General features: G+C 37.8%; 1 protein-coding gene across 1 annotated transcript; it reads right to left on the reverse strand.

The window, feature by feature from the left end:
• Positions 1-7,333: 7,333 nt before the first annotated feature.
• Positions 7,334-57,152, reverse strand: SI (sucrase-isomaltase; the record flags this gene model as incomplete). The annotated part of the gene is made up of 47 exons (XM_080349624.1): positions 56,371-57,152; positions 54,829-54,902; positions 50,420-50,540; positions 50,221-50,330; positions 49,381-49,532; positions 46,065-46,236; positions 44,596-44,695; positions 43,908-44,020; positions 43,066-43,191; positions 42,103-42,234; positions 41,804-41,923; positions 40,892-41,005; positions 39,484-39,568; positions 38,760-38,877; positions 38,248-38,419; positions 37,470-37,586; positions 37,095-37,249; positions 36,471-36,555; positions 35,184-35,240; positions 34,396-34,520; positions 33,927-34,015; positions 31,136-31,185; positions 29,756-29,926; positions 29,256-29,405; positions 27,487-27,693; positions 26,421-26,575; positions 25,053-25,221; positions 24,091-24,187; positions 23,889-24,001; positions 23,659-23,784; positions 22,756-22,884; positions 22,531-22,638; positions 22,187-22,249; positions 21,826-21,960; positions 21,509-21,593; positions 20,441-20,579; positions 16,810-16,943; positions 15,895-15,929; positions 15,687-15,803; positions 14,282-14,430; positions 13,025-13,109; positions 12,873-12,929; positions 12,174-12,298; positions 11,799-11,887; positions 10,475-10,524; positions 9,014-9,184; positions 7,334-7,396 (listed from the first exon to the last, which is right to left on the reverse strand). Exons 1-47 carry the CDS (start codon positions 56,492-56,494, stop codon positions 7,334-7,336), a joined length of 5,433 nt encoding a protein of 1,810 aa, XP_080205750.1. The 5' UTR covers positions 56,495-57,152.
• Positions 57,153-72,089: the final 14,937 nt, after the last annotated feature.

Here is a 72,089-nt window from a genome sequence, read left to right on the forward strand (position 1 = left end):
TTTTAGCTGGTCTTATATTAACCCCAGAGAAAGAACTTGCTGAGGCTTTGGGGTATCACTTTGGGTGCATTTTTGCTATATTTACCACTGACCTTTCCCAACTCTGTGTTGCAGCCCCGGGTTCTGCCGCTTCCTTTGCCAGTGCAGAGACACAAAGGCGAACTATTTCCACAACATTCAGTCATTTACTGTGGCAATAGGTACGTTGTATCATTGTGTAATACTTGTGTGCAGTAATAATAGTGATATATTTGCATACCAGTGTGGGACATATATGTGAGTGTATATATTCATAGTATTTAAATCATTATTTGTGTAACCACATGTTCTTTCGAGTGATACTGTTAATTTGGGAGGATATGATGATACATTTGGAAGTATATGTATTCTGAAAGTGAATTAATATTTGTTAACTCAAGCTCTCTGTAAGTGCCAGATGGGTAGTTTAGGGTTGATCCCTACTACAAATGTTATGCGACTAAATGACAAAATAAATTGCATGTTGCCTTACTCCAGCAGTTCTGTTTAACCCTGGTTGTCATAGACATGTTGCCTTTTCAGATGTAATTTGGAAAAGCAATATATGATTCAAGGCTTGTATATTCTTTTTCATAGTACTGACTGTCATTTAAAACTCTACAGTACTATAACCCAGATATCAATTCTGATTATATTCAAAAGCAAAAGGACAAACAGAGTAACTGAAATTGTCTTTTTTTTTTTTTTTTTTTTAAGAAAAAAGAAGTTATTTCACCTAAAAGAATTCTATTTTCATTTACAGGATGCAGTTACACAAGAGTTACAGGAGAAATGGGCCAAGGATAACAAGAATGGAGTATTTATCCAGGAGTTCAAAGGTAGGTAGCTGATCAAAGGTTAAACACAAGAAAAGGAATTATTCTATTCAAGTTAAAGATAGGACATTGTAACCTAAATAAATGTTTAGCTTCAATTAAAACTCTTGGAAAAGCCTTTTGTGCTGTGGGTAAGTTCCCAAAGTCAGGCAAACTTTCATTTTTTAATGCTTGAAATGTTGCATGGAAAAAGGGAGCGAGATCAGGCTCTCACTGAGGGACAGGATATCTCAATTTTCATGTGAAAATGTTTCTAGTTATAAAAGGTAGAGGACAGAACTGATTAGATCCATTTAAAGCTTCAGTCTTTAGAGGTGGCATGAAAATATTTTGTTTTCTAAAGTTGCAGATGGAATAGGTAGAAGTCGTAACAGCATTTTCTAGAGGCTGATAGCAGCACAGGGTGCTGAGCAGAAGGTAGAGCCTGGCAGGGAAAATGAGCAAAGGAGGAGCTGAGGGAGAGATTAGCTCAATTGTGAGAGGTATTTCATTAAAGGAATCAGATGGAAACTTGTTGAGGAAGCAAGAGCTGCCTGGTATGAAAAATAACAAAACATGCTTTCCGAGCGTCCCTGCCTGCTTCAACGGAAAATGAATCTGGAATATTGAACAGCAACAAATTAATCTGAGAGCTTGTATATGCAGTGCAGGAAATTCCATTTTCTTTTCATTCATTATTTAATATGAGGGAAATGTATAATTTTGAAACACCGGGCAAACTTTTGACTGACACCCTGCTGTGAGAAAGACTTTACCTGGGGATGTCAGCCCTTCTGCCAACCCAGGGATGGGGTTGCCTGGTGTATCCAACTATAAGGCATCTGCTGACCCCATGTTTCTCGGGCTCGGCAGAGATGGGGGAGCTGGGGATGTCACAGCCCTGGGGATGAGGGATGGGCAGCTGGACCACCAGCAATGGGGATGAGGAGTTAGGAGGGGTGAGATGGCACAGGGGGGGAGGAGGAAGGTCTCCCATGTCTTGCCAGTAATGGGTCTCTGGTCAGAGTGGTCCATGGATGGTTCTTCTTTTTGAAAAGAGTGAATCATCAGTAGGTGACAGAAAAATATCCAACTTTGCAGCCCTAAGACGTGGTTTTGTGGAATTCAAATTCTGCTGCTGTCTGAAGCGAACAACCAGAAATTGTCTTAAACCAAGAGGCAGGAAACCCAGGAGCGCTGCAGGCAGTGTCCTCTTCACAGAGATGGGGGACAAGAAATGGCAAAAAAATGTGTAGATCAGAAGTAATTTCTGAACTCTTTGTGAGCTGTTGGAGAGCCATTTTGAGGGTTACTCTTCCTATGTTTCTATTCTATGCAAACATTGTTATAAAGTTTTTACCCAAGGAGGTATTATCTAGTGTTAATATAGAGGAAAACCTTTCCCTTTACCTAGTCTGATGAGCTTTTCCCTCCGGTCATGTCTGGAGCAGCTAATTCTGGCCAAGTTCCTTTTCAGCATCACTGGTCCCCAGTATGTGGGGACAGAGAGGGACTGGAGCGTGTTAATCCCAGCTCAGTGTATCGTAGTGTCACAGCAAACCTGACTGTGTTTCCTAACAGATCTTCCTGGAGCTGTTTTTCCTGTCTGTTCTAATCCAAACATCCCAGCACAAATGATAAGATATAGAATGTCGGGATGATACGATAAATTACATGGATCAAATAGGAGACAACAGAGAGGAGAAAAGAGATTACAGCTCTTATTGTGCAATCTTTCCAGAGGAGGCAGAAAGTTTTATTACAGAGAACATTTATTAAATCTATATCTGACAGTGTAAATATCATTAAGAAATGCTACTTATTTTCTCATGAATCTGTTAAAAATAATAACCCATAGAATTAAATATGTTAGTGAAAGTAATAATAAAATGCATGCAGCAAAATGGTTGGGCTTGAGAAAGAGCCCAACTCTTTCTCAAATTTCCATTTGCTGGCTTCATGTTGAACATCATTACACTCAAAAGTCACAGTGTGTTACTCTCCATTATGTTCCCATTCATGAGAAAATAACACAAGCCAGCAAAGGGCTATAATTTTTAGGTAGCTGTTCTAATGGAACTTCCCATACCAGCAAAGAAAATCACGGACCCAGAGGGACTCATCTAGACCAGGTTCTTTGCTCTCTCCTCCATCGCCATGGTATTTTTAAGAAGCAATTTATGGCAAATAATGTTTTTAACAAATACTTTTTTGGCCATCCTGCATGACTGTCACTTTTATTTGCCTTTCCTGCACCAAGTGCTCAAAGCAAATTGCTTCAATTTTTAAAAATAGCTGGAATATATTAGTATCAGCTGCTTTATGGCCTGACCCTGAATATAGGGTTTATATCAGTGGGAGTAAATGGGGCATTATATCCGCCTGAAAGGTCTCATGAGATTATTGAAAGGGAACCACTGGTCAGAGAGCATTTCTAAATTGCTTATTACATAATTATTATAATATGCATAATGCCTCATATGCATTAAAAATTCAACTGAAATGACTCTGATTTTGAAAATAACCATATAGTAAGTAAAACCCCCCGTACTTTAAATAGTAGAATTTAGAATATTAATAATTTAAAGTGTATATATAATGTGTATCTGTATATACACTCACTTATGAATTATATATATGCAGGCTGTACCAAATGTGTATTTAAACACTTAACCTTTCCACATAGGATAATTTCAAGTGTTATGTCCCATTGGATTATTTTTTAAAGTTTCAATTTCAATTAATTATAATTCAAAAATTCATAGCAATTCATATTGCAACGTATTCGTATTACTAATAGCAGCAAAAACACCATCAAACTTGACTTAATTCTAAGAACAATATGAGATTAGTATTTTCAGCCTATGTGAAGAGGAATGTATGAACTCTTCTTTACTGGTGTGGCTTCTTACCAAAATTCCCTGGTTGAGCTAAAGAAAACCCAAAAAGTTCTTCAAATGATAGTACAAAAACCCCTTGCATTTTTATAAAATAGAATTAAAATATTGCTCGCCTATCACTGGATTTGGGAGAAGCTTTAAGGTGTATGACCATGCTAGTTTGCTCACCTCACGATAAATGGAATGGAAGGAAGAAAGAACGAACTTCTGGTCCCAAAGGGGGGTAGAGTTGAGCTCTCTTACTTTTCAGAAGCCAGATCACACTCCCGCTGTGTTGCCAGATGTTGCCATCCAGCTGTTACTTCCAGGCTCCGAGGAAAAATCCAATTAAGTGCACACGTGTGGCAGCTTCATTAGAACAGGCGCAGCCAAGTGTGACACGGTTTTGTCTTTTACATTGGCGAAACAGTAATTTCAGGGCCATCACTGTCTCTTTAGCACAAGGATATCTGCTCCTGTTCAACAGAGATACTCTACCTTAGACAGCCTGGCCACTCCATTGTGTACATTGTACCTGTGAAAAGCCCTTTGGAGTATCTAAGTCCATAATTTAGAAATCCTTTGGAGTCACAGTGAAGGCAAAAGCGAGTTGATTCTTTATGATTTCCTTCCCAAACCAATTAGTGGTGATTTTCCTGTGAGCTGGCATAAGTGGATGCTTCATTTTAGCAGTGAAAGATCTGCTATCAAAATGCAATAGTTTCATGGAGGAAGATCTAAGCAAAGAGAGAAGATCTTGAACTGAACACCTGGTAGTATCCTTCAGCCACAACATGAGATTCAAGGAAGAACAATCAGATGGTATCATCTTCCAAAAGGCAAAAATGCGAGCATCCCGCCTACATTCTAGTCCAGGAAAGCCAGAAATATATATAGAATCTACTATTTATGTAGCATATGTTATAACAAAGCTACTGCTGGAATCTGTACCTTCTGTCATCTTCCTAGATAGCAGTAATATCAGGTGTGATGCTGCAGGAATTAACCCTTCAGCTTGAAGCCCTGGTTTCCTGACCCCGAAGCACCATGGAAACACCTGTATTTCATTATTGTTTCTGTAGGGTTTGAGTCAGAATCTGTTTAAGGTAAGTCAGCCTCTGGTTATTACAGGGTTCTCCTCTGAAAATGTCCTCCGGCTACTCATCCGGCAAGGATGTAATTTCCAGAGCTGTCACCTCGATAGTGCTCATCACGTTATGGTTGCTAGAAAGAAAGCTCCCAGCTATATTTCCAGCCTCGTGCTGTGTGTGTTTTGTTATTGAAGGATTCTTGGATCCTTCTACTTTCCAAGCATGAGAAAAGTAATTAGATTTGAATACTACACATTTCTATAGCTACATAACCATATTTAAAATTCAAAGATAAGCTACCAAACGGTGCAGGAGATGGCAGAGAGGTCTTCTATACTTACTGCTGGAGAAATAGGAAAAGGAGTGAAATGAAAGCCCAATTAAGACCAAAAGCAGAGTTTTCTTAGTGGAGGACACAGATGCCAAGGTTAGAGCTACTGGAACACTAAAGTTTTTGTTTGATTGCAGCTCCTAATTGCACAGCTAGGAGAGACAGTTTCATAAAGTTCATTAACCTGTTACTTGACCTTGATTTAATCTCCAGGCTGTGTTATTAGTCTGCAACAACAGATCCGAAGGCCATTTTTGCTCTTGTAAATTAAGCTTTACCTGTGCTGGGGCAGGAGATAGATACAGGTTTTAAAAACCAAACCTAATCTTGTTAAACTATTTTACAAGTAATTTTTTTAAGTGCTAGAAAGTCAAACCACACAGAGAGCCACAGTAAGAAAAAATCCTGTCCTCAACATAAGTAGCAAGTTTGTTGCTGCTAACTTAATTCTATTGAAAACTGTCCCATTACTCTGTATAGTTTATGGACTTGAATGGCTTTTCCTGCAGCAGGAGATGTTTCATAACATGTGTAGATATCTGACCCAAAGAGAAACATTGTATGAAGTGCTACTACCTACCTGAAATAAATGCATGTAGCTTCTTTGGTCTCCAGCTGAGAACCTGTCCTGGTGATGCTGCCCAGATACCAACAGTGAAGTGTGGACCAGGCTCTGCTGGGCTGCATATCTGTACCAGCTGCAGGAAGGGATGATTATTTTCTGGGTCCTTTGGAGGAGACACAGCAGGGAGCAGCTCCCAAAGGTGGCCAGTACCTGTTTGAAGCTGTGATTTCTCAGTCTGTGTGAATTCCTCATGAATTATTGTCTTGAGGACTCGGTAAAAGCTGTGGCTGAAGTGCAGGTAGTCCAGCTGACGTGCTGCGCCTCTCCAAGAGAAATCAGAAGAATGAGGTTCCTCAAACAAATAATAATAAGAAAAATAATGAAAATCAACTCTTGGAAGCGTTTGGTTGTACCTAATGTTTCACACATCAGCCAGGTGAGTGCAAAACCAGTAAGACGTAATGTGAGAGGGAACAGGTTGAAGGCTCAGTAACCTGCACGTCCTTTTTTGCAGCAATGGGGACACATCCGTACCTCTGCTTACCCACACCATTGGTCATCACTGGCTCTGGAAAAACAGTGTAGTTCATTCCTTGAGACAAAAATATTTGTCAAAACAGCAACTTTATTCCTAAATGATCGTTTTCCCTGGATTGCCAATTTTGTTGCTACTTTACAGGGAAGTTTCAGTGAACTCAGCACTATAATTACACTGATCTACCTAGGAGATGTTGGCTACTTAGCTAGTTTACTACAAAATTTTAAAGCAGAGTGGAATCCTTTAAATTAATTTTAAGCACAGTCACTAGAGATTACTACTACCTCTGACAGCAGTTTATTCCTATCAAATTGAATTGTAAACATGCTTTACCAATCTGTTTAGATCGTATGCTGCACTCTTGGGATACAAAGAGTCTTTAACGTGAATTACTATTATAGTAAACATACAACAACATTTCCTTCAGTGAAATGAACACTCAGAGACCAACATTCATTAGTTAAACTTGAAAACTCAGGTTTAATTTTACAAGTTCGGATCAAAACAGTGGGGAACATAAATGTCTGGCTAAAGTAATTAAAAACAAACAAAAAAAAAAAAAAACCCCAAACAACAAAAACAAACCACCTTTATGACTTTAAGAAGTACCTTAGTATTTTATAGATTAACAACTTGGAACATCATTTCACACTTAATCAGTAATCCAAAACCTTTTACTTTGTCTAGCCTTAAATACTTCTCCATAGACTTACACAGGCATAATTAAAATTAAGATGAAAGTTAAACATAGGCAGAATTATGGCCTCACATCCGCGCAAGTAACACCAACCTTGTCTTTTTTACAAAATTAGGCACACACAAAGACAGCCAGAAGAGAGAACACACAGAATGACAAAGTTACACTGAAGTGCCATTCTGTTTAAAATACAGATTTTTGTACCACATGGAGACATTGTAACCTTCTACAATACTGAAACACCTTCTTACGAAGGTATACATAAAACCTTCATATGAACTGACTGTACTCTTGCAATTTTATAGTAAAAAGTATTCTAAGATGATAAAGAAAATTGAAAGATAGCTCTGAAACAATGAGAAAATTCAGTGGTGTGCCCAGTGATGCTTTGCAGGCATTTTAGCTCCATTGCAAGGTGTAGTCTTGGCCTAATTGAAGCTGAAGACTGGTGATTGTCAGGAGCTGTGGAAAACCAGACAACATAAACAATTAGTAACTACTGTGAAGAACCACTCCCTTGTCTGTGTTCAACAGAGAACATAGAGGCTTCTCATTTAAGGTTATAAGAATGCCTTCCTCTTCCTCTGCTTTTGTGTTCGTAGCATTATAAACATAGTTTAACCAGCATAGATTTTTGGATTTCTGATCATGAGGCTCTGATCCCTTCCCTTCATTCAGAGGTATTTTGGAACTGAGGTTACTTTTATTTAGAAAAAGAAAGGAAATTTTTAAAGGCAGCGAAACTTAGAAGACATCGTAATTCAACTGTGCATATGAAATCCTTTTCTTTCCATCAAAAATTCAACAGCAGAATGAGATACTTCCATCCTCTTTTAAATTTTTAACTCATCTTTTGGGTTATATACAAAACTTGTGTAGTTCTGGCTTTCCGTGAAACTATGATTTAACAGAATACTGATTTTCAAAGGCAGTAAGATTCCCAGTAACAGAAGAGTTTGGGCAATCTTCCTCTACCAAAAAACTGGGAATACAGAACGTCTCAGCAGTTCTATTCATATTTGAAAGATGCTCTACAGGAGTTCTGGCTTGACTGGCAATTCAGTTATACACATTTATTTCAGCTGCCTTTCGGAGGGCTTGATTTTATTGTCCAGAAAGGCAGGAGGGAGGAAACACCCTGGACAGACACAACCCAGGCAGATGGAAACACCTGGTGCTCTGAAGTTGGTGGAAGGAATGCCAATAATTTTAGAAGTGAGATTTGACTTATACATGTAGGAACCCCGTGTTGCAACACCTACAGCCTAAAGATGACATGACAAAAGAAGAAATGGAAATAGGTGAACAGGGCTGGGAAATTAAAATATTGTCAGACAAGACTGACAAGTACAGGGTCAGGTAGAGACTATGAAAATACTTGTAGCAGCTTTTCCTCCTTCAAATCTCACAGGTTGCAAGTAAGCTATTCAGGAGAGAGGAAACCAAGCACAACCGAAAATCTACCACCTTTCCAGTCAGAAGTAGTTTGGGTTCTTTGACAGTAATTTCTATGCTTTAAAGCTCTATCACACTTACTGTACAATATTTACTATACATTAAACAATGTATTACAGAATCACAGAATGGCTGAGGTTGAAGGGACCTCTGAAGATCATCCAGTCCAACCCACCTGCTAAAGCAGGTTCGCCAGAGCAGATCAGACAGGAATGTGTTCAGGAAGGTTTGAATGTCTCCAGTGAAGGAGACTCCACAACCTCTCTGGACAGCTTGTCCCAGGGCTCTGGCACAGTAAAGAAGTTGCTCCTCATATTCAGACGGAACCTTCTGTGCTTCCGTCTGTGCCCATTACCCCTCATGCTGTCACTGGGCACCACTGAACAGAGTCTAGTCCATCCTCTTGACACCCACCCTGAGATATTTATAAACATTAATGAGATCACCTCAGTTTCTCTTCTCCAGGTTGAACAGACCCAGCACAATTATATAATAATTACCTGATGGCAGTTTATATATCTTGCTGCAATATATTTTAAATACAGTATTGCAGCTGAATCTCCAAAGGTTTAAGTGCACATATGGGGTTGCGAAGGTGGCATTACCCTGCAAATGGCATCTCACCTGCTTGCTGGCAGTGTATTCCATGGTGTGAGGTGATGCGATGGTCATGCCGTTCTGCTGGACGGTCACCTGGCTAACGCTGCTGGGCACACCCAGGACTTTAATGTCGGTGAACATTAAGTTGTTTGGATCAGTGTAACCGCGACGCAAAACCTTGATATCTAAAACATTCTGAAAGGAAAAGGAAAAAAAAATAATATTGGAGGTTGTTATTAGACTGGTACAAATCCACCTGAGCTTTTCATCTGCTTTCCTGCCCTCCCAGAACAGCTTCTCTGCCCCATCATCTCCCTCAGCCCTCACAGGTTCCCTCTCATCTGCGGCTGCTGGGATTTTAAGTAGATTCTGGGCACACGGTTTCTTTGGGGCATAACCAGGTCTCGCAGGTCTCCAAAAATCAAAAGCCACGTTAAACAACCAGGGATGTTGCCAGCTGGTTCACAGCCCGAGTGTGATCCTGTGTAAATGTGCTATGATAGAATTCTGTGTATTTAGTGCTCAGAGGTTATTACTGTTAGTGTGAGTATTTTCCACTGTTGGCTGATTCAAGACATCTTTAATTAGTCTTTCTTTAGCCACTTTTTCTAAGAGCAGGAAAAGGTACATTTATTTTCTAATCTCCTTGCAACTGCAAATACTGAATATTAGCAAAACAAACTTCTCTTTCTTAGCAATTAACATCCAATTATTTGACAAAGACAGAATTAAATGAGAAGAAAGTACAGTGTGAGTAAAATTAGAAGATATTCTGGCACCCTGGAAAACTAATGAAATAAGCATTTCTTTTAAACCAAAAATCCATATAATCACAGTGTAATTTAATTCCAGATATTCAATTGGCTATGGCAAAAAATAAAACCCAACATCCTAAAAATCGCAGTACTTAAAATAAACACTCCTGTTCATTGACTTTGTTACCCAGGCATGTATGCCAGATTCTGCTGCTTCCCTCCAGAACTAGGATTGCATACAATATGTATATTCTATGGTGAATAGGAGCAGAAATACCCTCCTTCTGAACCTGTGAACTTCTACATTTTGGAGCAGCAACATGGCTTGCACAACAAGGTAGAGAACAGCAAGGAGGATGCTGAACTTGAAAGATGAACCTCCAGCGCCCTTCTCACCAGCAAGGGCTGGTTTTCCTGGTGTGTCTGTTCTGACCCATCGATGTGCTCCAGATGTTCTGCTGTGATATGTGCTTTCACTTCACAGAAACGTTTATGAAATTAACTTATGCTTTCAGAATGATAACAGAAATTACAATGCCATAAATGTACACTCTGTTCAACAATATACTGTAATGGATAACGTCTGAATCATTTTGAAATTTGTTCTTATCACAGTCTAATCATATTATTGTAGTCTATTCAATCATGAGTGCAACATAATGTTAGGGTGGGATAGATATTAGATATTAAGAAGCCCCAAATTAAAATACCTACAATTAATAATACTTACCTGATTAGCAGTAAATGATGTAAGCAGATATACACCATCTTCATATGCATCTGTTAAAAATTAAAAAGAAAATAAAATATATTTGCTGTTCATCTTATTTAATACATTATCAAAATTTCAGTTCAAAAACTGTGTCTATGTACTATATACAAATATAAGGTATGTCTACCTATACATAAATAAATGTTTTGTATTTCCAGAAGACCTATGTTTTTATACATACTTTCTTGTTGGACTGCATGCTCTTAATATGAGGCAAAAATAAGAGCATTTTAGAGGTGAGATACAAAAGAAGGCAAATAAATGGCATTAGGAAGATCAGGGGTCTTAAGATCAGCAAGACATAAATGTTTCTTGAAGGAATGGGGGTTGTTTCCCACACTCACTTCTATTCACTGTGCAATTCCACATGACCACTACAGACATTGATGTTTCTTTGAAATCAGTGTTGGGTAATTTATCAATCCTATTATTCAGCACTAAATGAACTCATAGTAGTGCTGATAATCACGGGCATTGTAGGTTTTTGCCTTTCTGCATGACCGAAAACAGATCGCAGGCATCCTGGTGAGATGCACCTTGTAAATCTATGCTAATTTCATTTATCATCAGACTGCCATAAAAACAACCATCATTTCTAAATTCCGGTGCTAACAGGCAATGATATATGTGAAGTACTTCAAAATACACTGACACCATCCTGCAAATTTCCCTACAAAACAACACCATTTTCTGCATTACTTGCAGTAATCTCAGGTGATAGCTTCTTGCTATTACAAGGGCAATACCCTCTGGATGGAAAGGATAAATTACATTTAGTATCTCTTACCTGAAGACAATTCAAATTTACTAGTGTTGAATAAATTAATTGAAGCTTCCCACATATTCTATGGTTATGGTTCTTACAGGTTTAACAACAAATCTTTGTTAATGCACATAGCCTTAGGTCCAGGGCACAATTTCATTTATACACCATATTAATTCTATAAATTATAACATTATTCTGTTTCAATCAGGAAAAATCATTTTACTACAATGCTCATCTGGAGGTTTAATTTCAGTTTTGTCTCTGAAGGCATGTTCAGATATGTTCTCCAGAAATACGGTTGCTTTGGCCAGACTCCTTCATTTCCAGCTGCTCCTAATGCTCCTTCTCCAACATCCCATGCTACACTGAGAACTTCTAGGGCAGAAGCAACCACCAGCACTTCTTCTCCAAAGAAATACAGAGCTACACAGCCTCTCTGGACAACCTGTTGAAATGTTTGACCATCCTCACAGCAAAAAAAAAGGCTTTTACGAAGGCGAGAAGCATCATACATACCAATGCGAACCCCATCGTCCCAATAAAGCTGTCCTTCTGCAAACAGAGCGTCACTCAAAGCAACAGTGAGTCCCATCGCGTTTTTTCGGCTATGGGAAACAAAATAATGTTTAGTCAATTTCCTCAGCTAGTCACAATCCATATTTATCAAATATTAGAAAAATACTTTGAAATACTCTACGCCATTCAATTGGTCTCCCATACTCATCATTCTAGAGCCCATCCTATTAAATTTAAAGGAGGTCATTAAGAGGAAACCAAAACAAAAAACAGCTAAAAAGATCCAGTGCTACCATACATGTAGCTTCTCTGAGGACTGATAGTATTTCGATGTAATTGTGCAAAACTAAATTCTTAATTTTCAATTAACCTTACCTGTAAAAAGTTGTATTAGCAGGTCTCTGCCAAGCGAGGATGTGTCCACCTCGGATATGCAGGTTGATGTGTTCCAAAGGAGCTGTTAAAACTTTGAATTCTCCCCTAACACCAATATTCTCATCCTATTTATGAAAAAATAAAGAATTGCCCTTATTTTAGAGCATTTTTAGAATGAAATTATTTGCCATACAGATTAATTAGGAGTTGGTACTGCAGGATTAGCTATATAACGCGTTTAAGAAAAACTCTGAAATTTCATATCTATAAAAGACTGTAGCTGATGGCAGCCAAACTGATGGGGTCAGCAGGTGATTTTTGATGCCTGTTCTTCCTACTACAAAATCTTTTCTTATTTTCTGTGAATAAGATGATGTGGCTAAACCTGTTGTGCCTTTCTCCATTCTAGCATTCCTTAGCAAACAAAACAAACCCCTCATTTGAGGTTAAAGTCAATAGAAAGACTTCAAATTAAAGGCATTATTTCACTTCAATACATCCTAACTGGGATCATGTTATACATAATTATATAGGAATTATTATCAGCTAAGTGATGTTATTTTGCTAAGAACTGATACTGAATGCAAGTTTGTAAAAGAGCAAGAGTGTTCACACCTCACCAGCACTCAGCACATCCTGCTGCTGTCTGAACAGCACTATGAAGAAGACATATAACATATAATTTTAAAAACTACTTACGGTGTGGTAATCATACCAGCGGGCATTGGGGAAGTATGCTTTCACCGTTCGAGCACCCTGGAATTGAACATACACATTTTAGGTCAGTTAAATCAAGAAGCAAAGTTTAGCTAGCGTGACTTTAATATTTTCCTAAGTGCTTAAGAATGTACCTCTTGCATCACGGGGCTGATGAGCAGCGCAGGTCCCCAGAGGAACTGCTCATATACTTCCCAGGTTGCTCTGTCTTCCACAAACCTGCAAGTTAATAGAATAACGATTAGATATTGGGTGCTGAATGTTTCCAAAGTGTTCCTTCTGCAAGACATTTTTGTCAGTAATTGAATCAACTATTGCTAGTATCTACTATTTCCTCGTCTTTACTCTAGTATTAATAATTCATCGATCAATTAGTTCTTGCCAAGAATGCATAGAGATCATTATATGAAACTTATTAGAGAAATGCAAGCTGTTACTTAGCTTTCTTTTTATTTATTTATTTTTGGGTTTTTTGCAATTTCTTTGCATTTGCTTTTCACTGTATTCAGATCACAAAACTCAGAAGGTGTGTTGTGCTTGGCCAGCACTAGTAACACCATTAGCTAGTGGACAGACTGGGAACCACTTTCTAATTTATGCCACTGTTTTCTTAGACACTTGCTTTAAAAAACAGCAAGTCAATGCATGCAAACAAATCAACGTTTCTCTGCCAAGACATACATGTAGACTCTAGACCACATCTGAATTGTCCCCTAAAGCAAATATCTTCATCCTATTTATGAAAAAATAAAGAAGTCTTCGACAGAATTGCCCTCAGTTTTTCTTTTTAAAATTAAATGATTATTTTTTCTACAACTCCACAACAGAAGGAGTTAAAGCTTTTGTAGGTACTGCCCCACTTGACAAGGAACAAAGGTGGGTATTATTATTATTATTATTATTATTATTATTATTATTATTATTTATTTTGGGGGGGTTTCCTTTGGTTTTTGTTGGTTTTGGGTTTTTTGTTTGTTTTTATTTTAATCTACTATATCAGCTTGGACAGGCCCCCCCCAAAAAAGCCACTTCTACCTGCAAAATTCTCATGGCTTGTGGCAGAATTCCTTCTTTTTTCCTAGAAGATTTTGTCCAGCTGTTTTTGCAACATTTATTCTTTTGATTCTCTATAAGCCTGAAGAGGCTAAAGGTGAGATTGAACATTTAAATATTACTCCTAGAGAAGCAAATGTTCAATTTTGCATAGTAAATAATGGAGAACTAGTGTTGTTTAAATGAGACTTCATATTGAAAGCTCATATTCTCAACCTCTTTTTTTTTCTTAAAAAATTTTTTCTCTTAGATATAGCAATTTTTATTTTAAGGACTGTCCTAACTACAGAATTTCTAGTGGAAAGTCCTGCTGAGGAGAGCAAAGGAGTCGCACTTACTCATGGAGTACGGGGCGAACCACGGTGCTGCCATGGGCATGGGCATCATACATCAATGTATACAAGTAGGGTAACAGGGTGTATCTTATATTTAGCACATGCTTGGAAATCTCCACAAACGTTGAGTTCCAGGAAACAGGATCTTGCCTCTGAAAGAAAAGAGACCATCATTAGTCAAGCTGGATTGTTTTTGTTCAGAAAACCTAAAACAAAAAAATTCAACATAGCAAGACAAAGATGAGGAAATTCCTCTGCTCAACTAAAGCACCTTCATTTATTAATCCTTCAATTAAGGAGTAAGTGACACTAAAATCAACAGGTATCACTCTCAGCACTAAGAGGGGAACTGGAGAGAAGGAACATGAGAAAAACATGGGAGGGGTGCTGTTTAATGCAAAGTGTCCCAAAGAGGCGACACATCCCAGTGTGTATAATTTATTATCCCTCTTTTCTGCAGGGCACCATTCAGGACTTGCAAGAAGAGGCCCAAGCGCTAATGACTGACGTCAGGGAGCACTTTCCATCTTTATTAAATGGACTGAACAATACCTTGGCAAATTGGGTAAGACTGGAAGCAACATGATAACCCTGAATTTGCAATTTCAAAAGCTTTAAAAGTCCTATCGAAAGGTGTGCCGCTGCAAGATAAAGCACATAGGTTTTGAAAAGGAGACTTTAATCCATTAGATATATGCCATATAAATAGCTTTACTCTGCTAGACAGGAAGCTTTCAGGGGAATAGAAGTGCTGTTTCCATTTTTCCTTGATTTTTCCAGTTATCTTGTTTTACAGCTCTCTACAATATAGTCCTTAGCCAGCACAGGCCAACATTTAGGCAATTATTCTCCTTTATTCTTAAAAGAAATACAATATCTGATGGTGGCAAATGTGCAAAGCACTGAAATTGCCGAGCATGACTCCAGAATCTTATTACACTGTGCCATTCTCTCATTTCTTCCATAATTATGGACAATTAGGGCTGAGAGCACCAAGGTCAGCTTAGCTCCTTTAAGTGTGTTTGCCATAAAAGTGCTCTATTTTAATCTTGCTGGTGTGGTGTGTTTAAAAAAAAGTGTTTAAAAATGGCATGCAGAGAAAAAACAAGCTAGAATTTGATTCAGTAAAGGAAACTTGGAATATTCTTCTTTCAAATGGCCCAAATCCCAGAGCAGGCCCTCTGTGGGTATAAAGTCTCCCAGGTGAAAGGGAGGCTTACAGCAGATTGAGTGTATAAATAAAGACAATTTTTATTTAATAAAGCGCCAAATATGTTCTTGTCTTGTCCGTTTTGCTTGGAATGTACATTTTTTGTTGGCAGGCCAGTTTGTGTGATGTCCCGGCTGGTTTCTACATGCTCATTACAAAGGACCAGTTGTTAGCAACCATTAAAAAATTGCAACTCACCCTTGTTCCTTTCTCATTGTGATTCCTTGAATAGGGATAAAATGCACCCAGCTGCATCCAGCGAACACACAGCTCGTACTGCGAGTCTCTGAAGAAGCCACAGATATCAGCTCCTGTCTGGAAGTTTAAAAATAATCCTATTGGAGTACAATAAATTCATGTACAGCATCAAGATAATTAAATGTAAGGTAATAAGTCATTAGCTTACGTAAGATATTCCAAAGAGACTGAACTCCATCATACCTGAAAGGAAGAATAATTCAAAATTATTAACTGGTTGGGTTTTTTTCCCCTTTCTTTGGTATGCTATTGGTTACATAGGTAATACCTACAGTAATACTGAATGAGAAGGAAAAAGAACAAAAACAAAACACAAACCCCATGATTTCTCTAATGTGTCATGTTTTTCTCATACAGAAAGAGATGGGAGCTGGTTGGTCAAGAGTAAGCAAACAGAGTGGGAAGGTGGCTGGTCCCAAGGGAATAAAAGAATTCTCAGTACACGGTGCAGAAGTGAAGGAGTATAAAAGGAACTGAGTATGAATTCTGTTTGCTGAACTAGGGGGTTCAGCTAAAACAACATGAATACTAATAGCTAGTATATGAAGGAAAAAAAGAACTGCTGTGGTGGGTTGACCTAGGCTGGACATCAGCCAAGCTCTGTCACTCCCTCCTCAGCAGGACTAGGGGGAGAAATTAAGATGGAATAAAATCTCATGGGTCAAGATGCAGTTAAATAAAGCAAAAGCTGCACACAGAAGCAATGGAAACCAGAAGATTCATTCTCTACTTCACATCAGCAGATGGTGACCAGCCACTTCCCAGGAAATAAGGCTTCAGTACATGTAGCAGTCGCTCCAGATGACAAATGTTCTAATAACAAATGCTCCCCCTCCTTCTACTTTGATCAGTTGGGGTCAGCTGTCCTGGCTGTGGCCCCTCCCAAAATCTTGCCCATCCCCAGAGTACTGGTGAGGGGGCACGTTGGAGAGACAGCCTTGGTGCAGCTGCCAAACCATTGGTGTGTTATCAACACCAGGACCATGAGGCCTCTTAACCAGAAAATTAACTATCTCGGCCACACCTGAAACAACTGCACACAGAATATTTTCCTTCTACGTACCAATAATAGATTTAGCCAGCTGATCCCAAGCTGCAGTGTTATCGCCGAGCCAGTGTCCTGCCCATTTTCCACTGCTGGGATACGTGGAACGGGTAATAACAATCCCACGCTCCTTGGTGACACTCTGCAAACCCCTGATATTGAAAACAGACAAAACCAAAACAAAACATTGAGAAATATTACATGGGAAATATTACATAAGACCCTCCTTGACAATAAACGGTAGGGCTTATATTTTCATAGCGTAAGGCGGCATTGTTGTGTGCATGAATATACACACATCCAATCCAGATGTGGTTGTTGTGGCAATTTGCTGTGATTCACGCAAAACACAGCAGTGTCAGCCAACCTGCAGCTGGAAAGCGGTGACAAAACAAGGAGGTGCTAAAAGGAGAAAATATGAATGTAGCCCAACTTGCTCATTTTCTAAGGGCTCCGCGATGTATTCCAGGGCACATCATTCCTTTCTTAAAGTGCCTGACAACTTGCAGTAACATAGTTTAAAAATAATTTAAAACAGAACTCATACCGAAAAGATAATAAAGGGAAAAAATAGAGGTGCTGGGAATATTGGACCTGTCAGTATATCTCTAGTTGACAAAAAGAGATTGGAACAGAAAAAAATAAGTCATGGATCTGTAGTCACTTCAGAAGCACCCAAGATGACATGATATCAATATAAGATGACCACCATGGCTTTGTCTAGAAGCAAACATTAAACCCGTGGGTTTCTGCTTGGGGCAGGTAACAGGTCTTACAGCTGAGGAGTGATTCCCAATGTGTGCAACTACCTTGGCCATAGCTGACCTATTGGTTTGATCACATTTGGCTTCCTCAGAAGCAGAAATTTCGACCAGAGGTTAGTAACCTTTTGAGGATAGTGTGACTTATTTCCCTTTCCCAAACTAGAGGTACAACCCTACGGGGCAGGAAAGCCACAAGCACTTGACTTTGGGGCACAGAAGGAACCATCACACCAGGCAAGGACTGTCACGGACTTCTTAGGGTGCTTCAGCACTGCAACCCTGTGGCCTTGCTCAGGGTCATTACTACTGGGAGACTGTGGCTTGGAATGACTCTGGAGACAAGCTCCTGAGTCTCCTGGGGTGCAAGTGTGAATGAGCTGAATGGACAACCGATTATTATCTCAAATGATTTAAAAAGAAAAATCAAATCAAATAAAGCCTTTGCCATTACCACACTGTGCCTCCAAAGGTAACCAAGAAAGCTTTAGCAAAAGAAATTAAAATTGCTGCGTTAATCGGAATTTAGGCTTCCTAGTTGCTCCGCCAAGGATCCGTACACCTTTCTCTGCAGCACAAGCTGTTGGTCTTTGCTATGTGATCATCACAGATGCATCACTGCTCCCCTTCCTCAGAACACTTCCTCTATAGCCGTGCACACATGCTGGGAATCATTACAGCAAACCACTAAACTGCAATACTAGTGAGAAAGGTGCCCTGATTAAACGACGCTGCTCTCCAATGCCAGCGCCACAATAATTGCCTAAACCGCTACTTCAATAAGGCACTGTTTGTTTATTTTTGTACAGAATTTGCAGCTTCAATGACACTATAATTACAGCAAAAATACACAAGTCACTTAAATTACAGTAGTAATTAAACTAAACTAATGTGCTGTAATTATTTCTTCCAAGACAAACAGTAAGTTTTCTAGTATCTTTTATTTCTTTGCAACGCACTATCAAACATTTTCAGCCTCTGCTTGGCTTACCCTACTTCAACAATGCTTTGGAAACTGCAGTTGAATTGCAAATGTAAAGCAAGTGTATGTTACACACAGAACTGCTCAAGGATGAACACAGCTGAGTGTTTTGCTGACTCGAGGTGCCAGCTCTGTGCTCCAGGACTGAGCGAAAGCTTCTCCATGAAAAGCAATTTCTCATATCACAAAGCCCAAATTTACCTCCAAACCATTACTGTATTCACTAGTGAGGGTTCTGGTTTTCAAGTGTATGCAAAACCCTCATCATGAAAGAAGAGTGTTAAGCCAGTATCCAGGAGCTCTCTCTGTCTAATGGCTGGAGTACTAAAATGACACTGATAGATAAAGAAACTGCTGTTCACTTTTAAATTATAGGTTTTTGTGAGTTTTGTGTGTGAGGTATCGTCTTGTTTGGATGGTTTAGCGTCAGAATAAATTACTATTACAGCATGCCTTCAGTTGCACAATTATTCCTTCAGTTAGTACCAAAGACCAAATTGGCAACTGAGAGCTGACATACAGATAAATATTTAATTTAAAAAATAAAACAAAACAACCCCCACAAACATAACCTCACATTTTTCTATTAATTTGAAGTGCAAGAACATCTGTATAAACTATGTAATTTATTGCAGTCGTTTCTGTACCCCTCGAAACAGAAGAAAATATTTCACAACATTTCAGTTCTTACTTGAAACAAAGGAAGGATTGTAAAGTTCCTCTTACTGTTCAATTATTGTCTGTTTACAATGCCCAAATCACCTGTGGCTTGGCCGACAGCAGAGGACCAGACGTTCCTTTCTGTCCTGTCAGCAATTTCTCTCCTGCCTTGACTGGCAGTGCTGCACTGGCTGCCCGAGCCAACAGGCAAAAATTCCAGCAGCCTTTACATTTGCTTGCTTTATGGTAAGATCAAAGTTACCAAGGGCTTTAAGGTCGTTAAGATCTATAAAGAAACATTGTTCCTTACTTGCTCCTTGAATTGGAAATGAAACAGCACAGCTATATTATCATTAGATCAGACATTATCTCAAGCAGGCTGGGGTGCTATTCAGAAAGGAACTGATAACGACGACTGCCTTGAAGTGAGAAAATAAATTCTTAAAAGTAAAGCCTCACGCACACACTTTGCATTTTAAAAGTTACTCTTTCCCCTTTTCATTACTACTCAATTTGTTTTTAATAGAGGACGTTATTGAGCCCTTCTCAAAGTAACATTGTTAAAAAACTATATTTATTTTCTCTTACTAGAAATATAGTACAAAGGAAAAAAACTTTCAACCCCAGGAGTGAACCAGGCTGTCCTAGCAAAACCTAGAAACAAAAAGTATTTTCTATTTTAATTACGTTAATTATGTGAGACTATCACTAAGTAATTACTGTTCCAACAGCTGATGACAATGTTCAGTCCTGTTTCCTGTTCTACCTCTGCTGGAAGGGCAACTGTTGCATTTAAATGCATTGGGACAAAGAAATGCTCCATGTCAAGTAATTATATCCAAATTAAATTATATGAGAAACTGCACCATGGCCATCTTATTTCATAACACAGGTCAGCAATTCAGCTCACACAACATCTATATGGATGAAGCCGTCAGAACTGGAATACAAAGAATTCCTCCCCAGTGAGGTGAGCAATAAGTTTCTTTAGTATTAGACATGGGTAAACTGTCTTCAAAACGTACCTTGAAAATTGTGTCTGCTCGAGATCAGTGATTTTAAAGCTGCTAAGCTCAAAATAAAGACTTTGCCTGCTCTGCCCGAGACAGCGATGCAGCTGCAGGTCTTCACCTGCTTAAGCAGGTGGTTGGGTTGTTCTCTTTTATCTCACCCCAGGTGCAGAAGGTGTTTATCACAGTGAAACCATATTATGGAGACAACAGAAAAATCTGGAAAATTCACTTACTCTAGGGTAGGCTTTGTTTGTGACCATCCATAAAGACTGTGGACATCGTAATGTCTGACTGGGGTACCGTCCGGAAGATATTGTTGACCTTCCATGCATGGAGTTTTCACAATTAATCCCTCTGACCGAAGTCCCAAATCTAATGGAAAGGCAACAAAAATATTTGTTTTAATAATCAACATTCAATAATGATTTGATTTACTTTGCTTTAATTTTCCTAATCTCTTAGGCATTCAGTCTCTTTTAGGCAGATGTACTGTCATTTATTTATTTATAATTATAAAAATAGCATTTTCAAAATGGAATATTTCTAAAATTTCTGGTCAGGCATCTAGGATTGTAAATGTTTTAATGGCTTAGTTGCAGATGCTCTTGCTGAAGGGGATAAAAGAGTAAACAGAATATACCCAAATGCAAAAGATATTGCAAATCTTTGTAAAACACTTTCAAATCAGCCATATAAACAGAAAAATGAGTGTAGTGGAGGGTACGCTCAATGTCCGAATGTTAACTTCTTGACAATTCCTGAGGAACCATTCATAATAACTGAAGACAACACTAAGCAACAGGAGTATGCTAATAAATCATTAATAAATAATTACTAATTAGTAGCTCTTTATACCAGTATTTAAGTAAAGCCAAGTTAAGAAAGATAAAGATTTCAAGTATTTGACTGTATAGATAGATGGTAATGACAAGAGACACAAGGACATTTATTCTAAAATCTTAATTAATTGCATTATTCTTCTGAGAAAAGGGCAAAACAGAGCACTATGTTCTCTACCATGCCTAAAGCCAAGCACCTAGACATGAAACAGGTATCAAAACCCACATGCAGGCAAGTAGCTGAAAATAACTTCATTTTTAAAAAGTGCCATGCAGTTAGTGCTCTTACTGAAATAGATGGGGTGGAAGTGTGTCCACAATCTCAGAAATAAAGGGCCAGTTTCAATTAGGATTTACAATTTTATACACCTAAATTTAGGCATTTACACCACATATACCAAATAAGAAATTACATAGTAACCAGAATGACCTAAAAGTGTTTTAAGGAATGATCAAACTTACAAGGTATATATGGAGGCATATTTAGCAGTTCATTTCTACAGCCGCCAATGGCGCCATTCATAAAAGCTGCTGGTTCATTCATATCCTAAAAACACAGAGCAAAACCTGATTGTATTTGCTTTAAAGCTACAAAACACAATAAATTCTAAGTTACAAACAAGCAGCATTGTAGAAATCCTTTATTTTAACTAATGGTATTTTAATGCCAGATACCCTCTGAGCTTCAACAGCAGGACATATACAGTGAAATGTGGTGCTCTCTGCCAGAGCCTGGGAGAGGAAAAATATCCAGAAATTAAATGTATTTCTCCACTTACAATCCACAGGCCATCAAACTTGACACTTCTCGAGGGGTCGGTGGGATGGTTGTAGAACTCCAGGATTTCTCTCTTCCACCACTCCCTTGTGGAATTGCGGAAGAAATCTGGGAAAGCTGCATGTGCTCCGTAGATCTGTAAAAATAGCAAGAAAACAGAACAGATTGAGGAGGGAAGCATCCCACTGTCAAAATATTGGAATTTGTTCAAACAAACTTCTTTGGCTCTGTTAGGAGCTCTAGCCAGTTTCTATATATTATTCCTTCCATGAGACTGATCAACCAGTTTGCTGCCGTTTTCCTTAATTAATGTGCTGCTCTGTCTATGTTTGAGTCCGTAACCAAACCGTATCAACATTTACCTGTATTTGGGTTTGCTCAGGCAGTGACTCATTGACTATTACACCGGGAAGAAACGGCCAGACCTAATAGGACAACGGACATTTAAAAATTGTTAAACCACACTGAATATAAACTGAGCATCAGCAACAGACAGATATAATCATTTTTCAGTGATATCTATGTGCATGACAATAGAGAAGATAATTCAGTTTGTAGTATTTGTTCAATATATCATTTATAGCCAGGTAAAAATATACAATTAGCAGAGTTTCTCCCTATGGATAGCACTGAATTCTAGGCTAACATGTTGCTAACTTGGATACATGAAGCCTCTACTGTCATCAGTTTTTTTTAAGAACAGTACCTTGGAATATATAATGTCATTGGTATTGGGCCATTTTATGAAGACATCATCCTGCACACCTCTTGAGAAAGGAGGATAGTTGGTTTCATTTCCAGAGATGGTTGGATCCTACAATTAGAAACACATTTACCTCTGTGCTCAAGAAAGTAGTTTAGAAATGCTGTTGAATATATTCTGCATTCTGCAATGATATACTGAAATTCAAAAGCAGTATTTAAAACTGACCAGGATGATGATAAATCTCATTCCTTGTGCTTTTATTCTGTTAATCAGAGCTGGTAATCCAGTAAAGCGTGTGCCGATGGTGAAGTCCAGTTGTCTTTCCATATAGTCAATATCCGCGTATTGGACATCCTGCAGTTCAGAAAAACGATTAATGTAAAATTATTCTTTTTTTTTTTTTTTTTTTTTTTGGCCAAATACATATTTATTGAAAATCTGCCAAAATACTGAACTTCTGAAACACAAACTGGAAGCAGCAGTTGATTTCTGAGTAATGAACATAAATGAATATTACTCAGCCTATCAGCAAGTCCAATACAAAATAAAACTTTCACTACTGCATCTAGTCTGAGGGTAGAAATTAATACATGATAGAGAAAAAAAGTCCTGTATTTGTACTTATGTTACCATATCTAGAATAAAACAGCAGAAACTTGTTTTGTATTGAAATAGTGATGTTAATTATATTTAAAATGAAGAGTCACATTCTATTGACAGTACAATTTTGTTAGATCTATGTGCTATTCCAAATTTCACAACAACTACCTGTGCCAAATCACAGCTGACTTGACCCCAAAGAATATACCATTGAAATGACACTGCTTCATTTTTTTCCTCTTTCATTTTCTTATTGATCATTGTTCCTTCATAGCCAGCATGGCAAGAATCCATGATTGATTAAGGCATCTGAGTGCTTCTTTGGTATGAATTATAAGAAAAATAAAGCATCCTAATGCCTACATTTAACATGGCCCAGAGTGGGCAGAGATGTTCAACTCTGGCTCTGCTCTACCATGCTGGTGGTTTTTTTGGTTGGTTTTCAATTTTGTGTTTAAATGGTCTTAGTTAATACTCTGAAGCTACACATTCAGGCGTGAGCTCAAAAGTCCACTGCTACCAACATACATAGGGAATCCCAGCTGCCTGCATTTCATCCACCAGCTGGGAGATTTCTGAGTCATTCCTGTATCCATAGCGGCACAACTGGAATCCCAAAGACCAGTAGGATGGCATGACCGGTCGTCCAATCAGCTAAAAATAAAAAAAGGAATATTTGTGGTGAGTAGGTGAAAATAAAACAAACCAACCAAGCAAACAAAAGCCAGCATTAGTTTGTAGTAGAATAAGAATCCTACTGCAGTGTACTCCTGAACAACAAGTTCTGGTGTCGGGCCCAAAACCATGTAGAAGTCGAGAATTCCTCCAATGGTGCGGTACGTCAGGGCAGGCGTTGGCTGGAACGTCACATCTGAGAATGGGGGAAGAGAAAAGGATATTTGCAAAACAGTGGCCATAAAAATAAAATACATTGAGAAAAAAAAGTGAAGGTTTTCTTACCCATTGCATTGCTGTTAAGCAGGAGAACTCCATGGGCATTGCCATCTTCTTCAAGAGCCATGTAAAATGGCTGATAACCATAGGAATTCAACTTGTACTGCAAACAAAATACAATGCATTCTACTGAGGAAACATTTCAAGGATTCATTTGTTTACATTTATTAATTAATTTCATAAAAGATGAGGCACAAAACTGACAAACATACAACAAATGAACTCCAAAAGTATATGCTTAGGCCCTACACACCTACAAAACATAACAACCGATGCTCACTTCCAGCTTCACAATTTGACTTTGTCCTGTTCAGCCTGACCAGGCAGGAGAAAGCAAAGTTATTGCTGCTTTTAAAACTTGCTAATGAGAAATTCCTTCCCCAGGAGCAAACTGTCTCTTATTTTCAAACAGTAACAGGTCTTTATATGATTGGGAGATGCTAGTGACGTTCTGTTAGCTTTGATTTACTCAAAAGAGATTGAAACCTAAACTGGAAATTAAAGCTATAATCAACCATCACTATTTCATTGGTCATTCCTTGCAAATAGCAAACATTGCGCTGCCTCGCAGGAAATAACACAAGTATACGCGTAGAAATAAGATTTCTGATTTACCTCTGTAAGAGCTAATTTAATCCCAAAGTGGGGGGAATTGCCCTGACTCATGTCTAGCTTTCAGAATAATTAGCTGAGAATAATTAAAAAAAGGAGGAATGTGCTGTTATTTCTTAGCCCTTTGTTGTCTTCTGACATTTGAGCTCCACACGTTGGTCTCGCTGGTCACAAAGAATAGGTTTAGAGAAGACCGTTGCCATTGAGACAACATCCAAATTAGAAACCATGATAAATATGACCAAAGTCAATAATTGTGTCCTATACCAGTGGACATCCACTGGACTTTAAAGTCCTGCCAAGCACCTTTGCACTTTAGGCTTATCGGTCCAAAAGCTACGTTTGCTTCTACTTACAGTAGGAGCCTGATCCCTTGTGAACATTCCCCAGGTGTTCCAGCTCATGTTACGGCGAAACATGGTGTGCTCAGTTTCTCCAAATCCGTATATATACTGGGATGCTAAGAGGGTAGAAATCTGAATGAACATGTCACTGAACGTGAATGTGGGCAGCTGTGAATTCCAGCTAAAAGGGAAGGAAAAAAACATAATTAAGAACATGGTGTCTTCAGTGTCGTGTTTAGCTGGCAGATACTTATTTTAGACTACTCTTTTTCTCTGAAAATCTCACTCTTCAGTAAAGGTGGAATAAAACTTCCAGTTACTGAGAAAACTTAGAGCGCATGAAATGGGGATATCTAAGAATCTGATACACAGTTTAGAGACAAAAAGTCCTCTGTGTCTTGCAGAGAGATATATATAATGCGCAGGTATCATGCATGGTAAGTGTATCATATTTAGGCAATTTAGTGAGAAAATGTGTTTAGGAGACTACCGTCTTATTTTCCTCTCAGACTGATTCTTGGTGATACATGGAATACAGTAAATAAGGTTTTTTTACAGTTCACTGAACTTTTTGTGCCAATTACACTGAAACTGTATTTATAGGTCTCATTTGTTGCAAATCGGCATCTTTACAGTCAGAAACCAAACTGCAGACTGATGGTTCTCTGCCAAAGAATTCCATTGTTCCAGGAGGCTGAACCACAGTTTGAATGATTACTCTGGCAGGCAAAAAGAAACTCAGCTAGCAGTTAACTTATGAGTACTTTAAAACATGACACGAGAATGTTCTTTTGAATAAAAAATGCAACTGTTTTCTAGCTCTGACCTAAGCTTAATCAAAGAAAGAAATGAAACTCCTGTCAGACTAATTATGTTACCAAAATCCATCTGCAAGTTAGTTGAGATGCTAATTTCTTCCTTTTCCTAACCATTCTCCAAAGCTGAACCAAATTATGAGTGCTGTAGTCACCTAAGGAAAACTTTAGAAAGTGTAGAAAATCATTGTCCTTCCCAGGGACTCGGGAACAACATAAGAAAAGGCCTTTGGAGTTGTCTACATTCCACACATCAACTTGTTGTAGGGGACTTTTAGTGAGAGTCAGATTATGAAGCGACGGGAGAATGCTAAATAATCATGAGAAAAAATAAGGTATTGCTCAGGGCATCTTCTCCATCCCCCCTGGGTCAGTGCTCCCATACAATGCAATGGTGAACCATCTCCACTGGAGCAGCATCTGGTGTTTGGCAGATGGAGCCATTCCATGGGAAGGATACAAAAGCCAGCCTTGCTGTATTTAAAATGTAGTACACAAGAAAATGATTTGGCTTGAAAAGAGCCAATAAAAGCAAGTGAATTGAAAGAAAATTATTATCGCTTACATGACGGTTCCTGTGCTTTTACGCCGAACCTGGATACCAAATGGCCTTTTCTGAACTGATACTTCATAGAGTCGTTCTGCATCCGTGCTCGTTGGGGTCGTCGGGAGGTTTAGTGATACCGGAACCTCATATCGTGCATTTTGATAGTCATAAATCTATGAAGTAAAAATCAGTTCATTTCAATGAATTAGTTGCTTTGAAATCTTACCAATAGTGATAGAAATCTGAATTAGTTCAAATGAATACAGAAAATTGTTGAAAATACCTGCTGAGATGAACATTCTCTTCCAATACACATTAGTTAACCAGTTCTTTCACAGTATTTGGTTTGGGAAACAAAAACCAAACAAAAAAACCCCAAAACCACCACCACCACCAAAACCCAACCAACCAACACAAACACACAAACAAAACCACCCCACACCTTAAGGATTTATTTTAGATCAGGAATGACTTGTTGAATCATTTACATATATGAATTTAAAGTATTAATATGTACTTACATTTAAAATAGAGTTACAGATATATAAGTATAGTAAATAACTTTCTGATTAATCTTTTAGGCAACTTTGAAAGATTCTTTTTAAAGTTTTCTATATTCTGAAAGCGGACAGAAGTTAGTTTCTGATGCCTGACCTTTTTAAGGTATCCTGCTTATTTCATTATTATTAGATGCACAGTAATAAATTGTAGCCTAAACAGTAGTGTATTAAAAATTCTAAAAGTAAAATGATTAATGTAAAAATAAACTGTACAGTCATGACAACGACATGCATACTAATAAACTGTAGTTAGTTCTAGAGTTACTGGTTGACATTACACATATACATTGACATTTGATTCATATATTTTCATTCTATAACCAAGTACAGAATTATAAGATAAAGAAGTTGTGAGCTAAGAACAATAACAACTTCTCCATTAGAAGGAGAAACATATTTAGGCAAGGGTGCTAATGTCTGCATCATATAAAAGTGATTATAAAAAGCCCTTTTAATTTCCATAAATAAGACTATTTTTAACAATGGGACATTACACACTCATAGAAATTCTGGAATGACATTACCTTAAATTGCAGCATGTTGTTGAGATGATATTTCACCTCCAAGCGCAGTGTGCTAATTGGTGTAATGAATTCCTCATTAGCTCTGGTGTTGGCACTGTTTAAGGTGAGGTTGGCTGTCAGACCTGATGAGGTGTACTCTACATTTTCTATAGAATAGCCATTGTCAGAGCTGTAATAGCAGGATGGAATATCCAAGTTTGATGTTACTGGCTGCAAGCAGAAATAAGTCACAGGTTAGTGGCCTACACTGGCCTGTTGTATTTTTTGTTAGCTATTAAATGTATCTGTCAAATGCAGAATTTGCAGAAAAACTTGAAGCAACTAATGAACAATAATGAAGTAATACAGAACCCATTAATCTCTACACTAAATCAGATATAATCAAACAATCCAGTTAAGGCTATACAATTAGGTCAGTCAGGAAACTGAATCCTCACACAGTGAAGGTGGATTTAATTTCCCTGTATCTATGATCTTCAGCTCAATTCCACAACATGGCTTAGTCTTGGCCTGTTGAAATTACTAAAACTTCCTTCTTTTTAATCCCATTGCTCTCTGGTCTCTGGCTCACACAACGGAACGTACCCAATAGTCATTAGATATTCATGCACCATCAGATGAGATCATTCCATTTGCTTCATTCACATGAGTTATCCTTAAAATATCCACTGATAATTACATCGTATTTATCTAAAAGATCTCCTGACAGCAAGATCAAAATTACTTTTAGAACATCAACACTCAAACTAGATATTATGAGGTTAGATGAGCTGATGTGGGTTAATGCATTAACCTTCCACCTCTGGATACTCATCATCAATCCTGCCTAGTTGTTCAAATGAAGCTGTGCCTGCTCTGTACATCTTAATTGCTAATGAATATTTATCCATCTGTGGTTATCAAATTCAAAGCGCCTTTCAACTTGAACAAGTGTTCAAAACATAGCCAGTCCATAATAGGACGAGAGCTCACTATCACAAGGAAAGCCATATTCAAATGTCCAAAATACAAAAAAATATTCCTAACGGCACAACAAAATCAGAACAGTCCATTCACCACTTCAGCTGTTGCTGGTTACAGAGAATTTTGGACTTCATGCCCAGGATATATGATCAAATGTTAATATTCAGATTTAGAGGAGCATGGAGGAGTAATTCAGTTGGAGGGACCTTCTAAGGTTCAGCCCTTCCAAGACACACTATTACCATATTTTTATAAACATGAGATATTAATAAATAAAATTATATGGTAAAGAGCTGCATGTCAGGGATTATGATTTGGAAATACCTTCTCAAATGGATATCAACAATTAAGTTCACATAAAAATCAAAATTTCAGGGGAATTCAAGGATTTCTTCTTAAACTGAGATCTAGAAGAATCATTTTGACTTAAAATGTGCTTCAGTGCCCATGAAGGTCAGACAAAGGAGATCAGCCTTGCAGGCTGTGAGGAAGGAGCTGAAGATGCTGATCTCAAGACTGTTCTAGTTTTACATAACTCTAATACTATTTATTTACACCTTTCAAAAAATACACATTTTCCTTCAATTTCTGATGTACTTTGGAAGAACTTCAATGGTTGCCGACTACCTTGGTTTTAGTGAGGTGAATAAAATCTGCCAATGTGGGGCAGCTGATGCCTGTGCCCCCATTTTTTTTAAATCTAACAACATTGCCAGACTATTTCTTTCACTGGAACAACCATAAGGACAAAGATATGATCCTGGAAATGTTTCTGTCATTAGTTTAGAGTAATAATTTTTGCTTACTTCCCAAATACAGCCAAGTTGTTCACATTTTGCTTGTGTTAGATTGGGACTGGGATAACAATCAAATCTTCCATTGACATTTGGTTCTTGAGTCCATCTTAATGTGTATGATTTTCCCAGTTCAAGCTGAAGTCCTTTTATATGAGCAACCTATAAATATTAAACAATAAACAGTTATTAAATCCCACATCACATCCATCTTCAGTCAGCAGAGATGTTGGTCCTCAGGTATAATAAATTCTTCCTCTTAGAAATTAAATTTTACTACATGAACAACTGCATCACTAAACTTTTTGTTGCATTGAAGGTCTGAGAGTAAAACTTAGATGCACTTTCTATGCAGCTAAGTTGAATGCAGCTGTACTTTTGTTCTGTAATAAAATACATGATGCATTCTCTTGAAACCACATTAGTACTGAGTACTGTCCTTAGCAATACATAAAACAGAGGTGATTCAATTTTGAAGATGTTTTCTTCTAATTTTCCTGTTATTGTTTTACCTTTTCTATAGGATTATAGGTGATGTTACTTGTAGAACTTTGTCCACCATTGTTCTGAGATACAGTAACTGATGTTATTTCCTGGAGTGCTCCCAATATCTTGATTTCTTCAAATTTCAAGTTGTTTGGATCAGCATAATTGCTCTTTATAGCATTTATTTGTAGAACATTCTGAAAAATGAGAAGAGATTACATTTTTATTAAAAAATTCTGCCAAAAATCCTCTTGATTTAACATTTTTTTCTAATTAAATCTTCATAATGTAAGATAAGTTAAGCCTATACATTTTTCCCAACACATTAATTATTGCCCTGCTTGTTGTTCTCACAATATGCTTTTCTAAGATATAGATAACATGCTTCATAGCTATGTTTCAGCAAGTGAAGGTTCATATTCACTTTTACCAATATAAAATACCAGTTCCTATTCAATTGCACTAGCTATTATTAGCTTAAGAGTCCAAAGAGCAGAAATGTGCCATGGATGTCGCATATGCCAGTGTATAATTTTCCTATAAACTCTATGGGAAAGTTTATGTTCATTTACATTCAACATCTCCACAGTCAACTCATGATTTGGCTAAAAGGCTTTCAAACTCCAATAGTAACTGAGATTTCGTATCTACAAATGAATATATGATTACCTATGATTAAAAAAAATAATGCATATGCTTCCACCTTCTATTCCTTTGCTTCCACTCCCATGTTTCTATCCATTCAGTTGTTGCCCTGCTGTTTCACCATGGTGATGGAAAGAATACCTTTAGAATATTTTAATATTATTATACAAAAAATATGTTTTCATATTATTTAGAATCCTTCTCATATGGTATCTCCGTCAATAATGGACAGAAACAGTATCTGGACTTCATTCTGCCATAAATTAACCCTCTCAAGGTAGTTTGAGTTTTAAAAAAAGTGAAAAATCAAAACCCAGTCTTGAAGTATATTTTGTGGGTTCAGAAAAGGCACAGCTTTCCCTCTCACTCTTTAGAGAAATTCAGCTATATTTTTAGAGTATACAAAGATTTTCAAATTTCCAGTATTTGAAGATCCAAACCACTCCATTCACCTCCTTTTTGGCTATTTTAACTGCCACTGATGCTTTACTGTTCTCTTACTCAATAGCTACTGCTGCTGAGTTGTGTGAAGGGAAACAGGAGTTCTTTATACATATTTAGTGGGAAAATAAGACCAATAGCAGACCTTCACCTCAGCTAAATTACAGTAATTTGAACATGACTCTGCTTTGACTTTGTCAAATATTTTGCTTCTCGGTAAATCTTACAGGAGAATAAGGAGGGAGAAAAGAATGTCCTTTGATGATAATATTGCTAAAAGTCAAAAATGAAAATAAGATCATTGCAACTAAAATACTTACATTGGAAACTGTAAACTCATAGTAAATGTAGTTGTTACTCTCCACTGTGCCTAAAAGGTAAAAGAGAGAAATTACACTTGCAGTGCAGAAGGGAACAGCGCTAAAGACAGGACTGTGCCAGCACTAGAGACCCAGAATTTGCCAATTATTAACATTACTGCATTCAGAGCCTGCACGGAGCAACTCAAATATTTACTAATGTTTCTTCGAGGAACAGAAATGTCTCTTTCTTTTCCTTAGGCCAGTTTCCCAGAAGATCTAATCTTTCAATTTTTTTTCCAAAAATTCATTAAAATCAGCTTTTCTAAAGTGTACTAATTTTTTATTTTACTATTAGTCCTTAGCTTCATTAAGTGTAGATGACTGGCTCAAAGTTAATCCTTTAAACTACCCTACATAAGCACTTTTCATGCAAAAACAACAAAAATAATAATAATATGTGGCACGGAATGATAAGAGAGGAAGTAACAGGACACTGGGAAAAAGAAATAGAAAAGCTGAGTCCATCTGGCTTTTTATTTTTCCCCATGTACAAAAAGAAAAATATGGTCATTGCAATCAAAATGTAAAGAGTTGCCCTGAAAAGACTGCAACCTGTAAGTTTAGGGCAAGAAATAACATCACCAGATGTTTTATTGTTTTGTTTCTCAACAGAAGTGAGTACAATAATAGCTTCGCTATTTTAGACCTTGACAAAGGGAACATAGAGCTGTCATATCAGCAACCACCCAAGGCCTTCAGTATTTATGGTAGCAATAATCAGCCAAATCAAAGCTCTATTTCTTAAAAGCATCCCAAAACTTCCACAAAACATTAAGAAACTAGAAGCTTGAGTGTTTTTCTGAGGGATATAGCTGTTATGGTTAAAATAACAAAAGGGAGTTATACAGGTTGAATGCAGAATGTGGAGGACAAGGCAGCTTTGCAATTAGGAAAGGGGGGACTAATTTTTGAATTCCAAGAGCTGCTTTAATGGAAATTTAGGCAGAGCCCTGAGACCTGCTAGTGAAACAAATAGATTGTGACTAAGAATACAGGTAAGTTTTAGCAACAGGAGGATAAGGCTTAAGTACCTAGGTGGTTAGGTGTATCAAAAGAGAGATGTGAGAACACACCAACTCAGATACTGCCTGTGGATGGACGCTGGTGGAGGGGGTTAATTCACATGAGAACATCTCTGTCATCTCCCAAACATTTAATGATCTTTCCTGAACACATGCATGCATAGTTAGACACCTTGTGTATAAAATACCGTCATGAATCACTGTCTGCAGCATCTCTATCTAATTTTCAGAAATATTAATGAAACCTGCACATCATATTATAGCGGTGTTTGTTTTTACCTTGATACTATTACTACAACTTCATTGTTATCTGTACATTCTTACTATTGCAGATTTTCCTATTTCCTAACCTACATTTTATTCCAGTGTAGCTAAGAAAGCTCTGACACATCTGTCATTGACAACGTCTATGGATACAGTAGGACAAGAATTAGAGAAGATTTGATCTAATTGAAATGCAACAGTAGTAACTGGCCTATGTCATAAACCGAGGTCCTTAGCTCTGAAAGCTATGGTTCATTGCAAATAAAACAATAAAATCTATGAAATACAAGTCCTGAAATCATTTTAATACAACCCTGAGTATTTTGTAAAAGTTCTTCAAAAAACCGTGTGAGAAGAATACTTTGAACTGCTTTCTGACTTTTTAGAAAAGTGCATAATAAAGGACAAAGGCTGCAAAAGCATGGTAAAGGATTTAAGTACCCTAAACTCTCTTAGTTTAACAGAAACAGGACGCTTAAGTAAAACCTCAGGATTCCCACAGTTCAAGACACTTAATTTTTCAAAATGCAGAAAGATTTCCATTGTTTTAGAATGAATTCTGCTTTCTTTACACATAATGTGTTCCAAAAGCAGATTTAACCTTAAATTAGATGGCGGGTGGGGTTCACAGATTCATAGAATGTTAGGGATTGAAAGGGACCTCAAAAGACCATCTAGTCCAATCCCCCTGCTGGAGCAGGGTTTGTTCATTCATTTTCTTTAAACTTTTGTTTAATCAAACTGTGACCTTAATATTACTGTAAGCAAAAAATGTAGGTGTTGTAAATAGACAGAAAAAAACCTGCTGAGGTAAGTAGTACCAGTGCCAGTGCATCCCAAGGAATGAGGTTGACAAGCCTTGGTGTAATCATAGTGGCCATCCCAGAGGGAAACATATTCTCCGGCAGCTTTACTAAAGGCAAGGTTGGTAACATGACAAATACAGCCCCTACACGCTTACTCCTATGCTTACACACCAGTATGTGGTGGAAACCAGATGGAAAAAAAAATGGGCTCCAATTTCATAATTTTGAGTTAAGAAAATTTCTTCTGTTTTCAGAAACAACTTAAATCATTCCAAAGAGCTAATAACAGTGAAAATTTTCCATCTTCTACCAATTCTTAGTGTCAAACACTAATTACGTGCATTCTTGCGCCCGTTGAAACTAATTTGGATATATACCAGAATACATATCAATCTTGACAGCATGGTTTAACAGTCAGCATGCTAATATATCAAAGCTTAACATACCTAGGGCTATAGGGAAACCTGAGCAAGAAAATATTACATTAATAGTAGTTACAGTTTTCTACTTAAGAGTTGTAAAAGTTATTGACATACAAGCAAGTATTAATAGTGTTACAACTTCTCGTTCTTGCTCCATGAAATCAGCACAAACAGTTAAACTTTTTGAAGTATTAATGCCTTGTTAAGAATACTGTCACTATTGATAACTCCTCACCTGTAGATTCTCCATCATCCCAGAACAAGTCCCCAGAAGCTGCGTTGTTGTCATCCAAAGCAATTATAAGGCCCATTGGATTCCTGCGGCTGAGGAAAGAGACACTATCTGTCTTATGTGTATATCAAATATCTAATCAGTCTTAACACATCCTTCATGTTCATGTTAAGAATGTGACACTCAACAGGGTTGCAATACTTTGAGAACTTCCTTATATTAGTCCTTGGTTGCCTTTCGTTTTCATATAAACAGATTAAAACACTTGGCAAGTTTACAAAACGCTATGCAAATAAACCCGTAATTAATCACCGAACCTCTAATTGAAGGAGTTGTGGAAGGGGAGTACAGCTCACAGTTATTCCTATATTTCAAGGTGAAAATGATAAATGCAATAGACTGCTAATGATTTAAAGTCCTCAGCCCAGTCTTGGAAAAAATACCCACAAAAGCATGTGGTTTGGAAGTGTACCTTGCAACTGTCGTGTTTCCTGGTTCTTGAGTAGGGTAAATGTAACCTCCTCTCAAATGGAGTCCCAGTTTGTCTGCTGGCAGGTACAAGCTAGTCCATTGTTTTCTCACATTGAGTTTTGTCCCCTTATTGACAGGGATGGAAAAGAGAATGGGTACTTAGCGTTACTCACTGCTGCAAATGTTTTCTAAGCCCTGAGTTTCATCTGAATGCTTCCTTTTAGAAAAGCCTCAAGTTACATAAATATCTGTGTGCCAATGGGCACATCATAAGCATAAAAAAAAATGCATAACAATAGGGCCTAATGTCGTAAATCATAAATCAACTCATAAATCAGCATCTCTCACTATTTAGTTTTGGTTAAGAATGCAGAGAGCAAGTCCTATTGGGACTCTGGTATGATCTGGGAGTCTGACATGAACAATGTCCTTTTCTACCCACCAAAAGGATTGTCATAGCAGCAGGAAACTTATTGGCAGAAATCAGATTATTAACAATAATTGCAGACTCTTGTGTATTATAATTGGAATTATTCTATTTTATTTTTATTTCAAACATGGTCTTTGCCAAAGTTTCCATTCAATCGGTGACCTGTGCTGTACCACACACCTCTGTGTCCTTTCTCAAAATGTTCATTCATGCAGTTACCTTCCTGCACTTCATCCCCTGTCTCACCATTTCCTATTTGTGGGCTTTAATTTAGGTCTCTGTCACCAAAGCAGGGCTGACAATCTTATTTCATCAGCCATTTAGAAAACCTCCCTATAGTATCCTCTGCATTTACTTACCGTTTCATACTCATACCATACTGCATCAGGAACATATGCCTGAATTTCATCCACACCCTGAAAGAAGAACAAAAGAAAAAGCTTAGATATTTGAAGGCATCTAAACCAAATAAACAAGATCTCCCAATAAAACTAAAATTCATTGAGAAAATCAGTGATACTTCTCTTCTTTGCTTTTTTCATTAATGGTTTTTATGACGACGTCCAGAAAGGAGGGCAGAAATTTAAGAACAATGTCTACAAAGCTATTAGGAGACAACTGGATCACTATGATGTGTCAGCTCATCATTAACAATCTAAAGTCACAATGCTTCAAATCTAGTGGCTGAGATGACATCCAGAAATATCTTCTTTATTTTCATTTTTTGTCTGGGCTGGCACCTTTCACGCTCTTGCTTTTATTTTATGTATTTAACAAATGTTTGGTGTTTCTCCACGGCATATGTGTTACTGACATTAAGAAACATTATTTACAAGATTCTGCCAGAACAAGCCATGATTTATTTGTTTTCTTGTTTCGTCTCAGACAAGCTGAAATGCAGTAAGAAAAACTGATCCTGAATGAAATGCAAAGGCGATACGAAGTTGAGCTGATTCAGAATATCAAAGCAGATGACTTTGAACCCTAGTGAACTTGAGAACAAGAGTGGGATTGAACAGCACAAAGTGCAAGGTTTTACATTTTGGCAGTGATAAAAATATGCTGTGGTATTTCTCATTGGCTAAATCTAGGCTTGTTAGGAATCTATTAACAAGTGACGTAGCCATGAAAAAAATAAATATTATCTAAGGATCTAGCAAAACATGTTTGTACTGGAAATAGTGTTGTATTAATGCTACTAAACAAGGCCCTCTGCAATCTACTTGCCAATAGATTGTATAGGTCTGGTTGAGGCAGAAAAATTCAGACTAGAATAGGATCAGAGCAAATTCCCTGAGATCCTCAGTGAAATGGCAAAGTCTATTATTGTGGTTTAGCTTGTTCAGCATAAAAAAGGAGGAAGAGTGTGACTTCAGCAGGAAATACAGATATAGCAGAGGAGCTACAACCTTTAAGCTGAATAACAGAATTGTCACAAGACTGAACAACAAAGGCTCAGAATTGGAAGTTGGTTTCTAATCAGAGCAATACAGGAGTGACAAGAATAGTGTAACTTGGGGCTTTTATGCTGAAGTCACCTGTCAGAGAAAAGAGCTGGAACTAGTGACTTGACTTGTCCCTGTGCACCATGAAGTGGTTATGAGATAAGATACCAAACCCATAGATACAAAATCAGTCAGACCTACCGGGTCAAGTACAGGGGAAATAAGCAACCCAGGACCCCACAGGAACTGCCTGTCGACATTCCATGTCAGTTCATCTGTGTAGAACCTGGGAATGTCAGAAGGATATAGCAGTAATTGGGTTTTTTTAATGAAATACACCATTACCAGCAAAGCCAATATTTCAGGGTACTGATTGTCTAGAATTATGACTGAAGAGACGCAGATCAAAACTGCATTTTTTTGAGAAGGTAAATTCTTACTAGTTTGGTTACTATTCTCTACACGTCTGAAAGTATAGGTGTCTGTGTGTTCTTGACACAGCTTATTCAAGATTTTCCAGGCAAAGAAACATATATTCTAGTACAGATATACATGTGAAGGTGGAGAATAATTTGATTAGCTAACAACAACATCTCATAGCAACTCATAAGTGTGACTGAAAATACAAGTGTACATGCAGAAACTACCAATGCATTCCGATTATTCTTCTGATTAATCTAAAACTGTATTTCATGAATTGAATAGCTGTACATATATATTTCAATGTGCATTCTCATATTTGTTTAGATAGACCCTAAAAACACTTAGTGTGTCTGGTTTTTTTTATTCCTCACAAATATTACAAAGGCTGGTAAGTAAACTTACTCATGCAAAACTGGCCGTACAACTGTGTCTCCTTGAGTGTGAGCTTTATAAAAGAGTGTATACAGGTAGGGCAGCAAAGTGTAGCGAATGTTCAAGTAATACTTGGAGGTTTTCACCAAGGCTGAATCAGCTCCAAAGACAGCTGGATCCTGAGACTGCAAACAAATATCAGATATTGTTATTTTCACCATGAAGAAAATACTTGCGAAGCTGAACCTCCCAGGTTTAGGATTTCATAATGAGAGCTTAAGGTTCTGCCATTTTCAAACTGGTCAGCTACATAATCATCAATGACAGTAGTGATTGCTAGTGATACTCTTAAAGGGGAGGTGGTAGTGCAACATAAAGAATTTTGTAAGAAAAAGCACAACTTACTATGAATCCTTCAGCATTGTGATTCCTGGAAAATGGGTAAAATGCTCCTACTTGCATCCATCGTCTGCAAAGTTCTTCTGTGGTGTCGTCGAAGAAACCACAAATATCTGCTCCGATCTTGAAAGAAAACCAGAATGTGTTGGATGTACAGTATGTTGAACCTCTAGTCTCTACACAAAGTTTCTGGTTTTCAGAGATTAATAAATTCAACCTTAATTGCCAGCCAGAGTGACCAAGATATTCAACAAATCTGTACCTTTCTTCTTTCAAATTCAACTATGTTGTACAAAAAATTAACTGATTACTAGCTAATACTGCTTATTGTTCTATTTCTTCCAAACCTTTACCTTCCTGTTTTGTGCTAATATTGCACACATTAGGAAAAAAGCTCAAGAGTCACACAAATTTAAATCATGGAAAGGAATTTGGCTTTTTCCCTTACAAATGGATGTCTCGATTCAATTTGAAATAAGAAAAACAGCAAAGCATTTCACATCAATCACTAATGTTTAAAAATTACTAGAATTAACAGGTATCTTGGGATTTATGTTTGTTGCCCACATTTATCTCAACATACACACACAGCTGCAGTAATCAAAATGTGGCCTAAACCAAAAATCAATAATTGGAAAAAAAAAAATGTTAAAACAGGATTCTTAAAGGGGATTAATTTGGAGCTGAAAATGTAAAATGGTTCTCTAGATAGATTTGATTAGATAGAGGTAGAGTTATTGTTTATCCATATGTTTTGAAAGAATGTCGCAAACTAATGTCATACATATGGAATTCCAAAGAGGTTGAAGTCCAGCATTCCAGGTATTGCCCATTTTATGTGATCCCATGTTGCTGCATTATCTCCCAGCCAGTGTCCTGTGTGCTTTCCTGATCCAACAAAAGTAGACCTCGAAATAAGGTAGCTTCGTTTTCCAGGGAACACTTCGTCGATGACTCTTAAAAGCAAATAAGACTGGCATTAGGCAAAGGAAAAAAGACAACTTGATTTTATATAGTTTTATATAAGGCAGATTTACACTGACTGATTTACAATAATTATTCATCCTGGCGATGTGGACTCCTTTACAGGTGTCTTTTAGTAAAGTTTGAAACATTAATTTTAAATAAACTTTCTACACAGCTTTGACAAGTAACGTGTGGCTTTTACTACCAACTTTGGTTAGTAGATGTTGCCTTAGCTGCATTGGGTTAAATATGACAGAATATTTTCCAGGAATTGAGTTTCTTCAGAAGTGAAATCTCCTGCTGGTTTTGAAAGTGCAGACTGTTCCTTACTTCTTTGTTGATATGGCCATGGAATATCCATAGAGACTGTGGACATCATAATGTTTCCCCCACTTCTGCACTGCATCCATGCAAAGCGTCTTGGAAAACATAAGTCTGTCAAGAATACCTTCAAAAAAGGAACACAAATATCACTTTTATAGTACATTTTAATTGTTAATATTTCCAGTCTTTTCTTTAATGTACATTTATGACATTCAGGCCTTTTTTTTTTTCTTTAATGTTTGCACTAAGGTCAGTATTACCACTATGAAACCAAAATGCTACTCTTGGCTGCTGATTTGATTCATCTTTGCTGTGACCTTTTCCACTCTTGAGCTTTGCACCCATGCAAGGAATAACTGAGGACTGTGCTCTAAAATTCTGCATCATTATCTGACAACATGTTGTCAACCTATTACTTAATACAAACTATGAACCCCATTTAATTTCTGCATACATCTCAAAAACTACTGATAGTGAAGAAAGATCATTTTATTACCAGAAATAATGAAGGCAACAACAATATCCAGTAATTCAAAAAAGGTAAAAAGTCAGTTATATAAATCACGCTTTTGATGGGGGTCAAAGTATACTGGTATTTTCTGTCAATAGTAATGTTGAAACACCACCTATAAGAGCTGCACTAAAATCACTTTGCATCCTTGTAGCCAATTGCACAGTAGTTCATGAGCCTTTTGGTATTTTATTTTCTGGTTAAAGTAGATGGACTTACTGGGAGTGAAAGGAGGATAGTTTAAATCATTCATTGCACAACCATCTTTTGAGCCTTGAACGAAGTTGGATACTTCATTCATATCCTGAAAAGATGCAGAATAAAACAAAGTTTCCTCAAGTATATTTTCTTTCCTAACAAAGCCTTACATTCTATTATCTTATCCTTTAAGGAATAATGACTTAGAACTAATACCATACAATTTAGTCTAAACACATAAAGTGATTAGATATTCTTAAACATCTACTTTATAATTCTTCCCAAGCAAGTATACTTTGAAACTTTACTGTCTCCTTCCATTAATATTTTATTTGGCAGTACTGTAAGTGCATTTCTATGTACATCCCTGTGCAGGCAAAGCACCCATGGAAGAAGAGACCAAATTAATTGTGGAGACTCTGTAGTTTAGTGACCAATTTGCTTCACTCAAATTATTTGATCTCTGTGCAGTCTCACATGTCATAGCTTGACCTGATGGAACCACGTTCAGAAAAAGTAAGTGAGAAAAATTCATTGTATCACATAGCAGCTCAAGGGCTGCTATATTTTGCTCTACAGATTACTTTCAAATTCTTACAGCTTTATAAAACGCATGGCAAAATATTCAGTAGATTCTGGTTTTCTTTCAAAATATTGATTTTAAAGTAGGAAAAACACAAGAAGAATAAAGGGAAGAAAGTGCAGAGACAGGGATTGAGGAGTTTAAGTATAGATTTCCTTCAGGCACACGCTTTTAGAAGCTTAATTATAGGATATTCCTTTAAAAAAAAAAACCCTGATCTGGTCAGTCAAAACAGTTCTTAATCTCATCTGATTTCTATGAACTGTATCCAAAATCCACTGTGTCAGAGTCTATTTTAGTCTGTCTAGGGAGCCTGATTTTTCCAAATCCTTATCTGGAATAGCAAATGCAGATTCACTAACCAGAAATTCCATGAGCTACTTGGAGCATAGATACATAGGTCATATGTATCATATATAATAAATTATATTGTATTATGTTATGCTATGTTATATTACATTGCAATATTATACCCTAAGTTAAGGGCCTCTTTAGGATATCACTGAGCAGGTACGTAGGTCTCCAAATTTGCCATTCTGAGTACAATGATGCATCAGTTGAAGAATTTTAAAGTGTCACTAAACATCCAAAACCCAGCACACCGATCATTTAAATGTCACAATTAATGATTGAAATTAAAATTTAAAATTCAAATTTGAATTGCAAATTCAACACCAGGAGACATACACATCCTGCACTGATTTCAAATTTGTAATAGTAAATATCTCTTTCAAATTTGTAATAGTAAGCATCTCTTTCAAATTCAATGCAAATTGAATTTGATAAACTTCTATCCTTGCCTGTTTTTAAAAATAAAAATGAAAATGGAAGTCCTGAATTACTTACAATCCAGATCCCGTCATATGGCACTTGGTTATAAAACAGTCTGAATTCTTCCACCCACCAGCTGGTGCAGTCCGGGTTGGTGAAGTCTGGGAACACAGTTTCCCCAGGCCACACCTGCAATATTAAACCAGAAATAATTAATTACACTTTCAATAGTATTAAAAAGAGTTCATAGAATCATAGAACAGCCCAGGTTGGAAGGGACCTTGAAAAATCATCTGGTCCCACATTTCACGGGAAAAGAAACCCAGCCGAGATCATCCAGGATCCTGTTCAATCACATCTTGAAAACCTCAGTGATGGGGACTCTACCATGTCCCAGGAGAGGTTGTTCCAGTGATCTGATTGTTCTCACCGTAAAAAATTTCCAGTACAACTTGTACCCCTTGCCCCTCATATTCTTCATGTGGCTCATTGCGAAGATAAAGCCTCCTCTGTGTAGTTGCCCTTTAAGTACCGCAATGATGTGATGAAACCCCCCCTGAGCCTTCTCTAGGGAGAAAATACCTAACTCCTTTCATCTGTCCTAATAGAGCAGGAAAAATGCATAAAAGAAACATTTCTCAATAGAAGTTAAAATTATAAATTAAAAGGATAATGTGGGAGCTGATTCTTCAGTTACTACTGCAAATAGATAGGGGCTGGATGATTAAATATCCCTTGGCTCTTCAAACTGCTTTAGTTTCCCTTTTTATTTAGTGTAAAAAATTACAAAAAAAACACCAAAAATCAAGGAAGGTTGAGAAGTATCATATCCTAAGTGAGAGCTTATAAACTCAGTCCTCACTGGCAGGTAATTTTACTGAAAGAAGCAATTTAGAAAATGAGAGCTTAAAAGGAGCACCCTGACCTAAATTAAGCCATAGCAGTGACAACAGACCAAGTTCAAATTCATTAAAAATAAAATATTACCTCCCCAATTAATGGTGTTACTCCATCTGATGCATTAACCCAGACTTTTTTGTTCTCTCCCCTGACGTAGCTTCCATATGGACTACCATCAGCTAGATTCTGTGTACTAATAGCAGGATCCTAAAAAATAAATGTTGAAAATGAAAAACAAGAAGCAACCAGGATACACTGTATCAATTATTACAGACTACTAGAATGTTAGGCAATAAATGCAATAGTTACATAGAATAAGCAAAGAATAATAATAAATAGTTGCAATGGTAGTATTTACAAGGAAAAAGAAATAGTAAAATGCTTACCAATATGATGATATATTTTTGTTCGTATTCGTGCATATAAGCTGCAAATTGAGGGAGATCTTGAAATTTCACTTTGTCATAAGTAAAATCTTTCCTTTCCTCCATATAGTCAATGTCCGTGACCTGAGCATCCTGAAAGTGAATGGAGTGCAGCTTTAACATGAGAAGTGATATGTAAAGATTTTGTATACTAGTCCAACACAATGTCTTCTGACAATTCCCATTTGTCCTATAGTGAATTTACTGCAGCCTGGCAGAAAGTTTGCTGTCAGGACCATTTGCAAACAGTGTGCATCTCATCTCATGCTTACAGCCCTAATTAATGGTACTGACAGATCTTTTGTGCCTAAAAAGACCAGTATCTAACATTGACAGAATTTAAATGAATATGTATATTGATATCCTTTCTAGTAGCCCCTGGATGTGTTGCTATTTCATTGCAGTTGCCTGGCTTCAAGAGATATCCCCTTAAATCTAAATATTTATTCCTCAACTCTTAGCTTAATATTAGGATATTTTTATTATATTTAAGCCATCGGGTTAATGTAATCTGAAATCTAATTTTAAAAGTTAATTATGCTTTACCTTTGGCTGTCAATTAAGAATAATACATGGTTCTGTAATTGTCCACAAGATAGTTAAAAAAAAAAATTCCATGGATTAGGAAAAATGAGAAGGTAATTGTATATAGTTGGAAAGTAGACCTTAAAATATATCACAATAAAGTGCTCAATTATCATGTATTATAATTAAGCCCCAATATGTCCCACATTTTGACAACAGGTCTACCATAAAAATACATAAAAACCTTTGCCACCAGAAACCTATCTATTAGAAGTTTACTGATTTAAACTGATGTGAAATGAACCAGTTATGAAACAATCTGGTCAGAATGTCTGGGTCATTGCTCCTGCAGAACTTTGCCTTCGCAGCATTTCTGCCCTCCTCCAAGCCCATACTTACATACGGGAGCCCAATCTCCCTGTTCCTCTCCACGACTCTCTTCACCTCATCCAGAGACCCGTAATTCCAGCGGCTGAGCTGGAAGCCCAGGCTCCAGTAGGAAGGCAATGCCGGCAATCCCACGAACTGCAAGTCAAGAGCAAAAATCCCATGCGCTGTCAGGGGACACTGCGTGTGTCCCCTTGGTGCCCATTTGCCTAGATCCACACTCCTCAAATCTATTTGAATAATATACATTAAGCTTGACCATTCTTTAAGCCCATTCTTTAAAATGTCGCTGAAACATAAGCAAAACTCAACAAGTACAAAAGATGCCAGTGATATGACCATAAAATCATGATTTACCTGTAAGCACATTATCTACTCTACAATATTGCCATATGCACAGAAATTATATCCAGAGTGAGCCCCAGCAAGGAAGCATAGCTTATTCCACGTGGATCGTTGCTAGTTCTAAATCCACTGTGTAAATCAATCAGGCTGCACAGACAGATGAATTTATTAATAGCAGCTACAAACTTCTTGGGCCCCAAGCTGCTGCGTGGTCTTTGCTCCAGCACATCCAGCAAAAGTAATGCTTAAGTTTCAACTGCCCATCAGAGACCAGCTAAAAACATCTGCATCCCAGCTTAATGTCAGCTAGATATTGCTAACTGCAGCAGTCATATTAGGGATATACTAACAACTATGCTTAGCTAAATGTATTTTAACTAATAGATAACACAGTGAAAACATACTGTCATATAAAGTAGTAAACACAAACAGACAAAAAAAGAAACCCAACAAAAAAATCCCAAGCACTTTTAAAAATCTGTTCAATGCATAGCCTTAGGTAAAGGTACCTTGACATATTCCTGGACTACTTGCTCTGGAGTGTTCCCCAAGAAGATGTAGAAATCAAGGATTCCACCGATGGTTCTATAGGTCACTGCGGGAGCAGGCTGCACCACGAACTCTGCCAGACAAGAGTATACAAAATCAGTTCTGGATACCAGCTAATTCTAAAATCACTTTGTAATTTTCTAATTTGTCATTAGAAAATTTATCTAAGAAAAAAATATACAAAACAAAAATACTTAAGAAACCCCAAACCATTAATTGAACCTGCAATGAAGGAGAAATGTATTCAGAAGACAATTTTAAATGTCCATACTTCCATTCCTTTACATCCTACAGAGAAGAGAATCACAAGAAATCAAATGGCTCAGCCTTTATCTTGAAATTTTTAACTTTCCAGCCTCAAGAGATGTGAAGAGCTCTGAAAAGCACACACATATGGATGCTTATCTAAAGAGACTAAGGACCATTTCCTTTCAAGTATAGCTCACTCCAAATTTAAGCTCCGACTTCAGTGTCCTGCGCACCTGCACAGGCATCGGAGAGTTTTCTGACCCTCGGGTTTCCAGTTCAATCTTCATGTTAACTGTGCACTACTTGCTGCTAAACACTACAGTTTTGATTCCAGTCCCACAGATCATTTAACAATTTATTTATCTGCAATAGTCAGAGCTCCAGAGAAAGTTTCCTTACCCATGGCATTGCTGTTCATTAGGAAAACACCAAAGGAGGCTCCAGTGCTGTCTTCCAAACACAGGAAGAAAGTTTGAACTCCATATAAGTTATGCATTTCCTTTAAGGGTAAAATGGAAAAGTAAGCTGATTAAAATCTAATAACAGTATCTGTTCTGGAATATTTCAAAGTATATCACAGGTAGAACTTGAAACTTCTCAAAATGTAGTAAGCAACAAAAATAAAAGTCCTGACACTTTCCTGCAGTTCTCTTTTCTCTTTCCTGGCATTATTCTCTTTTATGAGAACATTCTCCACTAAAACAAAAGTTTCCTTAGAAATATACATAACAAATGCAGGCAGATATGATGGAACTTTGGGCAAGCCTGTATATATTGCAGTACTATTTCTGGGTAACATATGCACATCGAGCAAACAACAGAAATTAAAAGGTGTTTTCATCACCTTTCAACATATAGTAGATTTTACATCCAATCTATATTACTATTAATCCTGTGAGGCAATCATTTTTGCGTCTAATCTATGGAAATAAGAAGGTGGCTTGTTAGTTTTTCATTTCCTTTCTAATGTTTGTTTTGTTTTCCCCTGTTTTTATTAGCAACAAAAAGCTTAGAAATTATAACAGTTGTTTTCATGGTTGTGCTTCTTCCCCTACAAATCAAAACTCAGAACAAATTAACAAGAAACAAAACTGGAGGAATTTGAAATTAGACTAACTGGATTCTGTTCACTGTTAGATTAACTTAATGAGTCAACACTCAATAGAGCCATTCAGGTAAACCTGGGAACATAGTGAAAAGGTGTCTCAAGGCAAGAGGAACAAATTCCAAATTATTAATTAATTAGATATAGTGATTTCACCCTCTATTTTCTGTTACTGTGTCTCCTATTTGAGCACAACACTGAAGTGCTCTCTTAAAGTAAAGCAAATGGGTTGTTTTTTAAATGAAACTGAAGGCATAGTGACAAATAGTCTTATAAGTATACAAAAATGGGTACTCTGGAAATCTTTTAATAAAGCAGCAGCCATACAGACTATAGAAACAAGTAACTGCTGACAAACATATTTTATCTTGTAAAGTGAAAGCAGTTAAAGAGAACTTTGCCATCACTTGCTGAGCTACAAGGATGTTAACTGAACAAGCATGTGTCATCTGTACTGAATGCTGCACACAGCAACGCATTAGGACATATTGTTATTTATTTTGTTTATCCGTAGAAAGAGAAGACTCTCATATATTAATGTTTATCAACTGGTTTTCAACTGCATGTCAGCATAAAAATCAAAATATTTATAAAATGCTATTCCTCAGGGAACTTTCATCAGTATCATCCAGCTTTTAGTAATAACATGCAGTGCCTGAAAAGTCTTTGGGGAAAACAACTCAATGGATATTATTAATGTGTCTACTGCATAATAGGCTTGGATTCCAGAAATCATCTTCAAATAATAAAAAGCAGTCCTTACTGCAGAGGGGCCAATATCCCTGCTGAACATGGGCCAGGTTTTCCAGTTCACGTCATGCCGGTACTGCTTATGCACATGTTCTCCCACACCATAAATGTTGACGCTGGGTAGTTTGATTGACAGCTGTAAGAACTGGTCAGCATACTGCAGTGGTCCTATGGTGGTATCAAACCTGAAGAAATAAGTTAAAATATATATATATATGTATATATATTTATCATCAAGAACTGTTGCAATAATTGTTTCTACTCCTTTTAGTTAGAGCTGGGAAGCAGGTCCAGGTCTCCATCCAGAGACCTGGAGGAGCAGGAGGTGTGATCGTGTGGGGCTGGAGCAGAGTGAGCCTTGCACAGGTGACAAGATGACCAGTGCCTATAGATCCTATAGGAACCTCTCACACAAGTGGCCCATCGATTTTCAGGGGTACATTTGTGCTCCTCTCTTCCACCAAAACTTCCCACCCTGCATCTGTTGTACTGAATCTCTGTGGCTACTCATGGTAACGGGACAGATGGAAAAGTTCTGTGGGTGGACAGAAGTACAAAAATAATCCACTCCATCAGATTTTGCAAATCAATCATAGCTTTTTCTTGCCAGAGAAGATGAACAAGACCCACTCTTGAGTCCTGCAAGGCCAGGGACTACATGGAAAGGCAGACCATGGCTATGTGCAAACCCTCCAGCAAACCGAGCATAGATGAGCACAGATTAAAGTGATAACGTGATACTTTGCATGGCTTAAATCCCATTTGATGGCTATCAGATCTCCTGTGGCAAATTCTGTATAAAGTAACCGCTAAGCTTTTTAAGGAATGTGAAGTTGATGGCATTGAAAATAGAGACTGCTGTATACATCTGTACAAACACAACAAGCTGGAGATCAATATTTCTCCATTACATCTATTAGCAAAACACACAGTAAAAGTCAATTTCATTAATAAAGTTTCTCCTGTTAATTTAACTTTGCATCTTTCACCGTTCCCTTTCATCAGAGACAAAAAAGTTCACCTTCTTAACAAGGATTACGAGAGCTTCAAAGACTTAAGCAAAACCTAATTTCACTCCCTGTCTCTATGAGAGGGACTTGAGGAAATCTGAGCAGTGCTGAAGCACAGAGAACCATCAAAATGTGGTCATGTTCTATCATGTAACAAGAACGCTGGTATTTTGGTCACATTTGTCTTAATGATATAATTAAATATCTCCCTAAGAAGCCAAGTACACCAGAATGGTTGAACCACTTTACATCTCCCTAACAACACCAAATCGCATTCTGGTAAGGATCTCCCACAATTCATCAAAACAGTCCATTTCATTCCTTTTGAACTTAATCATGTTAATTTTCCTCTTCAATTTCTCTAAGACTTGGAATATTTGGCAAATATATCAAAATTGACCCCAAACCAGGAATAGTTTGAGTTTCCCTCAGGCTTCACTTTTTAAAGGCAACAATCATAAACAGAATGTAATTGTGAGTCAAACTAAATTTAAAGCAGAGAGCAACTGGAATGAAGCTGATCCTCGGATTTGAAGGTTATGTTTGGCTTCATTAAATCAAGAGCTTACAGGGATCTGCAGAAACAGTTTTTCCCCGAAAGTAGAGAAAATTATGTACTTTTAGACAGCAAACTACCTCAATATGTATTAACATCATATAAAATTTCAAAATAATATGCCTTTTTCTCCTCACTTCAGATGTCTTAGTACACTATAACTATATTTATCACTTTCAGTTTATCGTTATCAGTAAATTCTTTTACATGTAAAGAGGTCCTTAAACTACTAAATAAATACACAGTGCATTAGCGATCACAAATACCGTACAAACAAGCAACATAAACCTGGCTACACTTTTAATCTGCTCCTTTACCTTTTTTTTTTTTTTTTTTTTAAGTTAAAACTACTAACACTTGAGAGAGACTTCATAGGTCAGGTCCTCATCTGATATATTTCTGTCCAGTTTTAATGATTCCAAGGACTATCTTGCCCATCTGCTCAAAACCTGTACTGAAACTAGCTTTTTTGGAAAGGTAAACTTTGTGTTTCCAATGAAACTACTACAATCTTTCAAGTTGTCTTGCAAATGAAGAATATGGTGACCAGAACTCTCTTTTGGGTGGCTCAAGTGTAACAAATGATGATGGAAGGTCATAGGCTTTAGAACTATCTGGATAATTACGAAATTTATAATGAACTGCAATAACACATTGATCCCCACTCCCACTTTTCCAAAGAGACCTCCCTTTCATTTGGTTGTTGAAGAGTCAGGAGAAAGCACTCGTCTTGTCTAAACAGATTTATTAAAGATTAATCTTTGAGGGGCTGCCTTTATTCCATGCTAACAACGGCTTTCTTCGAGACGCTCAAACTCAGAGTCAAGCATCACTGTATTTTTTTTCCTTAGAGACAGAAAATGCATCCACTTTTATCAAATTAAACAAAAGCCTCTGGAAAATATAGACAATCTTGCAGAGCACTGTGTCAACATGGTTCTATTGGACCAGGCTTCTTATTCCCCCTCCATATACCTGATTAATCAGTTAGGCACTACTGAATACCAAGTCCACCTTTGTGCTCTCTATAATTACAAATCAATCATTATAGAGGACTCTGAGCAAGAAAACAATACTAGTAAGAGCACAAAAGTAGTTGTTAATTAATTAGACTTGAAGCATTGATAACCCAACTGGCCTAGCACTCTGGCAGGTAATCATTCTTGGACAGGTTTAATAAGCATGTTCATCCTGACACTTCCTCCTTCTCATGGGTCTTAAGGCCATGCCATCAGGTTTGTAGGTTTGTTTTATCTACTTATTTTAGAATCTAAATGAGATGAAAGCATCTAATATACAAGTCCATCAACTATTTTGTAATACTTATAGCATTACATGACCAGCTTATCAGTGGCTTGCACCAGCTGTTCTTGGGTATCATAGGTCTAAAGAACAACCTGGTTTTGGTGATTCAGGTGTTCAGCGTGATTGCAACACTAGCAAGGAGTCCTTCAGATAATAAAATTCCCTGAGTTGATGGAACAAAGTAGCTGTAGAGATTTCCCTAGTATTGGGTGAAAGTGAAGAGAGCCAGAGAGAAACCTGTTCTGACAGAGCTCTCCATATCACAGAATTTATTTCCAAAGGCCTCGCAAAAGCCCTTGCAGAACGTCCATCAGTCAAAAGAAGAGAAGCAGTTTATATGTCCGAGAAGGCACCTCACACATGGCGTCTCGGACATACATTGTTTGTGTGGCAACATGGGCTCTCAGAGAAAAACAACAACATCCGTGTTATTCAGGAAAAGCACCGATGTTACTTACAGCACTCTGCCATTGCTCACTCTGGTCACCACGATGCCAAAGGGGTTCTGCTTCACTTCCACTCTGTAGTTTAAATTGGAGGCTGCGGATCCAGTGAAAGGTTGCACATGCTCATGAGGGACTTCAAATCTTTGCGTTTTAGGATCAGTGATCTGCACATATTCAAACAACAGAAGTGTTGGGCCTGTATAAACTAATGCCTAATTCAAACATTTTCCAGCATTAACACACAGTTCTGACTTGGGATATTCCCACCCCTATCCCAATCTATCTTCATCTTCATTGTTATTCACTTCCAACTTTCATCAGTTATTTTCAGCCATTTCCCTCATCATACTTGACTCTGTGTTTCCTTGTCTCAGCAGGAACCCACAACAAGAGGAAGGTCTCCCCCAGAAGAAACCCCACTCAATGCCAGAACCCACCAATACCCCACATTCATGGCACAAACTGTGGAGTTTTCCATAGAAAACAGAAATCATTGGAAGATCTAATGTTGGCTGTCAAAGTGATTGAGAGATACAGCCAGGCTGTAAACAAAAATTAAGTAAATACATTTATCCCCAAAATGTTCCTATAATGAGGAGAAGAGGTAGATAACATAAAAACTGAGGTTTTCAAAGACTTCAGTAATTTTTCATGCAGAAATCTCACTGCGCTAGACCTTCATTAAACTGATGCATTGCAACACTGGAGAGGACAAAGAAAGGAGGAGCCGAGCACACCAGTGGGAGTCATGAGAGTCCATTAGAGAGATTAATCCAGCCCTCCTAACCTCACCACCAGTCTAAAATCGAGCACAGAACGTGAACCTTAAAACAGCATAGAGAAAAGATTAACCTTGAACCTGAAGCGATTTGCTGTCTGATACTCTCCCGTGAGGAGAACAGTGTCAATATCATTTCCAAAGAGAGAAGGTGATGGCAGCCTTTTTAATGTAGCCTCGAACCCTTGGAAATAAATAAAAAAGTCATAATGTTATTGTGTTTAATTGACCATTGGCACATGCATAAACTGAGGAGCTCAGCACACAGCTCACCTGCCTGAGTTGATCGTGTCGACCCATCCACTCTGTAGCCGTGGTTTGAAGTGAAAAAACACCAGGGCACACTGGTGTCGCTCTGGGGACTCCAGCAGCAGCCACGCAGGTCGCAAGTGCTCTGATCCAAGGACATAAGAGGCACAAATGAGCTGATTTCACACAAATAAAACCTCTACACTAAAACCATTAAAATGCACGTAGAGTGGATTTTACCCCAAACACCAGAAACCTTAATAATATCTGTGATTAGATGAACTCCTTATCTGAAAAATCTATCAGGTGAATTCAATGGCACAGAATATATTAAATAGAAAGGATTTTCTTCTGGATTCAGAGTAGAAACCTGCATACTAGACATTCAATCTTTCTTATAGCTGCAAGATATGCAGGCAAAATTAACATTTAAAAAGAATTGCTGAAAGATTTAAGCCGTGACAGATGCAGTATAGTCTGACCAAAAGTTATACACTGGAGAGGTGGTAGAAGTTACTATTGGTTTAATACCTGGTAGCCATCTGAGTGGTAAACTTCTACATACGCACAACTGATCATCATGTGTAATATCTACATTTTAATGTCATTTTCCAGTATCAGAAATGCTCAGATTGTTTCTGCAGAACCTTAAATTAAGTCAACTTTTTCCAAAAAAAAACCCCAAGGAAATAAATTATTTAAAGCATATATCTCAGCATAGTGGCACCAACCTTTACACTACCTTTCAGTAGTCCAATAAGCTACAGTACCTTTGCTTTACTGTTAGGAATTAACTTATCCACGTGCTGTTTGCATGAGTTTTAGTGTTTGAAGATAAGATTTGGGTAATACATCACTAAGTTCCCACACGTTTTTCTCTCATTAAAAACTCAACTCGTTACTTAGGGCAAAGGGCAGCAGTAACACAAGCAGTTTCACTGAGGGCAAAGAGCAGCATCCATAAGCGATCCCAGGTAACCAAATCCAACATGCAGATCTTTAAGTCCTTCCGCTCCACCTGCCCACTAAGAGAAGCTGTTTCTGCCTTCATCTGACTGTGCTCAAATGTTTTTGGTATTTATACCATGCTTATTTAAAATATTCTGCAGCTTGGAATGGGCAGAGTTGATCCAAAAATCTCTATTGCTGCTGTGCTGGGTGGCACTTGGTTTAGGGTTGTAGAGCCCAACCTGGTTGGTTGCAGGTCAAATGCTTTTCTCAGCCTCTGAACGGAGCAAAGATAAAACAAGTCCAGCCTAGAAATCATGCAAGGGCTGGAGGAAGGTACAGAGGGAGCTCACAGACCCAGTGCCATGGGAAGACTTAGAACGTTTATTTGGTAGCAATTGCACAGAGCACAGAAATCTCTGCAAAACCACCCAAGATAAAACACAGATTCATCAAATAGAAAAATATCTGTCTGTCTGTCATGAACTCATCACATCAGAAAACATGTCTGCTGTCATTTTGATTAGTTTCCAAGCAAAAAACATGGTTGCAGGAGAGATACAGTGACTCTTTTCCCCCCACATCGATCCACAAATCTCTGCACTTTCTAAGGCTGTCAAAAACTCATGCTTATTTTCCACCTTTCCGGCTCCCACCACAAGAACTCCCTATTTCCCATTTTATAAACTATTTCAGAGTAAATTAGAAGCAGAACCAATATCCCCCAAGACTGCAGAGATCCCAGCTTTGCTCCCTTACTTCATTTCCTTCATAGATAGGGGAATATCCTAAATACCTAAGAACAGAGTCGCTACCTCCATCCTCTTATCCCTTCCTAGACCCACGACTATCCCATGAAATGCAGAATAGCTTGAAGAACACATTTTCCTAAAGCCTGGTAGCTCAAGCATCTGCATTCCCAACTTCATAAGCACACTTTTCTTTTTCCCCAGCCGCTTTTCATGAATACTTATTGACTATTTTCAGCAGTTACTTTACAGTCCAGTGATACTCTTCTAGCTAGATCTTATTCTAGAGGATTTGTAAGCTATAGCTCTGTGTTTTTTGGGGCACATTGATCTTGCTGCATAAGGCAGTAAATACAGAAGTGCAAAATCAGTTACACTTAACACAGGGAAAGGAGCAGAGTTCATCCAAAGACATTGGAGACGCTTTTATAAAAGCTATACTTTGGTGTAAATAAAACCGAGCTGATCAGAGTCTCTGAGCTATAAACCCAACAGAATAGATACCAATACCCGATAAAGCCAAAGAGAAACTCAAAGCTTAATTAGAAATGATCCTAGATATGAGGAAGCAGTTTATGCTGGGGTACAATTTGAGATGGCTTCTTACTACTGAGCAGAGCACTAAGGATTAAAATAATTGTTTAAGTGCTGAACTAAAATGTTTCTCTTATGTGCAGCCAAACAAACCTCTACCAGCAGAGTATTTTGAGAAAAAAAAAAACAAACCCAAACAAAACCAACAATACAACCCCCAGACCTTCAGAGGTCTCAGTCCAATAATGGACTGCAATAGCTCTGCTCAAGATAATTCATTTTTTACTGGTGCATTCTTCTTATCTAATCAAGCTTCATGACACTTTTTTACAGCAGTGAATAGTTAATAAATATCTACTTTCTTTCAGCATGTCCATCTTCGTCAAACTTGTAATTGGTTAATAAATATCTAATTGCTTTCCATACTTCTATCCTCTGCAATCCCACTTGTTTTCTAGATTCATCTAGGACATCTTCAGCAAATAAAGAAATCAGGACAGAAACTAACCTGCTATATGAGTTTAGGCAAATAATGATTTTCCCAGGTGCTGTTTATTCTGAAAACCAATGATAAGAATCACTGCAGGGAAGTCATGTTGTTCTAAGCAGGTATCTGTAGTTTTACAGCTCTGCTGGCTGCTGTAATAGAATAGCCTGAAGAAGGAAAACTAAAATGCTTCCAGGAGAAAATCTATACAGGAATGAATGGACACACCAGGTTGGGACTCTGGCTTGTGTCAGGCGTGCACCTAATACCTTCTATCAGGGCACGGGTTAAAGGTGATATTTATCTCTAATCATGAGAAATCTGCTGCCTGGTCTTCAATGAAGAAAGAACAGATTCAGGAATAATTTATTTTACCTCTAATTCCACATCAGGTACCTCAGTGGTCACACCTGCGTCTGGATCTACTTCTCTGCTAGTATCTATAACTTGATTATTTTTAATTCTTTCTAATCAGTGATGGTAAAAAAGAAAGGGCAGACTTACAATGAGGCTTACCGTTGCAACCAGAGCAAAATCATTTCCCTCACTCTATGATGAGTGCAGCACTTAATTTGGGGTGACTGATTCAAAGGTAGTAATTAAAGATTAAAGTGATCTGTATGACTCTTCCTACCATGGTGTTCTTGCTCTCGAGGGTGGTGAGGGACCCAAAAGAGCAGAGGCTGTGATTCGAGTCTTTACTAACCTGTTCACCTGCAGGACTTTATTGAAATATATATATGATAACAAACCCCAAGGCATGACAGAAGCTTTAACAACTGTCATTTCTGGAATTAGACTGGGAATTTCCTCAGAGACTGAGACAGCTGCTTCACAAATTTTTATACTGCTGTGAATCACATAAACATCACACATCATAATATATTGACTATTTTTTCTCCTAAGCTGCCCACCCAAACCAAAGAAAGATGTCAGGCATCCACCAGTTTCCATCAGAAAATGAGAACATCACAGAATCACAGAATGTCAGGGATTGGAAGGGACCACAAAGATCATCCAGTCCAGTCCCCCTGCCAGAGCAGGAACACTTAGATGGGGCTACACAGGAAGGTGTCCAGGTGGGTTTTGAACATTCATAGTAAAGACAAAAAATACTAACAATAATAAAAATAATAATAACAGCCTTTCAAGACCAACACGTACAAAAATGTTCTGAATGTGATAGCACTGAAAAATTAAGATACTACTTTTCCTTGGGAATCTTAACTCATAGATTCTTAAGCCAAAAGGTGATTTCTAAACTCTGTGCTCTCCTAGATAAGAGACACCACAACCAAGGCAGAAAGACAGTGAGATTCAAATTGGTGCTGGAAGAAAACTGTGACCATATTTCTCATACTATAAAAGTCTTGCACATCTGAGTAAAGTGCATCTTCACCTGCTCTTTCTGAACTATTACAAATACTAGTACTAATTTTGTTTCCACTTATCTCCGAACCAAACCGCTGGGTAGTACTTCGGCAGTGATCTTCAACCTTAGACAGAAAATTGCTACAGGGGCTACAAAAACCAGAGCTTCTGTCAGTGGGCTGAAAGGGTTCTAGACTTCCCTGCAAAGCATTCAGGCAACCACAGATTAAAAAAAAGGTTAAGAAAACAAATGATATAGTAGAGGCAAGTTAAATGTATCATCAAGCATGAGGCTTTACGGGATAAAGCCTGTTCTGTAATTTTTTCCTAGAATGTTTTCAGACCTTTGTTGCTATTTGATCCGGGATGCAGTCAATTCTCTCCTCTATTAAGATGTTTGGACAATCCGCTGAAAATTCTGTTAGGGACAAAAAGGAATGGGTTATTACCAGGATTTCAAAAATGTAGGAATAACTTGATTGTCTCTTAACTCAGTAACTGCTTCTGCTGGCTATTTCTCACCATCCTGAAACTCTACCAATTATAGATGCAAATGAGTGTAAACTGTTGCCAATGTGATTTATTTTTACTTTTGAAAAATTGTACACAACTATTTCAGATAAAGGTAGGATAATATGGGTGACATTGAAAATTTCATTTCTTAAGGTATCCATTAATCCAGTTTTCAGTAAGTCCTGTAGCTCAATATGCATTGCTTCTCATGAAAATACATGCCGAATTAAAAGTGGAATGACTTTTCCTTGTCTAAAACAGTACACATGCTGCTCTCACAGGTCCTCCATCCTGTGCAATACTGTTATTCCATAGGAGCCTGAATTACAGCATCAGGTAAAAGCACCTTGAAGCTCCATTAAGATGTTCCACTAGATTTCAGGTTTGTCAACTCCAGTTGACAAAAGCATACCCAATGGTTGTTTTCAGATTCTCCCAACACTGATGGAGCACTGTCTATGTTTGGATGAGAACTCTGAAGTGCAGAAATCTTGTCTCAGGCTGAGATGCACACAAATGCAGAGACTCATCTGTTCGCATTATCTGCAACACACGCACTTGTACTTTCTGCCCAGGGAGACTCGTACTCACCTTGTGACAGAAACAGGCAGAGAATAGGCAGATAATAGCCTGTATGGGGAGTTTCTCAAAACACCAGATGTTTGTTGTGTATTAGCAATTATTTTTATTTTGCTGGCATATTCACCTCCAAGATTTTTTGCTTCAGTCTCCGTGTGTAAATGGGGTCACTCACACAAAAGGGAACTGGATGTAAAGCAGGGTGCTCTGTATCACATCGCCATAAGAAAAGCAGTTTCTAATGTACCAATACTAAGTTTTTAGTATTACAATATATGTTACACATAATTTGGCTGCTCCCACATAGTCTCCCTGACCCCTTTTCTTTTTTTCAGTGCTGTGTTTTTTATCCTAAAATTGTTTGGAATCACACCACTTCTGTGCTTATAAAACAAGTCCAGTCTTGGCAGCAAAGGATGAAAGTTTTTTCATGACAATAAATTCTGAGCCACTCTATTTATTATGATGTTAACGACTGCTGAGTTTACTCCTATTATCTGTAGGAAGAACCAAACATGATACGCATTTGGGAAATGATAAGAACACAACTGTAACATTGAGAGTCAGTACTTCACTTTTTTTGCCTTTAACAACGCTTACAGTGTTTTTTCTTTGTTTCCCTTCAGTTGAATGTCCATGTTCTTGAAAAGTCTGAATCAAACAGTGATAGAATTTATGCTGATGCTTAGTTACTGAAGCTTGGTGGCATTTACACCAGTCTCAGCAAGCAGAGATGAGCAGCTCCCACTGGGGGTTTTTGCTCTGGTCCTACAGCAGCAATGGGAAGCACTTACCTGGAGTTTTGACTCCAGATTGTCCTGATGCTAAAAGCCCAATGAGGACACAGGCTACACAGACCACCAGGCAGAAGAGGACGATCAGGGTGACTTCCAGCCCACTGAATTTCCTCTTGCCCATCTAGATCCAGAGAAACACCGTTGGTATAAGGAAAACAGAAGTAACAGCTTTCAAAACTCTAGAAATTGCATTACTAATTTAATAAATTAGTGAAAATTAGAAATTATTCAGGTTTTAAACCATGTACCCTAATCCCAGGGCTTGAATAACACTCTTAAAGGACTATGTGAAATAAATCTCCAATTCAGGGTAATTCACACAGCACGGATTACTGCATTGTTACACTAGCGGGCAATCACTGAGAAATGTATTTTGTTCCCTGCAAACCACTTTACATAGAAACCACAATTTTCTCCTGAGATTAACTGTGGGGTTTCTTATGTTACTGAAATTCCTGAAACAGAAAACAAACAAAATCTCCTTACTTTTTTTTTCCTTTTTTTTTTTTAAATTATTTTTGCAAATTTTCTTTCCTTCTTTAGAACAAACACAAGCTATATTCTGTTTTATATACGAGTATGTTTATTTGTTAAAAACGTACTTGGCAAAAACCTCTAATGAGCTCTGATTGCGTGCTCATTACACGTGGGAAAGGCAAGACATAGGTTACAGGGTAAGTTACTTATTTGTAAAGTGGAAGAACACAGCACGTGTGTCAGCCCGTGGGATTTCACTGGGCCTGCAGTTCAGTGAAAGCAGAAGAAACAGGCACGAGAGGTGCACTGTTTGCTGCTGAAATCACAATTGAAAGGAGGGAGGGTATGTAAGTGAAGTCAGTGCCTTAAACTGCTGTGTAAAACCTGTGTTTTTCTCACTATTGCTTTTTCGTGAGGCACAGAGGGGCAAGACGTGCTGGCTGCAGAGGCAAAGAACAACACCGTACCATTAACACTGCACTATGCACCAACAACGAAACTAAATAAAACTGATCTCTAGCACGCAGATCAATACCCATTGGCAGCTGCTACTGCATTTAACATTTGGTTAAGAACATTTAACCTTATGAAACAGCCTTAAATACAGAGAAATTGATTCTTTCTAGTTAAGGTAAGAAACTGTAGGAATATGTGTGCCTTGCACTGGTAGATCTAAACATGTTCACATGTTTTAGTGATGACCCAAATGAATGAAAAATAGCTTAGAAGAAGCTTTTATTTCTGTGAAATAATGGTTTAAGCCTATTGTATCTACTTGCCTCCCATTTTGTCCTATTAATGGTATATCCTATCATCCCACCTGCACCCCTATTCATGGAGATCCCACAGCCATGGGAATGAATGAAGAGTTAAAGCAATACTGGTCCAACACGAGTCCTCAGAAGAGTAAAACAACTGCTTTGATAACTAAGTGCTTTTCAGTATGGTGATTAATAAAGAAATATTTATAAATAGCATAGTGCTATTCATATTTTCTCCATTAATATCAAAATTTGTAGCCAGTTTTAATATTCTATTTATTGTTACCCCCCCCAGGGAATACTGTATTTATAGTCTGCAACTCCACTGTATATAGGAAAGCATACATTTTTAAGGCCTGTTTTTTACAATGAAGAAATGACACTCCAGCAGTTCCTGTCCTGAATTCCTGTAACACTGCCTCAATACATGTTGACTAGGAGTCCTAAAAAATAACATTCCTTTTTCTGAAAACTAGAATTTTACTAAAGTTCTTGTCATCAAGCCCTACCCTCCCCATTCCGCCTCCAACTATAACATTACATTTCAGTTCTCTCCTCCTTATGGTCTCCTCCAAGACCTGAGACATTGGAAATAAGGCTTTATAATTTATAAATGTAAGCTCTGTTGCATGATGTCTATTCAGCAGTGAAGGAAAGGTCTCCAGAAACCTGGATGCAATAGAAGACACAACATACCTTAAAGCGTCTGTGCTTCCTTCATCTGCTCCTCTTGCTTGTAAAGCTCAACATCAAAACCGATGCTTTATCCTTTGTTGTTATCAGCTCATTGCATTGTTTGCTGACCAAGCTACCAATGGCAGGTACATACATAATTACAGTCAGATTGCAGAAACTCTTTGGAATAAACTGTTACTGTGATTATTGCAGCCAAGGAATGGCTGGTTAATTAATAATATTTTGGTTCATTATGACGCATCAGGTTCTGCAAATGAGAGAAAAGCAGCAATAAAATTCCAGTAAGTTTATCCAAGTTGCATGATTGAAGTTTTTATTCTCTTATTTTTCCGTATCTTTGTTACTAGGGAACCTTCAAAGGAGTCATTAACTGTTCTCAAGTGAGGAAAAAGTGCTATTAAAATAGTTGCAGGAGATAATTGCATTTATGACCATTAGAACTTTTTTTAGGAATGAACTATAAAGTATTCATTTTAATATGAATATAAACAGATTTCATGAGATACTAACAATAAATGTCAAAGTGGAAGAAAAAGACTAAAGACTAACATGTAAAAGACTTTATAAGGAAGAAGCTTCAATCATAATCTTAATGTGAAATATTAAAACATAACTTTGTCTTTTCTCATGACAGATAGATAAAATCTTAACATTAAACATTTATTTTTCAAAGGAAAGCTTTCAATTCATACTATCAAAGTATTTACAAGTTATTTTTCAGTAATGTAGAAATGGCTCAGAAGTGCCACTCGTATTTTTGAACTGTTCTCAAACTTATTCAGTTTTCTGAATAACTCACCTCCTACTGTGAAGTGCAGGAATGAGATGTGTCCTCTCAGAGCACAAAGGGAATAGTCCTCTCTTCCTTAGTCAGCACTTAAAAGAAAGAAAATCAATCATATATATAGAGCACTGGGGCTCTCCTGCAACCATTCATCTTTACACAAATCAATGCCACTGCTCTCAACGCCTCTGTTTTTGAAATGCAGCCTGTTATTTAACTATCTCACCCAGTCCACTCCATTGTATGTCTGCATGTGTGTAACTAAGCTCTGGAAATGTAATTCTAGTATCCCTTTCAATATTGCTAATATACTGCTTTATGAGGTCATGTTGAGAAATAATGGTTTCACATGGATTATGAAGCTATCAATGGTCTGGGAGGCCTGGGGGTTTTGTTTGATGTATATCTGTTTTCCAAGGTTTATATCTTCATTTAACTGTTCCAGGGAAGTAGTCAGTCTGGCAAAGCATATGGTGTTTCAGTTAAACCTGTCTACAATCACCCTGCCATCAATATAACCATTTGCTTAAGTGCTTTCCTTAATTCACAGTGCTGCAAACTTCTATTATCAATCACCTGGTGAACTTTTTCTATGTAGCTTGAGACCATAAAAGCACTGAACAAAAAGGTCTCACAAGAGGGTTAACCAGCAGGTTTCCTTGCTGAGTGTACTTTCAGTAGTCTACAAAGGGTACCAACAATGGGGCTTTCAGGTCAAGATGCATTATTGAACTCCAAGAAGGTGGAATGGGGAAGGCTCGTCAGTCAGGGACACTGGGAGACTATAATTACAACCAAGACCTCTATTAAGTCAAGAGCTGGAACAAGGTGGTCTCTGCTGTGTCTTGCTTTGGTTTCCAGAAACTAAGAGCTGATTCATTTCTGACAGCTGGTAAGCAGAATTACTAGAAGCCCAGGAGTATAGGCTGGACTGTGGAGAATCATCTAGGAAAACAAACTAGGAAATTAGGTAATGCTAAAAATGTAGTCATTTAAAAAGAGACATTTATCTCTTAGTTTTTAACAGGTCCCTTCTTAATTAAATCACATACAACCTGAAAAAGTTGTTAGCTGGTCATAGTTAACTTCCTGGCTGTAGCCATTCAGACAATTGTGCTAATAATTGAGTTTTCAGCTAAGCAACCATGTTAAGAAAAATAAATATCTTATTCTATTCCTACGGTTTCACAAGATTTCGTGTTTTTTCACTGTTTCTGTATCAAACATTTACTTTAAGTTACAGTTTGGAACTCTTAATTTGTGCCAGAAGTGGCTTGCAGATTACCAGCTTAGTCAGAAACGTAATCATTAACCACCATAGAAGGACATCTATCAGAGATCCAACAGGAGAACACTCCTATACTCCCCACATGTGATTTTAACATGGCTGAAACCACTCTATGATCCCAGTCCAGCAAACTGAGAACCCTTCAGTGCAGCTATGGTCATATTCAAGGAAAGAAGAAGGCTGAGCAGTTTCTGCAGGCAGCAATGAGGAACCCCATGGTCAAAGACTCATTCTTCAATGGGGAAAAATAAATTATCTTGATTTTCCTTCTGCACATGACAAAGCAGCTGCCAGCTGAGGTTGCCTCCTTCTTTAAACACTGGATACAGCCCTTGTTCCTTCAGAAGGAGATACCAGCCCTTATCACCTTTTTGTGTACTGAAGGGGCAAGTGACTGATGAGTGCAAAGAACCACAGGTCTGTGCTCCACTCCCAGGTCAGCTGCCAATCATCATGCGCTCATCAGCTGCTTGCTTCGTGACTTTTCCATTTGGTAATGAAAATAGTTCTGTGGATGTTTCTGAAGTCATTAGACGACAAGCACTGTGTGAACGTGGAATAATGGTCTTACTAAACCGCAACCTGAGATAAAATCAGGCAAAGATAGGAGAGCTTCAATGAGAGTTGCGAGAAGATTCTGCTCTAATGACTTACATAGTTCAAATTTGAACAGATTTGCATTACTCTGGTGTGAACAGAATATTGCAGGGCCTCAACAAAACATATATGTCACTGTGAAGTCACATTAAGTGAATTATGGTTTGATTACTGACATATAGAGCTTTGTACCAAGAGAACAGAAGAGGTACAGGGGCAGGGGCCCATGCACAAGTCACCCCCTGGCAATACAGTCATAATTGTACTACCATTTATATCGAAATATATCTGCATATATCCGAACATTACAAATCCTGCATACATTGAGTAATAACTTACTTTTAGTGAGATAAAACAAGCATCATAGTTAGGCAAAAGTTTAAATAATTGGGTCAAATCAACATTTTGTTGAGAGTCTCAGATTCTACATGATACAATTGAACAGGTTGTTGGCAGGAGACTCAGTCTGTTCCTGCTGTAACTCTGCTGCTGAAAGACGGTTTATTCTGGTGATGAATTTGCTCCCAAGAATATCAGGACATGTTGGCAAACTAATGAGGCAGATGCACACAAGCAGAAAACTGGTCCAAATTCAGCACGGCTCTTAGAGGGCTCCCAGGAAACCTTCGATAAAATTCCGCTATCAAATAACAAGCAGGTTGCATAGATATTATTTCTGTCCCCCAAATCTTGCTCTTTGACATTGAAATCACAGAAGATTTGCTCCAGTGCTCAACTAAAAAGCAAAACAAAACAACTTTGAAAAATAGGAGCACAGCTCCTCTTCACACTGAAAAACATCAAGTTTGAGAAACTCAGAACTATAACTACACTTTTCCTGTACTTATAAAGAAAAGACTGGGTGCTTTCAGGGTTATTTCTCTTTTTACACAAACAGTGAATAAAATAGAGCTGAAGCAGAGGTTGAAGGTTAGAACTCCTTAATTTGAAAAGAGTATCTCAGCCTTTCGGCTGAAGTCATTGCATGTTCTCTCTGGCTTAAACAGCATTGAATTATTAAACTACTCTGGCACTGCTAAACAGGAGCAAAGGAAAAATTAGGTTGATACCTCTTCCCCTTCATTTTTTATAGATTGCACCTCATTTTTTATAGATTGTACCTTATTTTCTTTATCACATGAGTCAATGGAAACCTGAAAAAAAGTCCTCAGACCTTTGCAGAACACCATCAAGCAATGCAAGCTATAATGAGTTAGGTGAAATTCAACCTGAAGAAGGTTTAGCACGCACCTTAACCAGTTCTTCAGCACTTTTCAAAGATTGCAGTGAAAATGTAAATGCTCTCCACACCACAGGCATCTTTTTCCTCTTTTAAGCTTCAATAACCAGTGTTCAGCAGAGAGCTTTGAAAATCAGCGTGAGGCAGCTCTTTTATGGAGATTTCTAGATGGAAGCTTTACCAGAGTTCCCTGGGAAATTCTCATCGCAGCTCCAAATCTGAGTGTGTAAGGGACACTGTTGTTCAGCTTTGCAACATATTACACGCTGCTGAAGAGGACACAGAAGATTCCTATGTTTAGGAAATAAAAACAACAACAACTGTGATTCAGTTTTATGGAGAAAATGAGCAAGAAAACTCCTAATGAAAAATAAATTTTAAAAATGTACCTGTCCTGCAGTCTCCTTCAGGTATCAAAACTGAGGCTAATGCAAATCCGGCCAAGCAAGACAAAGAACTGGGAAAGCCTCACGAATGCATTGGAAACATCTTTTTCCCCAAAGAGACTCTGGAGAGAATGAATTAATTCAAAGTCATCTCATTTTCCCAAAGACCCTCACAGTTCAACATCAGATACTCTGAGTTTGGTCTCAGACAACAGCAGCATTCAGTTTATAGCAACTGACAGCCAAAAGATTTTGATTTTGTTTACTCACCAGATGCAGAAATAATGTCAATTGAATAATTTCTTTGGCATGGAAAAGTAGAACATGTTTGCAGTTCATTTTCAAACTATGTGTAGTTCTTCTAAAAGAAATGCAATTAGACATTTTATAAGCTGTATAGTTTGTAGATAAATAGGTTTCTGTGTGTCTAAACCATGGGCCTTTATCCTAATTCAAAAACCACTTCTGAGCCAACAAAATATGGTAGAAGTAATGAACATAGTCTGAAATTCAATCCCAGTGCATTATATGAATTTTTATTAGGTCAAGTTAGAGACTAGCACAAGCCATAACAGTGATTGCAAAGATAAGAATTCCAACTGAACATGCAGAAATTTTGCAGCTCTTAGTACAAATGAGGAAATGACTTGTTGCTAATCTCTAAAATACAGCAATAATTGCTGAAAGTCTTACTGTATTTACCGCAGTACATGTTTCTCAGGAGCTTGTGATGATTCAGTTCTTAAGAGATAAAATCTGAGAAAAAAACTGCTAAAAAAAACACCCAAACCTCTCATTCATTTTTATAGCTAGTGAGCACAAAAAGCAGGAACTGAGGAGAAGTCTGATGTAGAAGGAACAAGTGTCATGATAGTTTGAATGATAATCATGAATATAAATCACTTGATTATGTCTGTAAATTAATAACTGGTGTTCTTCAAGATAGCAAATGGTAGGTCTTAGTAGAACCAAAGCTTATGTACTGTCACTATTTATTATTTATCCTTTCAGCTGAGAAAGGAATTACAAGATTGCACAGAAAAGGTACATTTTCTCTTCGCCTGTTCATGCTTCAGGATATTGAAGTATCAGTAAGTGTTCAAGAGCATTACTTGATCAAAATCTATTGTTTGCTTCTTTATTGTTCAAGCTGTAATGAGATAGCATTAGGAATATTCAAAGATTTAAAGTGTCCTACAAGGAAGTGATTTCAACCTGTCATTTGTAGCTGACAATGTTAATTTTAGGATTGACTTCACTGCCTAGAAATAAAGGGGGAAAAGGAGAACTAATATTTGTTTCCAGCTAATTACCGGCTCCTGATAGTACATATAATTCATACAAGTATAGTACCAACTCTCAGCTACATCCTCACAGCTCTGCTCTGCCATCTCAAGGATGCTCCAAAGGGTTTTGTATTGTCCATGTCCTTAAGGAAACTTTGGGTTGCTGCAGCATGTTCACACTGAAGCCTACTGAGGGCTCTACAGGTCCATAAGGTGCAACAGCTGCCTCTGTGACACCCTCTTCAAATTTTTTTGTGTCCTCCCCTCCTTCACCTTTACCTCGTTGAGAATCTGACAGTCTCTTTAGCAGCGACGCTGATCTTCCTGCACGGCTTTGGGCAATGTGCAGAGCATGGAAAGGCGTTTTGATTTGCAGTTTGATGAAAACCCCCTGAAAAAGCTGAAAAAAACCCCAAAGAGCAAGAAACTTGATTAATCAATAACTATTCCTCCTCAAATATCTGAATTCCTGGTTTGAATCAGCTAGCAAAATTAAGGGAGCTCAGATGCTTTTTCAAGAAATGTTGACTTTTCAGAAGACGAAGGCTTTGTTGAAGGGTGGGACTTGGTAGTGTGTTAGATCTGAATTATTTGTTCATGAGGCCTGTCATAAGCCCATTCTGGAGTCTTATTAGTGTGAACAACTGTTAGATTTTAGTCTCAAGTCTTCAATCTCTCAAGTTCTTCAGCCTTACATGATTTTTTTTCTTTTTGTGGTGTTCCTTTCTATCTGAAATGTACCAGCAGAAAGGAATCTGCACTTCTGTGAACAGACCCACAGACATCAGAGTCATTTTCTGAACACAGGCATGTCAAGGTTAACATTTGATTATAGTACATTTCTCTGATTAAAAAAATATAAAATAAAATAAAATAAATGCATTGCTCCATATGAAACCTAACTGGTGAAAAATTGAAGAACTGCTTTCAGGACACAGAAATGCATGTATTAGGTATTTAAGATCTTTAAAAAGAGAGTCCTCCTCCCCCTCTTTTAAGTCCTTCCAAAAGACAGAAAACTGTTTCTTAAACTTCCCAAGGAATTTTGCCTTCTAGAAATGGATAAATTCACATTTACGCATAACTGAAGCACATACAATCTGATCATTCAGCTAAGGGCAAAACAGAGACTGGGATTTAAGAGCCCAAATCTGCCTGGTCTGTATTTAGGCTGTCAAAATGCACACTAACATAAAATAAATACTTATATAACTACCTACTTGTGCCGGTTTGAAGACACGTACGCACAGAGTACTAGGAAGTCCAAGAGTCTGCCCACTCCAAGGATTCTTGACTTATACATCAGGCAAACCCAAAATAGCAACACCTTATTAAGTCCTAACTTCATTATCCACAATTTCTAACCTACCACATTTTTTTTCAGGTCATTTTTGGACAAAAGCTGAAATGACAGACTGTCTCCCAGCTTTTGGAGTGAGGAAAAGATAATTCTGCAAGTTGCTGCTTAATGAAATCACTGGTTTGACCCTTTGCATGTTTTTGTCAGAGCTCAACTGCTGGCTGGTTCTATGACTTTCCTCGTCCTTGCTACAGATGGTCCTCCAGCCAGCGCCCGCACTTCTTGCTGCTACCAAACAGGAAACAAAACAAAGCCACCATTATTATAGGCTGATTCCTCACCAGCTTTTTACTTATTTACTTATTACAATGTAATGTTCGGCTTTGCATTTTTCACCAATAAAAAGAATAGATTCTCATTGTGAGGAAGCAAAAGGATTAAAGGGATCAGCTCATACTTACACCACTCAAAATGTGAGACACCTCGAAGTTCCAAGATGTAACCTCTCCATTAGACAGTCCCTTCCTTGTCATTTAACCTACACAGTGACTGCTAAACTGTAGCTTTGCACCTAGTGGTAATATTTGCATCGCTATGATGAAGGATTATAATCCTGAAGTGTTAAATAATCCCCTTAGATGCTTCTGTTTTTACACATGCACAAGGATTTGTAAAATCCTTAAAGGTTCTGATCATACTTGTTTTAAGGTTTTTTTTCTCCAAATACAACAGCTGGAAGCTTTGAAAGCAAAAACAGAAAACAAACAAAAAACAACCAACCAAACATAACCCAAACACAACAGCAAACCTAACACTTGATATTATTACAGTCACTTGTAAACTCAAGTGGGAGTCTGAATGAAAACACCAAATAGTGCCAGACTTTGAACAAAGCTTTGGGGGCCAGAAATGCTGGAAGTGAAGCAGTGGAACAGGCTGCCCAGGGCAGTGATGGAGTCACCATCCCCAGAGGTGTTTCAAAAATGCGTAGATGAGGTTCTTAGGGACATGGTTTAGCAGCAGTGTTAGGTTATGGTTGGACTCTATGATCTTAGGGGTCTCTTCCAACCAAAATGATTTGATGATTCTACAATTCTATAAGTGGTGTTGTGTAGTTCACACCTTCCACAAACAATGATACAGACAGAGTTGTATTTACACCCAGTGCAGAGAAACCTCGGCCTTCCTCTTGTACAAATCCATACATATTGAAGGTTACAACTTGTTTTCCATCCTGCAGACGTCAGGATGAGAATATGTGATCCTTTTCTTCAGCCCATTGGATCTTCATCTGCAAGCTCTACAGCTACGCTTAACCCTTCCCGAGTCTCAAGTGGGTGCAGAGACAGAAGCAGCAAACAACACAAAGGTACTCGGTGCGGAGCATTTGCTGGGCTGTCATATCTCTGACTCTGGTCACATAGGGATACAGCAAACACCACAACAACTCAGTCAAGCTACAGCAGCTCAAAACTATTAGAAGTGGTTCCAAAATCAGCAGGTACCGTCTTTACACATTCAAGGAAGACACAAAGGCCTTTCCCTCTACACCCTGAGGTTTTAACACCATCATTCATTAACCAGAAGACTTACGTATCGTGCAGCTCATTTGAGGTTCTTTAATACCTCTGTCACCACAAGGCTCAACACCATCAATTTCTGCATTGCTCTGTTCCGTTAATATAGGTTGTTTTCTCCCTTCTCCTTAAGATGTGTTCATACTCTCCATATGACAAATGTCCCAGCACAAGTATATTTCCTTGTGGCCACTTCATTTCCACTCTAAGACATGGCCCTGTACAACCTCCTCTCCTTTAAACACCACCACAAAATTATGAGTCCAAACTACATTGTTTGCATAGCAAATCACTTTAACACTGAATTCCTTGACTCAAGCACAGCAGGGGAGGCACGGAGAGAGAATAGAAAGACAGGAGCAGGGAACTAGCCAAACCAAAGGAAAACACTTGATCCCAACACTTTTGCAGTCTAAACTCGTTGTCTCTACAGGATGCAAAAGTGGCCATGGAGCATATTGGTAATGTTTTTTTCCTGAGAGCTGGATAACTTTTATGATAGGTGCTTATGCGCTTCTCATAAGGAGCCAAGGTTTCTACTCTGTCAGGAGTGCCTGCAATATCCATGGGTTCTGCCAGGGCCAAGATGAGTTGGCAACTATTTTTATAGAGACCAGCATGCAAGAAGCACCCTAAGAAATTAAATTACCAAGACATTAGCAGCAGCTCTGCAGGACCTTGGTAAATACTTATCCTTACACTTAATATTGAATGGTGTTATTAAGGAAGTATTGATAAAGAACAGATCTTTTATTAATTCTACAGTTTTTAAGATGCATCACCCACCCTAGGAAAATTTTGCTCTGAGGAAGGAATAATTTGACTACCAGCATGTGCAAACCAAAAAATTGGTTTGCACCAGGGCATATACAAGTGCACCTAGTATATTAACAACAGTTTTAAAAAAAATAATGGTAAAAAAAAAAAATAAATCTCCAAATATGAATTTCTTGCCTTTAAATCCATGAAATCCAGAAATACCTCAAAATCTTTCAAATGTACTAATTTCAGAGATGTGCTTGTAAAGATCACTGTATTCTCCAGGGACATCTTCACTTAGAAGAACGGTCTCCTTTGCTTACTGACTTTCCTTCCCCAGGAACCAGGCTACCAGGACCTGAACATAGTGCTACACCTCAGGCTGAACTTTGTTTCTCCCCAGATTTCCTCTAGGGATGCTTCTCCTTCTCTTTTATTCCAGTCCAACGATCCCTACTGAAATCTTCCCAGTCTCATTGCTGTAAACACCAGCTCATATCTAAATTCAATTGTAAAAGACTAGAAGGTCAGGAATGCATCCTCTCTGTAGCCTTACTAATATTTCAACTGGAAAGGATATACACAAGTGAGACTGTAGGCGGATTAAAAAATCCTATTAACTACACAGCCACAGTGGGATCACAGTGTAGTTATAACAGGAATGCATGTCCAGTAGTGATGGAGGGATATGTGTTACAGATGGTTAGATCTATATTAGTATTGAATAAGGAACTATTATATGAAAGATTTTTCTGCGTGAATTGGAAGAAGTGTAGCTGGTGGCACTTTTCCAAAGGGAATGGAAGGCAATCTCAATGGAAAAATAGTATCTAAAATGCCAAAACTGGTGTGATACTCTCGACAGCAAAATTATTGTTCACCCACAGGAAAGCAGCTCAGCATCATTGAAAATGAGCTGAGTATTTGCGGCCACAAGTGTTCGGGTGGAGACTCGGAGGTGATAAATATGAGAAAGGAAGACAGAAAAAAAGAATATTGTGGAAAAAATATGTCTTATATAGACATAAAAGTCTCAAAGAGTTGATGTATGTTACGTAATGCCATTAAAAAGTGGAAATATAACAAAGCAAAGGGCAAACGGATAGTGTTAGACAATGATGACTCATAGGCAATGGGAATTTTTTGTCCCACTTTGCTAGAACATGTCTACTTGCTTTAGAACATCTAATTTGAAATGTTGTCTAGTGTATGTATTTGTACCAGTTTGAAGCAATACAGTGTTAACCACTTTAAAACAAGTTTTACTGTCTGAGTCAAAAACTTGAGGCATCAACCAATCAATATTACTGCCTAGGCGATTATTGCAATTAGAATGGGGTAAAATATGAAAACAGAAGGTCTGGAAACTTGTGCAACAAATCACAAAAGTGTAAGACTAACTCAGGAATTATATATATGTTTGTGGTGGCATTTGTGAAACCATCAGATAAATTACTCTTGAGCATTTGAACCAAGTTCTCTTTAGAAAGTGGAGGATATTACAGTATCTGTTGTTTGAACAGTGGCATTACTTCAAAAGCATTCCTGATGAAATATTATACTAATATGTGAAGAGACATATTTCTGTAAAATGGTCCTAGAATATTGACTATATTCCTTGAGGGCTATATTTCAGGAAACATATGACTCCATACTCAGTTTTTCAATGGAAAAGTATCTGTTTTCCAAAATGTACTGGCAGCCCATCAATTACAATGATTTCTAAAATTGTCATGAAGAGTAAAAATAATTAAGTTGCTATTTAAATTAGCTTATTTATAGCTTTATCAGAACCAAACACTTCCAAAATTGTTAGTCATTCAATTCACATGTATTTAATAGCAAAATTTCATGTGTCTATAGAGGTTTGACTACATAATATGAAATCGCTGTGGTTTGGCACACAAAAAGACAGACAGTTTGGCTGTGCTTACTTAAGAAAAACATACCAAAGCAAGAATTACCTTTGAACTCAGAACCAAACCACTCAGGATTATCCAAGTTGATCACTCACGCCTGATGGTAGCCAGCATGAGACGGGTCCTGAAACAAAGAAATTATGGGCAGAATTATAGCCCCAAATCCATGTATCTTTTTTTACAAAATTTGTCATGCATGAAGTGAGGCAGAAATTCTACACTGAGACAACATGTCGTTTTACATTCAGTTTTTGGTTTTGAGTGACGAAGTTACACTGAGGTGCCATTCTGTTAAATACACATTAAAATATTCATTTTGCACCACATGGAGAACTTGTAACCTTCAACAATACTGAAATGAGAGTATTTTATACACATAACACCTTCATAGGAACTGAATGTACTCATATGATTTTAGAATAAAAGTATTCTAAGACAATACTGAGGAATTTGAAAATTGAAAAATTGAAGGAGAGTTGTAAAACAATAAGAAAATTCAGTTGTGTGCCTGATGTTACTTTGCAGGCATTTTAGCTCCATTGCAAGGTGTAGTCTTTGCCTAGTTCAACAATGAATAACTCTGCCCTGCAGATCCACTGCTTTGTCTGTGTTCAAAAGAGAATACAGTGCCTTCTCATTTCAGCTTACAAGAATTAGTTCCTCTTCCTTTGCTTTTGTGTTAGTAATTACCAAACATGCATTAAAATCAACAAAGCAAGACAAAGTTGAGCAAATTTCTCTGCCCAACTAGAGCACCTTCATTTATTTATCCTTCAATTAAAGAGTAAGTGAATTTAAAATGAGGATGTATCACTCTCAGCACTAAGAGGGGAACTAGAGAGAAGGAACGTGAGAAAAACGTGAGGGGAGTGCTGTAAAAAATGTTTAATGCAAAGTGTCCCAAAGAGGCGACACATCCCAGTGTGTATAATTTATTATCCCTCTTTTCTGCAGGGGACCACTCAGGACTTGCAAGAAGAGGCCCAAGCGCTAATGACTGACATCAGGGAGCACTTTCCATCTTTATTAAATGGCCTGAACAATACCTTGGCAAATTGGGTAAGACTGGAAGCAACATGATAACCCTGAATCTGCATTTTTAAAGGCTTTAAAAGTCCTATCGAAAGGTGTGCCGCTGCAAGATAAAGCACACAGGTTTTGAAAAGGAGACTTTAATCCATTAGATATATGCCATATAAATAGCTTTACTCTGCTAGACAGGAAGCTTTCAGGGGAATAGAAGTGCTGTTTCCATTTTCCTTGGTTTTTCCAGTTATCTTGTTTTACAGCTCTCTACAATATAGTCCTTAGCCAGCACAGGCCAACATTTAGGCAATTATTTTCCTTTATTCTTAAAAGAAATACAATATCTGATGGTGGCAAATGTGCAAAGCACTGAAATTGCCGAGCATGACTCCAGAATCTTATTACACTGTCCCATTCTCTCATTTCTTCCATAATTATGGACAATTAGGGCTGAGAGCACCAAGGTCAGCTTAGCTCCTTTAAATGTGTTTACCATAAAAGTGCTCTATTTTAATCTTGCTGGTGTGGTGTGTTTAAAAAAAAAAATGTGTTTAAAAATGGCATGCAGGGAAAAAACAAGTCAGAATTTGATTCAGTAAAGGAAACTTGGAATATTCTTCTTTCAAATGGCCCAAATCCCAGAGCAGGCCCTCTGTGGGTATAAAGTCTCCCAGGTGAGAGGGAGGCTTACAGCAGATTGAGTGTATAAATAAAGACAATTTTTATTTGATAATGAGCCAAATGTGTTCTTGCCTTGTCCGTTTTGCTTGAAATGTACATTTTTTGTTGGCAGGCCAGTTTGTGTGATGTCCTGGCTGGTCTCTATATGTTCATTGCAAACGAACAGCCATTAACAACCTTTAAATAATGGCAACTCACCCTTGTTCTTTCCTGATTGTGATTCCTCAAATACAGGTAATAACGAGCCCAGCTGCATCCAGCAAACACACAGCTCATACTCCAAGTCTTTGAAGAAGCCACAGATATCAGTTCCAGTCTGGAAGTTTAAAAATAATCCTATTGGAGTACAATAAATTCATGTACAGCATCAAGATAATTAAATGTAAGGTAAAACTCATTTGTTTACATAAGATATCCTAAAAAGACTGAACTCCATCATACCTCAAAGGAAAAAAATAATTCGTTGCATTTTCACTCCTTTGGTATGTTACATAGACAGCACACACTCAAGAATTAACCCCATTCCACACAATCTTTAAAACAAATCTTGGCCATTTCCACACAGTGCCTTGAAATGTGACAAAGTAAACTTTAGGAAAAATATAAAAGAAATTAGCTGAGTTCAGGGGGATTTCTAGGGTTTCCTAGTTTTTCCACCAAGGAAACCTTGGTGGAAAGCACCCCCTTCCCTGCAGCACAAGCTGTTGGTCTTTGCTATGTGACCATCACAGATGCATCACTGCTCCCCTTCCTCAGAACAATTCCTCTATAGCTGTGCACACATGCTGGGAATCATTACAGCAAACCACTAAACCACGATACTAGTGAGAAAGCTGCCCTGATTTAATGGCGCTGCTCTCCAATGCCAGCGCCACAATAATTGCCTAAACAGCTGCTTCAATAACGCACTATTTATTTATTTTTGTACAGGATTTGCAG

The sequence above is a fragment of the Nesoenas mayeri genome, assembly GCF_963082525.1.
Source record: "Nesoenas mayeri genome assembly, chromosome: 9".
In the NCBI taxonomy this organism is placed as follows: Eukaryota; Metazoa; Chordata; class Aves; order Columbiformes; family Columbidae; genus Nesoenas; species Nesoenas mayeri.